General features: G+C 45.3%; 8 protein-coding genes across 9 annotated transcripts in view; 2 read left to right on the forward strand and 6 right to left on the reverse strand.

The window, feature by feature from the left end:
• Positions 1-2567: 2567 nt before the first annotated feature.
• Positions 2568-3506, forward strand: LOC309328427 (olfactory receptor 10A4-like; the record flags this gene model as incomplete). Its single annotated transcript, XM_081838427.1, has 1 exon — positions 2568-3506. The coding sequence occupies one exon, from the start codon at positions 2568-2570 to the stop codon at positions 3504-3506; it is 939 nt and encodes a 312-aa protein (XP_081694553.1).
• Positions 3507-6838: 3332 nt separating this feature from the next.
• Positions 6839-7774, reverse strand: LOC309328428 (olfactory receptor 11A1-like; the record flags this gene model as incomplete). The annotated part of the gene is made up of 1 exon (XM_081838428.1): positions 6839-7774. Exon 1 carries the CDS (start codon positions 7673-7675, stop codon positions 6839-6841), a length of 837 nt encoding a protein of 278 aa, XP_081694554.1. The 5' UTR covers positions 7676-7774.
• A 4558-nt stretch (positions 7775-12332) lies between these two features.
• On the forward strand, positions 12333-14876 carry LOC309328429 (olfactory receptor 10A7-like; the record flags this gene model as incomplete). The annotated part of the gene is made up of 2 exons (XM_081838429.1): positions 12333-12393; positions 13927-14876. The coding sequence occupies 2 exons, from the start codon at positions 12333-12335 to the stop codon at positions 14874-14876; spliced, it is 1011 nt and encodes a 336-aa protein (XP_081694555.1).
• Positions 14877-18901: 4025 nt separating this feature from the next.
• On the reverse strand, positions 18902-27644 carry LOC309328431 (uncharacterized protein; the record flags this gene model as incomplete). Its single annotated transcript, XM_081838431.1, has 4 exons — positions 27521-27644; positions 26616-26806; positions 24265-25212; positions 18902-19900 (listed from the first exon to the last, which is right to left on the reverse strand). The coding sequence occupies exons 2-4, from the start codon at positions 26637-26639 to the stop codon at positions 18902-18904; spliced, it is 1971 nt and encodes a 656-aa protein (XP_081694557.1). The 5' UTR covers positions 26640-26806; positions 27521-27644.
• A 5292-nt stretch (positions 27645-32936) lies between these two features.
• Positions 32937-34472, reverse strand: LOC309328432 (olfactory receptor 5V1-like; the record flags this gene model as incomplete). Its single annotated transcript, XM_081838432.1, has 2 exons — positions 32937-33905; positions 34440-34472. The coding sequence occupies 2 exons, from the start codon at positions 34470-34472 to the stop codon at positions 32937-32939; spliced, it is 1002 nt and encodes a 333-aa protein (XP_081694558.1).
• Positions 34473-44591: 10119 nt separating this feature from the next.
• LOC309326488 (olfactory receptor 10AG1-like) lies at positions 44592-46206 on the reverse strand. Its single transcript, XM_081835286.1, has one exon. It carries the CDS (start codon positions 45609-45611, stop codon positions 44664-44666), a length of 948 nt encoding a protein of 315 aa, XP_081691412.1. The 5' UTR covers positions 45612-46206; the 3' UTR covers positions 44592-44663.
• Positions 46207-47950: 1744 nt separating this feature from the next.
• Positions 47951-60706, reverse strand: LOC309326471 (zinc-binding protein A33-like). 2 transcript variants are annotated; one of them, XM_081835258.1, is made up of 7 exons: positions 60361-60706; positions 59683-60181; positions 57356-57451; positions 55956-56192; positions 53506-53528; positions 52901-53025; positions 47951-49774 (listed from the first exon to the last, which is right to left on the reverse strand). In XM_081835258.1, the coding sequence occupies exons 2-7, from the start codon at positions 60151-60153 to the stop codon at positions 49224-49226; spliced, it is 1503 nt and encodes a 500-aa protein (XP_081691384.1). In that variant the 5' UTR covers positions 60154-60181; positions 60361-60706; the 3' UTR covers positions 47951-49223. The 2 variants fall into 2 exon arrangements, with proteins under 2 accessions (XP_081691384.1, XP_081691383.1); XM_081835257.1 differs by lacking the exon at positions 60361-60706 and having other exon boundaries at positions 59683-60340.
• A 7201-nt stretch (positions 60707-67907) lies between these two features.
• MAPK7 (mitogen-activated protein kinase 7) overlaps positions 67908-69828 on the reverse strand; it is a 14856-nt gene continuing 12935 nt past the window's right edge. The window contains exon 7 of the mRNA XM_081836164.1: positions 67908-69828. This exon is cut by the window's right edge and continues 1077 nt beyond it. The gene's annotated coding sequence lies outside the window, so the exon portion shown is untranslated.

A 69828-nucleotide genomic window follows, 5' to 3' on the forward strand; every position in this document is an offset into this window, starting at 1 on the left:
GCTGTGTAAATAAACACTTTTAGAGATAGCAACGAACTGTCCCTGGACTTGATTTATCCCTCTATCTCACACGGACGGCAGGACTGCTGCAACTCTGTTTTCCTGCCTAGGTCAGCCCCAAGCAGAACTACGCAGGGAAGCGCTGACTGGACGGCAGGATTTAATGGCCAAATTTCCCACCTTTTCATATAAATTTTATCACAGTTCAAGGAGATATTTCAGCCATGCAAAAACAGTTGTGATATGAAGTAGGACCATAATCAGGGAGGGCTGGAGGAGGGTGGCCCAGAGAGGGTCCCTGGGCCTGAGTTTCCCCACATCTGACCTAAACTTTTTTAAGGACAGAAAATTACAGAGACAGACATTTTCATGACTTTATCAAATGCCATAACTGAAGGTGTCAACTCAATATTAATTGAATGAGAGTTCCACAATTTGGGGCCACCACTGATATGACCCCCATCTCTCACACTCACCAATCTAACGAATTCCAATGATACAGTATGAGTGCACTGGACTGATTGCTGGATATCTTAAGGTTATTGAGTGTTTAAAAGTTTTAAATTGTGTTCTTTTTATAATGTCACTTATATTGTTTAGTTTACATATATTACATTTGCAATGATATATTCCTGAAATGCCAAATAAAAGATCTGTGTCATCAATTAATTAAACACCTTGGAATTTAAGTGATGGGAGCAGCAGAAAATATTGAAGACATGGCAGTGAAAAGGAGACCTGACAGAATTCAAACACAAAAGATTGACTTTCTGTAGCTCCAAGCATGGGGAGGAAATGGAACTGTGCCCATCAATTTTGTATGGTTCATCCTCATGCTGGCAGGATGTCTGCTTAGAAACCAAATACTCAATGGATTCCTTCCCCAACCTTCCCCCTGCCATTTGTTTACCAAATCCTACTGCAATTAACAATGCCTTTGCCTCGTGGCTTTGTAAGGCGAAAATCCACCAGGTCCCTTTAGAAATCTGGTCCCGTGGACCTAATGGGAATTTAAAAGCCCCTTTTCTAACCATGCTTAGTACCATGATGTCAGCAACCAACGAAGTATCTGAAGAAAGATCTTCTCTAGATATAGCACTAACTGAAGCGGCATTGCAGCAACAGAATCTTCAGTGCTTGGACTTCCGAATGAATGGTGCAGAAGTTCCAGTTTTTATCCAGTGGACATTTGTCATCTACCTGAAAATTATCAGAAAGCTAACAGAAATGTAAGGTCTATCTACCATAGGTTACCTAAGGGTGTGGTTGTTTGGTCAGCTGGCTGGCTGGTTCCTTCACTCATAGAAGGAAGGAGATAGTGTTTAGAAAATTGATCAACTTATTGTGGGGGGCTTTTTGTTATGTTGTAGGTAGCTATTGCATAATTTGTTTGTGGAAATGGTTACACGTTACATGTCCAAGATGGCTGTACATTAGTGGAAGTTTCCATTGTTGTGTCAAGGAGATGGTGTAGAAAAAAAAGCTTTAGGTTTATGAAATCATAGAATCATAGAATCATAGAGTTGGAAGAGACCACAAAGGCCATCAAGTCCAACCCCCTGCCAAGCAGGAAATATTTTAGCACATGACCTCAAAACTCTCCAACAGAGATCCTTACTCAATCAATTATTTATTAGGTGATCACAGACTTGCTAAAGGTGTGAACCTGGAGTTCATTAGAGTCTTCTTCACCATCTGAACCAAGCACTGATAGATCAGTATAGTTCAAATTATTTTAAAGGTGCCTAGAATTCAAGAGAAACCACATTTAAATTTGAAAGGAGCAATTCTCACAAATAAGCCTGAGATCCGGACAAAAAGGAATACTTATTCACACAGCGCATTGCTAAGCTATGGAATTCGCTACCACAAGGTGTGGTAACCTGGGTGGCTTTCAAAGGGGCTCAGTCAAATTCATGGAGGATAAGGCTCTCCATACTGGCCTTATGGGTGGTATGGCTCTAAATACTAGTTGCTCCGAATCACAAGTGGGGAGAGCTCTGCCGTGCTCGTATCCTACTTGTAGGCTTCCCATTGGCTGGTCACTGTGGGAAAAGGATGCTGGATGAGAGGGGCCTTTGGTCAGATCCAGCAGGATTCTTCTTATGTTCTTATGTCCAACAAGAGTTGATCATAGGTTAGTTGAAAGACTGCAAAGTCACACAAAATGCGTTGTTCACAAATACTAAAACTGTTACCCCTTGCATACTTTTCCAAGGGATTGGTTCCATTGAACTCAGCAAGACTTACCTCTGAGTAAAACAGAAAAATCAGGGTGTAAATCTTCTATTTGACATACCTAAGGCAACTTGAATTATAGGCTGGTGCCCATTTTGCAAGCATTAAATTGACGAGTGACCTCCAACATTCTGGACCCAGAAGAGATGGGGTGGAACTGGGGGGCAGAACAGTGTGTAGCAGGGCGGGTGGGCTTATGTGCATTCCACCAATGCACATGGGGGCCACGAACACAATCCCACACAAATCAGGGGTTGCCTGTAATTCTAACCCTCGTCTCTTTATCTGCAGCTCTTGTTATGTCTCCAGGAACCCCTCTGGATGATGACATGAGAAGAGGCAACCAGTCCTGTTTGACTGAGATTGTATTTGTGGGCTTCTCAGACTTCCAGAGCATGCAAGCGCTCCTTTTTTTGCTGGTACTAATGTTCTACTTGGTGGCATTGATTGGGAACAGCCTGATATTGATCATCACGGTTGCCGAGCCTACCCTTCACACACCAATGTACTTCTTCCTCCGGAACTTGTCCTTTTTGGAAATCGGCTACACCACATCCATCATCCCGAAGACACTTGAACATTTACTGTCAGAGAATCAGACCATATCCTTTGTAGGCTGCGGGATTCAAATGTATTTCTTTATTCTCTTTGGTATTACTGAGTGTTGCCTTCTTTCTGTCATGGCATTTGACTGCTACGTCGCCATCTGTAAACCCCTGCAATACTCCAGCATCATGAGCCCTAAGGAATGTGCTCTGCTGTCTGCTGTTTCATGGGCCATTGGTAGTTTGGTGGCTTTGGGCCAGTCCATTTCTATATTTACTCTTCCCTATTGTGGCCCTAACAGAATCAGCCATTTTTTCTGTGATATTCTGCCCGTTTTGAGACTGGCTACCACCGACACCTTCAAGAATGAAGTGGCAGTTGCTACGGTAACTGTGTTCTTTATCCTGGTACCATTTTTGCTCATCCTGTTGTCGTACATGCTCATCATCGCCACCATCTTAAGGATGCCTTCAGCCAAGAACAGGCGCAAAGCCTTCTCCACCTGCTCCTCACACCTCATTGTCGTTTCTCTTTTCTACGGAACTGTCACTTTCACCTACGTTCGACCCAAATCAGTCTATTCCCTAGACAGCGACAGGATCCTCTCTCTCCTCTACACAGTAGTGACACCATCATTCAACCCAATTATTTATAGCCTGAGGAACAAAGAGATAAAAGCTGCTTTCAAGAAATCAATAGCAAGGAAGGAAGGTCTTTCTTAGATAATAATCTAGCTGTATCAAACCAATTCCATTTATCTGTTGCACTGCAGCAGGAATCCATTGATACTGCATGTTCAAATTGTTTTAACCTGCCCAGGGGCTTTATAGTGAAGGACAGGTAAGAAATTGAGATTATAAGAATAGCAATAACATTTAAGGCATTTATATACTACCTAATCATTAGCATCTGTAAGGGGTGTACATAAACTAAATCACACAGAATAAACCAATAAAACTGAACAGATGCCTGAACATTTTCTTAAACGCCTGCTGGAATAAGGAGATCTTTGTCATGTGCTTGAGGTTCAGCATGGAGGGTGGCTAAATAATAATGCTGGGTGGGTTGGGTGGGTGTGTTGCAATGCCTCTTTGTTCCCTTTCCTCCACCTCCCAGTGGTTGCCAGCAGTGACTCCAAGCTTTGCGGAGTCCTGGGAGAAGATGCTCTGAATGGACCCCTCTCTCTCTCACTGATATCCTCATTGCCTACTCACTTTCCTCCTCTCACCTCCAGCCACACAACCACCCAGAAACAACATAAGGCAAGTGGAGGTTGCTGCCCTATTGCTTCACTAGTGTCACTGCTTGCAGAGTGATGGTGACCAGGAAGTGACAGTGAGCAACAAGGGTTAGCAGTGCCTCTTCCCTCCGGAGTGTGGGCCTCAGAAGAAGCCCAGTGATGCTGACATCTGACACCAGTCCTAAGAGTTTCTCTTGGATTTAGGAGTGGGTGGGTGATACTTCCTTGTTGGTTGGTTTTTGTTAATTGCATTTATATCCATCCTTTTGTATCCAGGTGGTATGCGTGGCTGGACACACCAAGGAAGCATTTCAGTTAAACATGTTGCAAACTTTGTATGAGAAATCAGGTTAGCAAAAACGGGACTCCACAACGCCATCCGGTGTCACAGTGTTGGAATGCATAAACAACGTATATAAAGTGATGTTTCTTTGCTGGTGTAGCTGGGTCCCATGTTTCTTCCACTTCCCCATTTTATCCTCACAACAAATCTGTGAGGTTAAGTTAGAGATAGTGCCCAAAGTCACACAGTGAGCTTCATCGCTGAGTGAGGATTTGAACCCAGGTCTCCCAGGTGTTAGTCTGACACTCTAGCCATTACACCACTCTGCTTTACAGTATAGGCAGTGACCATTCTGCATGTGGGTCGTTTTGGACCTGGAAGAATGGGGGCAGAACAAGGGATGGGACGGGGTGTCTGTGGAATAGGGCTTATGCACACTCTCCTGACGCATGGGGGGCTAGGAACACAACCCCCATGCAAATTGGGGCTTGCCAGTATTATTTATTCCCTATGATGCATAAGAGCATAACCACATGTTAGGGGAAATAGAACTCAAAGAGGGTATGCCGTTGGCATTGGTTGATTCCTCAGTTCAGAAAGGCTCTGCTGGGAAGTCCGCTCCACTTCACTGTGGGGAGGAGTTGTAATGGACCGCGTGGCTACCGCCTCTCCTTCGGATCCCGGCCACGTCATCACCCAGCCAGCGGGAGCTCAAGTTGGTCTGCATCAACGTGGCTCCCCTTTCTGGTGGTTTATCCTTACCAGACTTCCTGCGCAACAGGCAAGAGTCAGATATAGTCGGGTCCATTCAATGCCTAAGCGAATACCACTCACAGTCTGTAATCAATAAAGTTGTGGCCAAAACTTGCCCAATAACAATAACATCTGTGTCCTGGTGTCTTATTCTTTACGAGGGGGTGGTTGTGGGGTCTTGACACGCAACTCTATGAGAGCTGCATCTCCAGCAGTTAAGCAGCTCAGACTACTAAAAATTGTCATCAACCTTATTATAGCTGGAATAGCAAGAATTCTGGTTTCGCTAATATGGGGAGGGGGAATCACTCAATAAATATCATCATCAATGCTTTGTTCCACACACAGTAGGATCCAGCATAAGCTTGTACACGCATATGTCACTGCATATGTAACCCTAATCAGAATAATTTCTTCCACTCTCTGCCGCAAAACAAGTATGGGGTTTCTGCATCACCTCCTATGTAATGTGATGTAATGTCTTGCCTGCGGTGTGATGCCAAATATCACAAAAGCTTTCATGTTCCTGAGTTGCTCCTTTTAGCTTTCTTGGTTTAGTTAATCTTCTCAAACTATGTCTGTTTATGCCATGAATTGTGTTGTATTTGTGCATTTTTTTTTTCACAATTATCAGCAAAATATTGTTACGTGCACCCCAATCTCTTCAAGCAGTGAGAGATTTCAGGAGTGCCAATGGATCCCTCAGCCTTGTACATACATAGGTGCCGGCTCCCTGGGGCCCTGGGTGCCCAAGCACCCACAAAATTCCCCATTAAGGGATCAAGCACCCACAAATTTCAGTATCAGGACCATGCACACTTCATGACACCCATGGCCCTGGGCACCCACAGTCACTGGGCCAAGCTGGCACTCCTGAGTACATAACACAGCTCAAAGAATTTTGCTGCACTAATAACGCTGTTGTTCAATCAGTTCCAAACTTCTGAGTCTTTTCCCACATTTAGAATAGGGGTTTGTTTTGTTTTTTAGCCAATTAAATGAAAGGTTTTAGCAGTTTCTAAAATGCTTCTTCTGCTCTCAGAATCAAGTCAGTGGATTGTACCTATTTTCATACCTGAAATGTAGAATTTTATCTTGAACGAGCAAAGCCAGTTTCACTCCAATCCCACAGAAGCACTAGATAAATGACACGTCATATTTAAAAAGAAACAGAGAATTTTGAGATGCAGGTGAACTAAACTCTAGCCTCATAATGTTTTGCCACAAGGTGGCCTCACAAAGGAATATGGTATCTTTTAAAGAAGGGGTCAGGGAAAACATTTTCAGCCAAAGGGCCGCATTCCATTGTGGGCAACCTTCCAGGGGCCAGATGCAAGTGATAGGCAGGTCAAGAGATGAAAGTGCTCTGTGTAATGGATATGAATCTTATCTTTGTACTGTCAGTGGCATTCCAGTCATACAAGACACAAAGGTTTCTTCTTTACACATGCACACCACACTTCAGCCAGCATTATCATTACACTTCAAGGTCACATTCTGGCCAGGGAAAAGTGCTTGAGAGGGTACAAACATGGGAACCTGAGCCAAGTGGCCTGGGGAGGTATGTATGGCCTGGGGAAAGCACTGAAGGCCATATGGAGGTGCCTGAGATCCCTCACTCCTCTCTTCAAGACAAACATAAGGGTTGTATCTAGTGCTGGTCCAACTCAAAGTAGAGCCATTGTGGTCAGTGGACATGATAGACTTTGGTTCCTTCATTTTAATGGGTCTGCTCTGAGTAGGACTTAGGTGGCCACAGTCCTAAGTTGCCAGATGTCTTAAGCTACAGTTCTGTAAGTGAGTAATTTAAGAAGCGCTTTATTCAAAGCATTCTGCACCTCCCTGTTTCTCAGGCTATATATAAGGGGATTGAGCAATGGGGTCAGGACTATGTAGAAGAGAGAAAAGACCTTGTTCCAATCTCGCATTGCATCCGTTCTTGGTAACAGGTAGACAATAATGATTGTGCCATAGAAGATGGACACTACCATGAGGTGAGAGGAGCAGGTAGAGAAGGCCTTTTGCTTTCCAACAGTGGATGGGATTCTCAGAATGGCTCGTATGATAGAACTGTAGGAAGCCAGAGTTAAAACAAAGGGTGGCAGGGAGCACAGGCCCGCCAGAAGAGTAGTTACCAGCTCCATCATGTGGGTGTCGCTGCATGACAGCTTTAACAATGGGCTGTAGTCGCAAAAGAAATGGTCAATTGTGTTGGGACCACAGAAGGTTAATTGCTGGGTTAAACATATTGTTAGGTTAATAACCAGTAAACTGCTTACCCAAGCCCCTGCCACTAGCTGAACGCAAGTTTTGCCATCCATAACAATCACATAGAGCAACGGCTTGCATATTGCCACATACCTATCATAAGACATGGCAGCCAAGAGATAACACTCTGCAACTACCAGGAAACCAAAAAAATAAAACTGTGTCATGCAGCCTGCCACAGAAATGACTTTGTCCTGGTAGAGGATGAGGCCAGCTAGCATCTTGGGCATAATGTTGGAACTGTAGCAGATCTCTAAGCAAGACAGATTTCCCAAGAAGAAGTACATGGGTGTGTGAAGGTTGTGGTCCAATACCACCAGCACAACGAGGAGGATGTTGCCCACCATGGTCACAATGTAGATCACTAGGAAGATGAAGAAGAAGAGGAGATCCAGATGACCCAAATTCCCAAATCCCAGCAAGAGAAATTCAGTAATGATTGTATGGTTTCCAAAGTCTGTTGGATTCATGGTGGTAGCTTGAACCTAGGAAGATCAAGTGAACATGTGAACGTAACCTAGACCAGGGCCAAAGAACCTGTAACTCTTTGAATACTCCTGAACTACAACTCTTATCAGCCCTGACAATTGGCCAAGTTGTTTGAGGCTGATGGGAGTTGTAGTCCAACAGCACCTAAAAGGTGGCAGACTCCCCAGCACAGCCTTCGACCATGAGTCCATCTAGCCCGGTATTATTGACTCTGTCTGTGGACCTCTAAGGTCTCAGGTACATGCCTTTCCAACTATCTTACCAGCAGTCATTTGTAACTGGTGATACCAGTTATTGAAACCATAGCCTTCTGTATGCAATGCATGGATTCTACAAGGATTCTGCACACAAAAACGGTGGTCCTTGTCTATCAAATACATGACACCTTTAAGAGAATGGGTGTGGGGCTGGAGAGGAGAGAATGAATGAAGCTCTCTCTTGCAAGCCTTCAGCTATACATAGAACTGTGTACATGGTTCAACACTTGCATTGCATAGGCTCTGACTGCATATCAAAGGAATGAGTAAGTGGGTTAACATAAATAGAATTATTCACAGTCGGTGTCCTAGAATGGGGACTGACAACAAAATGTGCTCATGTTCAGAATCATTCCATTGGCCAACCCACCTGGTTTTCCATCCCCTCACCCCTGGTCCAACAATATTCCATGGCCGTGGAGCATGCACAGTCTTAACTGGACTATTTGCAACGGTCCCTACTTGGTTTTTTTCCTAAAAAAATAAATTTTGGCTTGAGAAAAACCTTGAGGCTCCCCCGAGCCTCCTGATACCTTATGTGCAGATGGTATAATTTTGGCTACATAAGGACAAGTGCTCAGCAAAATGAGAGCGCTATTTGTATATATGATGAATTTTAGCATTTTTTCTGCTTTGTTTGTTTTTGTAAATAAGGAGGAAGTAGCTAGTCCGCAAGGTGCATACCTGGTAAGCTACTGAAAGGGGCTGAGCTTTGGAGTGTCAGGGTTTCGTATGAAAATATGAGGCTGCCTGTCACAGAATCAAACTGTTAGTCCATCTAGTATTGTCCACTCTGACCAGCACAGGCTCTCCGAGAACTCAGGCAAACTCCACAATATCTGATACCTGACATCAGGTTCGAAGCAGGCAGGGGCACTTGAGAAGATCATGGAGACCAGGGACATTCCTCTAGGTGAGAGAGAGGCCTCCTGGAGAGCTACCTTCATCCCTGAGGTTCTCCACCCCTGCTCCGTACCTAACTGAGACACTCAACCCTACCCATAACTAGCAATAGTTAAATAACCTACCCAAAAATTATCAAGCAGCCACAAATGTACTTGATTAACAGAGGATGCAGAATTCAACCGTACTTGCTATGGAAGAATGCCCAGCCCTGATCACAAGACTGGAGGCAAAAGAACCCTTAACTTGGAAGACAGGAACACCCAAAAGTCAGATCACACAATGCGGTCTGCTCTATGCCACAGTTTGTTCCATTTCATCAGGATCCTCTTTCACCCTTGACCCTTCATTCATCACATATGCCCTTCCTTTCAATGAAAGTCTACAGCTGAGTCCTTCCCAGTCCTGGATTCCAACTAATTCTGCATTCTCTTCTCAAGCCACACAAACACCGTTCTTACACCTATCTGAGTCACACATATGGAGCCAGTGTGGTGTAGTGTTGGGCTAGGGTTCAAATCCGCATTCAGCTATTACACTCACTGGTGACCTTAGACCAGTCACCATCTCTCAGTCTAACCTACCGCACAGAATAGTTGACAGGATAATATGGAGAGAGGAAGAACCATGAACACCACCTTGAGCTCCTTGGAGAACAGGTGGGATATATTCTCTCTCTCTCTCTCTCTCTCTCTCTCTCTCACACACACACACACACACACACACACACATATAGTGCTTGTTCAACAACTGTCACTTCTGAAAGGAGGATCTTAATATGGTTGATGATTGGATCTTGGAGTGTAGGGGGAGAAACTCACCCACATCAGAGTTGTTTTCCCATGTCTTTGCCTGATGTGCTTGACTTCAGCTCAAGATCTTAACCATTACACAAGAAAATGAAAGGCATGTGGGGGGGGGTGGAGGTTCTTAGTTGTCTTTTCCTGCTCAGATGTTCTTTGTGGAGAAGAACTGAAGCTGAATAGCATCAGAAGTCAAAAAAGCACAAATGCCTTAGACAGAGGCAGATGGGATGAGAGGCACAGGCGGTGACGAAACAAGGCTGTGCATTTTTCAAAGCCCTCCTGATGATTCACTCACAATCAGTAAATATCCATTCCTGCATGCTTTTGTCACTGGGTTCCTGTGACATTATCCTCTTATGGAGCCACTAGCTATATCTTCCTGCAACGACTGTCCCTAATTTCCAGATCCTTCACCAGCCTGATCTTTTTGTCTGCTACTATATCCTCCAGGGTGCAATTTTCATCCTTCTGGTCTTAGAAGTGCAGCTCTCGCTTACTGCCAAAGGACTTCTCCAAGCTTCGCCAAGCTTCTTTAGGCTTCAATCTCCTTAATGGTCTCAGGAAAGGGAAACTATTTGTATTTCTTCCCCTCAAGCAGTTCTTCCTTCTGACTCATTATTTCCCTCACTTTCCACAGGGGATACGAAAGCACACTTTAAGGGCATTTCTAGAACACAAGGAGACAAGATCTTCTTTTTGCAGAAGGGCTATTTCCCCTTGGGGGAAATCTTCCTGCGACTGCAGTGGCAAGAGGCGAAAAATAGGCAGAGCAACTGATGGGACTTTGAACTTTCTACAGTACGCTGCATTCTAGCCATGCAATCATCAAAGGTTTCGAATACAAACACATCCATGCAGGCAAACAACAGAGATTATCACTGTTCAAGAACAAACCTGAGTCTGGAAAAAGCATTCAAAGAGGATGCAGAGCAGGGCCAACCAAAACTGTGGCCTGGAGGAAAGTCATGGGGATAGTCCAAAGCACAACTAAGGGTACAAGAATATGCCAGAGATCTGGAAGACCATGTTGCTTGAGCAAAGTTCTGCTGAAATAAGAAGCCAGTTATATGTCTTCCTGCCTTGGGGGATCCAGTGGCCTGGAAATGAGGAGTGAGTCTAGGACCTCAGGGTGCATCACTGAGAAGCTGTTACCTGCAGCTCAGTGGCTCACCACCTGAGGCAGTGTCCACAGATCCCAACAGCTCCTAACCCAATATTAAGGTATCTCTTCCCATTGCAGTGGCCTGATTCCTAGAAGATGAAAAGTTAAATACATAACTGGTCACCATTTGCAGCAAGCTTCACAATGACCAGGCTCCCCTGTGATTAATCCAGTTCTTGTATGAATAAGGGAGTGTCTTGACAGACCTGTGAACAGGAGTCATCCATATGTCCAAATAGGTCTTCAAATGAGATTGTTGGTAATGAGATACATGTTCAAATATGGAAAGGGCAGTAAAATATTCAGACCACTGAGTAAAATAGACAATGAGGATTTAACTTTCCAGCACTGAAATATAGATCTCTTTGTTGTAATATTTAGTAAGTGACTCACGTTTGTATGCATGAAAGGGTTAACCCAGGGGTGGGCAACCTAAGGCCAAGGGCCAGATGCGGCCCAATCGCCTTCTCAATCTGGCCCACGGACTGGTGTTTTTACATGAGTAGAATGTGTGCTTTCATTTAAAATGCATCTCTGGGTTATTTGTGGGGCATAGGAATTCGTTCATGTACTGTATTATTATTTTTCAAAATATAGTCCTGCCCACCACATGGTCTGAGGGACGGTGGACCAGCCCACGACTGAAAAGGGTTGCTGACCCCTGGGTTAACCTAAGCCCTGAGCTCAGGTTGCCAGTGGGTGGAGTTTAGCAGGCTCCCATCAGTATTTGCTTCCTCCCCTTCCCCACTACCACCTCTTTGTCACTTTCTACTGTTTCCTGGAAAAAGGAGCCATGTGGTTTTGGCTCCCAGCACAGCAAATGCTGCATGTGAATGAAATGTCTTTCTAAAAGGAGATTTTTTTACAGCCTGAATCTTTGCTAATGCAAAGATTGCATGATTCTTTTGTAAGGAAGTTCTTTCTTTTTTAATCATTTGGTGCATTTTTTTTCTTCTTCATTCTACTGCTAACAGATGGAGACTTGTTTGATGTAACTTCTCGAAATCTGTGAATAAACTCTACACTTGTTTGCAAAGCTTAGTGTCTGCGATTTATTCTAGCCTAGGTATTTTTGTTACAATATGAGAACATCGCAGCTGCAGACAGCCAGCATGTTGACATCATGTGATATGGCTAGCTGTGGGAAAGAACCTTCCCGGGAGTTCACAGGCTGGGAAAGTCTTTGTGAAGTGTGTAATTTGAGACCTTCCTCTTGCGTATGTACAGGAAGTATTTGTCACTTGCTGGAAGGAGTCTGAAGTGTTCGGACATGTTTTCTGTAGTGCTGCAGAGTCAGAAATAAAGTGATGTAAATAGATTTCTGTCTATCTCCTTTCCCTGCTGGGAAGCAAGGAGGGAGGGGGTGTGCATTTTCCCAAGCTGGGAGATGTCGCCTATATCAATATCTCCCTGGTCTGTCTGGGAACACAGCCAGAGGCAGATCACCGGTAAGCAAGCCGGGAGCCTGGGAGAGGAGCCAGTCTCCCCCGAAGAAGGCTTGTTTTCCAAAAATTTTATGGGGAGCATTTGTTTAAAGATGAATGAAGGCAGATGTAAAATCTAACCATGTTTTCATGTGCTTGCAGCAATCATCATTGTGCTAATTCTGCTATCATGTGATTGACCACTGCAAGAACAAAATGTTAGACTAGATGGGCTTTTGGCATGATCCAGCAGGATCCAGCTCTTATGCCATTAAGTTGTTAAATAAACATATTTTACACTATACCACAGCGTGGCGCAGATGTGTCTTGATTAGAAGCAGAGGGACTAATAATTTGTTTCCCAATAGAAATTCATGTTGCACCAACCCCACCAGTTGTATGAACAAGGCATTCCTCTTTGAGAAGGAGAAATCTATATGAGGTAGCAAACATCATTATGAACAGATGAAAGCTCAGCCCAGCCAAAGCTCCGTCTTCAGCATACTCCAAATGTGAAGTTTCATGACCAACCATCTGTGGCGGAAATTATCAGTCCCAAGGTGTGTCGCAATGAATCCTAGAGGTCAACAGAAAGCTGCCTTATACTAAAGCAAATGATTGGCCCATGTTGTCCAGGGCTGTCTACGCTGACTGACAGCACCTTCTCTGGGTTTCAGCCAAGGATTTTTTCCCAACTCTGTCTGGTGATACCAGGGATTGAAACTGGGACCTTCTGCATGCAAGGCAAGGACTGATTGCCTATGAGTCATGGTCCTATCTCAGCTAAGGTGAATCTCCTGGTAACCCAGAGGTGATAAACAGAATCACACGGTAGCTACTTGATAGAGTATGAGTATCACCTTGTGGGCAGGTGATAATTTACAAGCTCCAACCTTGCATCTGATAAATGTCACATCCTTATAGGGATGCGGCTGGCACTGTGGTCTAAACCACTGAGCCTCTTGGGCTTGCCAATCGGAAGGTCAATGGTTCAAATCCCCGCAACAGAGTGAGCTCCTGTTGCTCTGTTCCAGCTCCTGCCAACCTAGCAGTTTGAAAGGTAAACGGCGTTTCCATGCGATCTGGCACTCATTGCGGTGTTCTGTTGTACCAAACGCGGTTTAGTCATGCTGGCCACATGACCCGGAAAGCTGTCTGTGGACAAACACCAGCTCCCTCAGCCTGAAAGCAAGATGAGTGCCGCAACCCCATGGTTGCCTTTGACTGGACTTATCTTTCTGCTTTAGATTGATGTATACCCTGGAATACTTTTCATGAAGGGGTCCAACAAGCAGTAGCCTCTGTTTCTGGTCATTCACCCACTCATTTCTAGTCCCCAATTCTCATCAGCCCCAGTCAGCATGGCCAACAGTGAGGGATGGTGGTCTATCAATGTCTAGAGGGCTACCCCCCACACACACTACATCGTGCTGTCTCTATTCTTAGTTTCTATTATGATACAATATGCATGCTGTTTGCCAGGCAGGACATCTTAATATTTTGTACCGTCTCCAGTTTTATTTTATTTCCCTTTTTCTTTCCTCTTCCCATGCAAAGAGTCCATAGCCTATGTACAATGGACCAATCAAACATCCATTGTTTTCGTACTTCTGGGTTTCAGAAGCCTGCAGCAGTTCCAGATCTTACTTTTTCTCCTTTTTTTACTGATCTACGTTGCAACTGTAGCTGGGAACCTTCTCATCGTGGTGCTAGTCGTGACTGATCGCCAGCTTCACAACCCCATGTACTTTTTCCTAGCCAACCTCTCTGTACTTGAGACCTTATATGGTTCGATCATCACCCCCAGGATGTTATCTGACTGCCTGTCAGAAGACAGGACCATTTCCCTCCATGGATGCCTCACACAGATCTTACTATACAGCGGTTTGGCTTTCAACAAATGCTTACTCCTCACAATCATGGCATTCGATCACTACTTAGCCATATGCAAACCGCTTAGCTACAGGACCATCATGAACTTCAAGGTCTGCCTCCAGCTAGCAATTGCTTCCTGGTTAAGTGGCTTCTCGGTGTCTTCCCTAGCCGTTGGGACAGTGTCCACAATGCTTTTTTGTGGTCCCAATGAAATCGACCATTTTATTTGTGATATGGATCAGTTAACCAAGCTCTCCTGCAGAAAGAGCATGCTGGCAGAGATGACTGTCCTTATCTCCTGCTCCATTGTGACTATAGGGCCCTTTGTGTTCATCATCGTCTCGTATGTTTACATCCTGTCAGCCATTTTGAGAATCGCATCCTCCACAGGGAGACAGAAGGCCTTTTCAACATGTGCTTCCCACCTCTTAGTGGTGAGTTTATATTATGGGACCATCATGATCATGTATGTGATACCCACAAAAAATCAGTCCCCAGGCTTCCATAAGGCAATATCTGTCATGTACACCGTTGCCACGCCAATGTTTAATCCTATCATATACAGCCTCCGGAACAAAGAAGTAAAAGGGGCCTTCAAGAAACTTGTGTTTCATAATCTTGGCATGGATTAGGACATCTTTGCCAATCTGGAGTCCTCCAGATGATTTGAACTATGTTGTTGTTGTTGTTGTTGTTGTTGTTGTTGTTGTTGTTGTTATTTGTATACCGCCCTATACCCATAGATCTCAGGGTGATTCACAATATAAAACTACAGTTACCATCATCCCTAACCACTGACCATGCTGGATAGGCTTGATGGGAGTTGGAGTCCAAAACATGTGGAAGGTACCAAATCGGGGGAAGGTTGTTAGGGTGATTGTGGTACTTCTCAGGTTACTTCAGCTGTATGGGAAGTTGAACAAAACATTGCTAATTCAGAATTCAAATGCTGGAAAAAGGTCTCTGCATTGTACACATGAGAAGATATACCCCAGACCCTGGACTGGTGGTAATAGTCATCTTAGAGTAGAGATTTGGAACTTGTACCTTCAGACAACATTAAACTGTACAGTGGTACCTCTGGTTACGTACTTAATTCATTCCGGAGGTCCGTTCTTAACCTGAAACTGTTCTTAACCTGAGGTACCACTTTAGCTAATGGGGCCTCCCACTGCTGCCCGGCCGCCACCACATGATTTCCGTTCTCATCCTGAAGCAAAGTTCTTAACCCGAGGTACTATTTCTGGGTTAGCGGAGTCTGTAACCTGAAGCGTATGTAACCTGAAGTGTATGTAACCCGAGGTACCACAGTACAAGGATATGTCACATACAGAGATTCTAAAACCAGGGGTGAGGAAATTTCTTCAGCCCAACGGCCAAATTCCCTTTTGGGCAGCATTCTACAGGCTGTGTGCCAATGATGGGTGGGGCCAGAAGCAAAAGCAGGTGGAGCAATAGAAGGGCTGTGTACCTTTGTGCCATAGGCTGCATTTCAGACACAAAGAGGGTTCTACACTATCCCGCGCAAATGCATGCTTCTCTTCATCCAGGCAAGAATAGCCATTTTCACAGTTCGAGGACACATTTCAGCCAGACAAAAGCACCCAAGGAGAGAGTGTCGCAGGGCCAGTGAGGGCTGTGTACTGGGGAGAGTCCCAAGAACCACATTTGGTATATTGAGCACAAGTTCTCCACCATGCTTTAAACCTGTAGTGGCCTCTACCTTGTGGAATGATACCTCCAAGGACCGCAGGCAGGTTCCAGCTGTGGATTGCTTCTGATAGCATTTGTCTTTGTACCTGTTTACCTGTTCATTTTCCTCATACCGATTCCTGCTGTTCCTGGTTGTTGTGACTCACTCTTGAATGTTATTTTATTGTGTTGGTTTTATTGCTGTTGTTGTTTTGTTGGTGAATCGCCTTGGTATTTCTTTCTGAACTGAAAGGCAGTATATATGAATTATTTTAACAAAGAAAGTAAAGAAGCCTTATCAAGCCAAAGACTACATACCAACCAGGCCAGCATTATTAATTATCTTTATTATTGTTTCCATGGAACCAGTAGACACAGGATGTGAGGATGGGCTGCTAAAGTAAAGGACTTCTAAAGACAACAGATGTAACTTTTTTCTCATCTATTGTCTCTTCAAATACCCACCCCACCCCCCGTTTATCTCTTCCAAATGAATAAATAATATAATGATGAACACTTGTGGAAGCTGAGTGTTCAAGTCAACTAAAATTGCAACTTGTGTTTCAGAAGTTGAACACTTCCAGATAGCTAGTGTTGAGGATTCACAGCAGCAGATGAATCATGTTATACAAGAACCTTAAATATATTGAAGTCCAGAAGGAAAAGAATCCTGTTAATGAATAATGGGCTTGCGCTTAATAGGAAAGCACACAACCCAACATTTGTGCATCTTTTTAATCAATAATTTTAATTGATTTTTTTTAAAAAATATATTAAAAAATGACACTCAGCAGGGTGTCTGTAAAAAAACACAACCCCTAACATTTAACAAAAGAAATATTCACTGGTCCAAATGTTCACCAAATAAGGACTCGCATAGCTTAGTTCAAGATAAACATGCAAATTGAAAGTAAGTAAAGGTAAAGGTACCCCTGACTAATAGGTCCAGTCGCGGACGACTCTGGGGTTGTGGCGCTCATCTCACTCTATAGGCCGAGGTAGCCGGCATTTGTCCGCAGACAGCTTCCGGGTCATGTGTCCAGCATGACTAAGCTGCTTCTGGCAACCAGAGCAGTGCACGGAAATGCCGTTTACCTTCCCGCTGGAGCGGTACCTATTTATCTACTTGCACTTGATGTGCTTTTGAACTGCTAGGTGGGCAGGAGCTGGGACCCTGTTGTGGGGATTCGAACCACCGACCTTCTGATCGGCAAGCCCTAGGCTCTATGGTTTAGACCACAGCGCCACCCGCATCCCAATTGAAAGTACTTGGGCTTAAAAGAGAGAGAACATTCATTTATTGAGTTGCATATTTTAACTTCAAGTGCAAAAATAGAGGTGGATAAAAGTCTCTGTCTCTATGTGGAGAGGGGGTCAAAATTAAGAACTGGTTTACACCATGCATTGGATCCCATATAGTGTATTAATAGGACGTGGGTGATGCTGTGGTCTAAAGCACTGAGCCTCTTGGGCTTGCTGATCAGAAGGTCGGCAGTTCAAATCCCCACAATGGGGTGAGCTCCCGTTGCTCTGTCCCAGCTCCTGCCAACCTAGCAGTTTGAAAGCACAATAGTGTAAGTAAATAAATAGGTACTGCTGTGGCAAGAAGGTAAATGGCGTTTCTGTGAGCTCTGGTTTCCGTCACGGTGTTCCATTGTGCCAGAAGCGGTTTAATCATGCTGGCCACATGACCCAGAAAGCTGTCTGTGACCAAACACCGGCTCCCTCAGCCTGAAAGCGAGATGAGCACCACAACCCCATAGTCACCTTTGACTGGACTTAACCATCCAGGGGTCCTTTACCTTTTACCTTTTTACCTAGTGTATTAATGTAATTCAGTGTAACATTATTCACTATGCAGATCTGATGCACAAGAAATCGACACAAAGCAAGCTGGTGTAAGTACAACAAGCGTAATTTTACAGCAGATACAAACCCCATACAGCAATGGAACAGCTGCTGCTGCTCTGTCTAACTCTGGCAAGCAAGGCTTTAATATGGTGTTTGGGTTGCCAGATCACATGACTGAGCTGAAGAAGCTTAGGATTCAGTCTAAGCCCCCCGCTCTCAGGTCCCGCCTCTGCCATGCCCCAAGAACTCTCCATTTGGGGGACTGCACCAGCCTCAGCTCAGCCAGCTTCTACTCAGCCAGGATGAGCTGACTGCATCAGCACATTTTTGGCTGTGCTGGGGTTGGAGACTTAATGCCAGAGGAGTCCAGCTAAGCTGAGAATCAGCCAAATGACCTCAAGGTTAGCACAAGAGGAATATGAGCAAATGAAATAAAGTTCTCTAATTACTTGTGCATGATTCTAGAGATTCATACCCTGCTCCTCATGTAGCAGCCTCCAAGGGTAGCCAAAAGAAAATAGAAAATTAAGCAATGTAAAATAATTAATCATACACAACAGGAACAGAGCAGGGGGAGAATGACCACCAAATAAAAAATTAAAAAGGGGTCTAAAATGGCTGGCAGAATAAAAAGGGAGTCAAAAGGCATCAAGGTTGGCTTCCCTGGGGAAAGCGTTCCAGAGCCATAGAATAGGTCCTAACAAAAGTCGCCATGTACCTGACCTCTGGTCTATGACACATATCTTAGACACCATTTGGAGTGCTCAGGACATGAGTCAGTTAAGATTCCATTCAGTGTGGCTGGGCGGTGGAGGGACAAAGCCTGCATTGTAAAGGGGAATCTTGCAGTGCAATTTCTTTGATTCACATAATTCAAGTATGGGGAACTGTTTTCAGCCCAAGGACTGGATGGAGAACTACCCAATGGTGTATTGGTCATTATAATGTCAGGTGACAAAGGGGCTCGTGGTCAGTGCTGATTGATTGTAATTTAAAACAGATCGTCAAATTCTGTTCTTTTTCAGAGTTTGGGTTACTTAAGTAAAGAATGGTGTAGGATAGGGTCATTGTCTTTCACCACCACCATCACCCATTCCACTCCCCGCTTCCAGCTTTAGTGGCATTTATGAACAATGACCCTCTTCAAGGCCCCTTTCACCTCCTTATTTCTGAGACTGTAGATCAAAGGGTTCAGCATGGGAGTAATCACCCCATACAACATGCTCACCAGCCTGTCCTGATCTGGATGGTGGCTGGAGGAAGGCCTTAAGTAAGTGAAGATGATTGTCCCATAGAAGAGGCACACCACAATTAGATGGGAGGCACAAGTGGAGAAGGCCTTGTGTTTCCCATCGGAAGAACGGATCCTAAGGATGGTGGAGATGATGTGGATGTAGGAGACCAGCGTCACTATAAAAGCCCCCACACCCAAAATCCCACCAACAATGAAGACAACCATCTCAGCCATATAGGTGGAAGCACATGATAAGGCCAAGACTGGAGGGATGTCACAGTAGTATTGATTGACTCTATTGGATCTGCAGAAAGGTAGAGTGAAAGTCATTACCGTGTGCAGCAAGGAGTGGAGGAACCCTGTGACCCATGTACCAGCAGCCATCTGAAGACACAGCTTCTTGCTCATGATGACCGTGTATCGCAGAGGGTTGCATATGGCCACATAGCGGTCATAGGCCATGGCAGACAAGAGGAAGACCTCTGTCCCTGCCAAGGCTACCAGAAAGTAGAGTTGCAGCACACAGCCAGCAAAGGAAATGGTATTGCTCTCTGACAAGAGGCTCTCCAGCATCTTGGGTACTGTAACTGTGGGGCAGCAGATGTCCAGCAGGGAAAGGTTGCTGAGGAAGAAATACATAGGGTTGTGCAACTGGGAGTCAGCTTCTATGGCAAGAAGAATGGTGCTGTTCCCCAGCAAGGTGACCAGGTAGATGAGCAAAAAGGCAGCAAAGAGGGAGAAGCGGACAGCTGGGAGATCAGAAAGTCCAGTTAGGATAAATTCTGTCACTACGGTGATGTTCTCCATTTCTCCCCTGTGCAAGGAACTTTCCTGCAAGAGTTTGAAAGCAAAAGTGTGACAAAGTAAACATGTTGGAGGCTACAGGCATACACAAGTTAAGGCCTTCTTTGCTTTTCAAGGTGTATCCATATAGCCTTGAGTCATACTAAGCAGAAATTTGAGGTCCCTCTCAGAGCCTTTATCACTCTGAGAAGCAAAGATTAGTTCCTAGCGATCACATTCATGCCCTGTACCTGAATTTCCTAGAGACCAATGTTTGGCCTATGTGTGAAACACAATGCTTAATAATAATAATAATAATAATAATAATAATAATAATAATAATAATAGATTTTTATTTATACCCCGCCCTTCCTGGTTCAAAAACCGGGCTCAGGGTGGCTAACAACAAATTTAAAACACTTAAGTGTAAAAACAGCATAAAATACAGTATAGAGATGGTTCTTAGATCAGATCATCTGACAAAGTCAATTTTAGGTCCTTAAAGTACTGAGACTCGTCAGAGCTGCTTTGTACATTACATGTAAGTGGTGATAATGTTAATGGCCAGCACCTAGTGTGAAAGCTGGAACACGTATACTGTAGCTACGGGGCTTGATGGTGGGGCGTTGTTAACTAACTGAGGGTCTCATGGACCCTGCCACAATGCCACACCACCTATCATGGTAAGCAGACTTCCATGGGGTGGGAATGGGAAGCAAGGGGAATGGCAAGGGGGTGATCAAGAAAAGTGAGTGGGGACAAAAGCCCTAGCTGAGCAAATTTGTGCCTTCTTTTTACAGCAGGAGGTCCAATCTGCATGCAGTATTATTGTCTCAGAAAATCCTGTCCACACCTGTCAGTTCATGTGAATGTCCTCCCTCATTCTATCGGGTGCCTCTCACGAGATGAAGACTTTGTGGCTTCACCCTCAGCCTGATTTATTCATCCTCCCCTTCCCTGCCTATGTTCTATCTAGCCTGATGAAAAGTTCTGAAGAACTCACTACATTGTGGGCGACTTGATAAAATATTGCCCTCGTATGGATTTACAAATGTATTTATACCACTCTCATCTAAACTATTTTTCTGTTCATCTGAGCATCCCTTCTAGACAGAGCTCATTTTTTTAGGAATAAATGTGTCAGTACTCACTATGAAGTTGTTACGGTAAGTACCACACATTGTGAGGGGGGAGGAAGGTCCCAGTACTGTGTACCTTTGACTACCCCCAGAAAAGAGCACTGCTTCTAGAACATTCAGTTTACCACTCTCATTTCATGTACACTTGCTTCAGTTTAAGAGTCTCATTTCTTTGAAATTCTACATTTAGAAACATCACTCTTTCCGTCTTCCCTAAACCTTGATCTTTGTCACAACGATAGCCCCATTAAGCTAGCATCTACTGTAATAATACTCACTGTCAATGTTTGGTGTGTTACCATTTCTCCAAACAGTCACTCTTAAGAATGCCTCTCATCTGCCTTGAGATCAAGGAAGGATTGTCTGTTCCTCTGGCAGCTCAAACTTCTCCTTTCAACCTCAACAGGAGCTCAAGGGAATAGCAGGCCTCAGAGCGCATAAGCAATGTCAGGAAACATCTCTGCTCGCCACCTATGGCCAATGTCAAGACCAAGAGTGATGGTTGATTTCCCAGCACAATAAACTACAGGGCTGTGAATAATTGTCATTCAAGATATCACTCCCTAGATGTTAAGGAAATCAGGCCAATGCTTTATGTACGCCAGTTCACCAGAGTAAGGAACTGTTCTAGTCCAGTGTTTACACAAAGCTCAGAAGCTTTAGGGACTAGGTCCTTTTTGGTGGGCTTACTCAGTGGCGTAGCGTGGGTTGTCAGCACCCGGGGCAAGGCAAGTAATTTGTGCCCCCTAACCCGTGGATTGCACCCCCTAACCTGTGGATTTGCGCCCCCTAACCCTAACCCCCAGATGTTGCGCCCGGTGCGGCCGGGGCCCCCCTGCACCCCCCACGCTATGCCACTGGGCTTACTTCATGCATACCCTCCAACACCTTGAAGACAAAATCCAGGATACCATCTTCCCAGACACCATCTTCCTGTTAGTTATCGCAAGACCACGGTGGCCATTTTGGTTGCCGTGATCTTGTGCAATTTCACACCATGGTCTGTTGGGATACTGCCAGGGAGACAAAGGCCATCATGCCTCCACGTTGATTCCGAATGATCCATCGATCTCCCGTAGATACAGTATCAGTCAATTAGTGACACGAGCCTCAGAAATAGCTTGCCACATTCCAGGGCTCGTGCACACCCTTTCAGCAGAGTTCGCACAACGAAAGATGCACTCAGGAGAGCATAATTTACAACTTTATTCAGCATTGGTCAGAACAAAGAAAAACATGACTGCCTGCCTGCGTGTCTAGGCACAGAGAGAGACAACAGCTATATACAAAACAGAAACATCCTGTGAACAGGAAATACGCAGACTGTGACACAACAACCTGCTCCCTTTTTAAGGTGGAACGGAAATATCCTAACATGGTCCCCCCCACCCCCAAAAAAAGTGCTTTTTCTGGGCACGGCACCCAAAAATGCGTGTTTTGGGGTGCCATGCAAGATCAGGACCTACATCTTTCCACTGTGTTGTTGTTGTTGTTGTTCAAACCAGTGGGAGGAGCACAGCAAAGCAGGTGCAGGACTTGGGCTGGATGTATTTTTGGATAACTTTCCTCAGACCCCATTCTTCTCCTCTTGAAACAAGAGGTCCCCAACCCCCAAGGTGACTTCCATTCCAAGATACTTGTAATGTGAGCAGTGTTTAAAGTGTTTTTAAAATTGTTGGGAGGGGGGTCAGTTCTGAGCGACACCAGCAGGGAACAGGAGCTTAGAAGATCTGATTTGTTTCAGTTTTGCATATAGTTTGGTAGCGACACTGCTAAGTAATGTTTCCTCCTTATCTGCTCACTGTGGGTCATTTGTAATCTTGCAAATGCTACAGTGCCAGAGCAGGTCACACTTTTTCTGTGAGTGGAAAGAGAAATAGTAAGAGAGTTCAACCACGGAGCAGTCGCCCATGGGAGATTGTGAACTCTCGTTCCTTGGAGGCTTTCAAGCAGAGGTTGGATGGCCATCTGTCATGGATGCTGTAGCTGAGGTTTCTGCACTGCAGGGGGTTGGACTAGATGACCCTCGGGTCCCTTCCAACTCTATAATTCCATGATTCTATACGCTGGAGTGGGGAAGTGATTAAAAACTCTAGAAATTTACATCAGAAAACTTGTGTCCAACTTGCACTTCCTGGGGTTGGAAATGGAGTGTGTTCCCCCCCCCCCAGAAGTTGAAAAGTGATAAATGAAGAGGGGAAAGTTGAAGAGACGTTCATATTCATGGATCAGAAGTAAGAAACACAACTATAAAAAAAAGTGGTGTGGCAGATTTTATTGACATTGGAACTGGATTACACAACACATCTCAACATGTTAGAACAAAAGTCCAAACAGATAATTAATAGTGGCATCTATTTATGTTTGTCATTCCACTAAGATTTCAGTGTGAAGAATTAAGATATATGGTTCCATGTTATTATGATTTATTTACTTCGTTTTTATTGCACCCTTCCATCTCAAGGCAATATACACAAAACCACACAGACACACTTTACCGCCACAATAATCCTGTGAGGTAAATTGAATTGTGTGATTGGCTGAGTGGGGACTTTGAAAGTGGATTTTCCTGGACCTCATCTGAAACTCAAACTGTGATATCATGCTTAGATATAGCAGAGTTGGATGACAGCCTGAGGGTCATCTAGTTCAACACTCTCTCCTGTAATTCAGGAATCTCAAAGAACCCATGGCAAATGGTCACCCTGTTGTTGTTTAGTCGTATCTGCCTTTTCATGACCCCATGGACCAGAGCACGCCAGGCATTCCTGTATTCCACTGCCTCCTGCAGTTTGGTCAAACTCATGTTAGTAGCTTCAAGAACACTGTCCAACCATCTCGTCCTCTGTCGTCCCTTCAGCCTCTCCTTTAAACACTCCAATGAAGGAGTGTCCACCCCCCTCCACTGTTGAACAGCTCTTACCATCAGGAAGATCTTCTTGACAATTAGTTTGACAGTCCTGTCTTGTAATTTGAACCCATTTTTTTAAGTCCTACCATCTGGAGCAGGAGGAAGCAAGCTTCCTCCATCTTCCATGTGACAGCCCTTTAGATAATTAAACATAGCTATCATGTCTCCTCAGTCTTCGCTTTTCCAGGCTAAACATAGGAGATGGAAAGGATAGCTATCTTCAAATATCTAAAGGGCTGACAAATAGAAGATGGAGCAAACTCATGTCAGGTCATTGTCAGTTGATCAATCATAATTTAAAACAGATTAAATTCTGTTCTTCTTTTTCAGAGATTGGGTTATTTTAGTAGATAATGATATAGGATAGGATCATTGTATCTTAGCCATATATCCCCACCTCTTCCAATTTATTGGCGTTTATTAACAATGACCCTCTTCAAAGCCCCTTTCACCTCCTTGTTCCTGAGGCTGTAGATCAAGGGGTTCAACATGGGGGTAATCACCCCATACAACATGCTCACCAGCCTGTCTTGATCTGGATGGTGGCTGGAGGAAGGCCTTATGTAAGTGAAGATGGTCGTCCCATAGAAGAGGCACACCACCATAAGATGAGAGGCACAAGTGGAGAAGGCCTTGCGCTTCCCCTCGGAAGAACGGATCCGAAGGATGGTGGAGATGATGTAGATGTAGGAGACCAACGTCACCATAAAAGCCCCCACACCAAAAATCCCACCAACAATAAGGACAACCATCTCAGCCGCATAGGTGGAAGCACATGATAAGGCCAAGACTGGAGGGATATCACAGTAGTATTGATTAACTCTATTAGAATTACAATAAGGTAGAGTGAAAGTCATGACTGTGTGCAGCAAGGAGTTGAGGAACCCTGTGACCCATGTACCAGCAGCCATCTGAAGACACAGCTTCTTACTCATGATAACCGTGTATCGTAAAGGGTTGCATATGGCCACATAGCGGTCGTAAGCCATGGCAGACAAGAGGAAGACCTCTGTCCCTGCCAAGGCTACCAGAAAGTAGAGTTGCAGCACACAGCCAACAAAGGAAATGGTATTTTTCTCTGACAAGAGGTTCTCCAGCATCTTGGGTACTGTAGCTGTGGGGCAGCAGATGTCCAGCAGGGAAAGGTTGCTGAGGAAGAAATACATGGGGTTGTGCAAATGAGAGTCAGCTCCTATGGCAAGAAGAATGGTGCCATTCCCCAACAAGGTGACCAGGTAGATGAGCAAAAAGGCAGCAAAGAGGGAGAAGCGGACAGCTGGGAGATCAGAAAGGCCCATTAAGATGAATTCTGTCACTACGGTGATGTTCTCCATTTCTCCCCTGTGCAAGGAGCTTGCCTGCAAGCAAAAATGTGACATAGTCAACATGTTGGAGGCTACAGGCATACAGAAGCTAAGGCCTTCTTTGCTTTTCATGGTGTTAGGCATATAGGTAAAGGTAAAGGTACCCCTGCCCGTATGGGCCAGTCTTGACAGACTCTGGGGTTGTGCGCCCATCTCACTCAAGAGGCCGGAGGCCAGCGCTGTCCAGAGACACTTCCGGGTCACGTGGCCAGCATGACAAAGCTGCATCTGGCGAGCCAGCGCAGCACACGGAAACGCCGTTTACCTTCCCGCCAGTAAGCGGTCCCTATTTATCTACTTGCACCCGGGGGTGCTTTCGAAGTGCTAGGTTGGCAGGCGCTGGGACCGAGCAGCGGGAGCGCACCCCGCCGCGGGGATTCGAACCGCCGACCTTTCGATCGGCAAGCCCTAGGCACTGAGGCTTTTATCCACAGCGCCACATATAGCCTTGAGTAATACTAAGCAGAAATTTGAGGTCCCTGCTAATAATAATAATTTATTATTTATACCCTGCCCATCTGGCTGGGTTTCCCCAGCCACTCTGGGCGGCTTCCAACAAAGCACTAAAATACAATAACCTGTTAAACATTAAAAGCTTCCCTAAACAAGTGCTTAGACACTTTATCACTCTGAGAAGCAAAGATTAGTTCCTAGTGATCACATTCATGCCCTGTACCTGAATTTCCCAGAGACCAATGTTTTGCCCGTGTGAGAAACACAATGCTTAATTAGATGGTTCTTAGATCAGATCATCTGACAAAGTCATTTTTAGGTCTTTAAATTAGTGAGACTTGTCAGAACCTCTTTGTGCATTACATGTAAGTGGTGATATTGTCAATGGCCAGCACCCCGTGTGGAAGCAGGAACAAGTGTACTGTAGCTACAAGGCTTGACAGGGAGTTGTTAACTAACTGCAGGGAACCTGGAGTCTGATAGTTTTATATACTCGCTGCCAGATCCTCTTCCTCCTAGTCAACTGCTGGGTCATTATTTACGGCTGGATTTTCTCACGTTCTCCTTTTGTGCCTGTCACCACATGAATACTTTATTGTTCCACCATGAGCCTGATTTATTTGTCCTTTCCCTGCCGTAGTTATTACCTGACGGCAAGCTCTGAAGAACTCAAAAGACTCCACACCATTTCATGACATTTTGGTTGGCCTGATCATAGTATTGCCCTTATACGGATTTTCATCTCATCTAAACCATATTTTTATTCATCTCAGCATCCCTTCTAGAACATTCTGTGTACTGCTCCTGTTCCATGTACACCCGTCTTGATATATGAGTCTCATTTCGTCAAACTTATAAAATTACCAAACATATCTTTTCCTGTCTTACTTAAGCCTTTAAGCCACAAGGATGGTCCCGTTAAGCTTGTATCTTCTAATACTCACTGTCAATGATTGGTGCGTTTCCATTTCACCAAACAGTCGCTCTTAAGAATGTCTCTCATCTGCCTTGAGATCAAGGAAGGATTGTGTGTTCCTCCAGCAGCTCATCCTTCTCCTTTAAGTCTCGACATAAGGAGCTCAAGGGAATAGCAGGCCTCAGAGCACACCAGCAATGCCAGGAAGCATCTGTTTGCCTATCATGACCAATGTCAAGACAAAAAGTGATGGGTGATTTTCCAGCACAATAAGCTCCAGCCCTGTGAATTATTGTCTAACTCTACATTTCCATTATTATGATTTTTTGAATACATGACTCCCTAGAATGTTAAGGAAGTGCAGCCCATGTTTTATGTTCTCCATTTCACCAGATGGAACAGATCTTCTCTAGGTTTTACACAAAACTCAGGAGAATAGCAGCCAGGCAGGAGTTGTGACTATGCTTAAGTGACCTTAGCTTTCAATGGCGAGAGAACAAATTCCATGTAACAGAAAATAAGCAGTGCCTGAGTAGAGAGATCATTTTCTGAACCTCCTGCCTAGAATCCCTTAGTCATGTGGGGGTAGCAACAGTATTCAATGGGGTAGTATTCAATGGGGAATTTTGTATGTGAGCTGGAACTTGTCTGTGACCAAAATAATAAATTCATTCATTCAATGGGGGTAGGCACTTTGCATATGCTCAGAGCCACCTTCTTTCTCACATCCCAGCATAAGTCATGGCTGAGTCCAGGCACTAAGATCAAGCGTGAAGACTCAAACCAAGGAAGACTGTCCATGAAAATGTCTATAATTGATGGTACTCAGTGACCTCCATGATGAAGCCCAAGCCCCATAGTGATCCTAAAACCACAGGGAGATTGTGGTGCCTGCAAATTTTGATATTAAAATTTAACTATGGCCATACACACTTCTCTCCTCCGAAAACGGGACCATGCAATTCTTTCCTACTCCTTAATGAGTCCCAAAGAGCATTGTTAACATTTATGGTGCAGTCTCCATCTCATCTGCTACCACAGAGCTCCTACCAGAAAGGTCCTCAGATAAATGCTCTGCATCCATGGTGATGTAAAAATAATGCCACCAAGAGTAATTATGATGTAATCCAAAGTGAATGGATTTGAAGTCCCCAGGACTCTCACAGGGATTAGCACACATAAGGCCAATTTGGGAGAGGCTATGCACCATCCCTAGTGCTTCCTGCTCAATGACATGGTTACCCTGTGTGGGGGCTCCACCTGTCAGGAGCTCAGCCTACACTCGAGTAGGACCCTGGCAGAGATCTCAGATTTCAACTCTGGAAGGAACTCTCCTCTACAGAAGACAATTTCCTCCATATAGAAAACTAGATGCAAGAGAGAACAGATGTTTTATCTTCCATTTTAAACGGCAGGAATCATCCCTGTAGAACTTTCTCTCTCTCTCTCTCTCTCTCTCTCTCTCTCTCTCTCTCTCCCACCTACAATAAAAAAGGATAAATTCCAGCAATGTGGATTTAAAACTTCAGTTGCAACTAGGCCCAAATTAGGTCTGAAATACTAGGGGATTGTTTGTTTCGTTTATTTAGGAAAGCGTTTATATATTGTCAGTTAGTACAACGGAACATGGCTCTGTACAACAATGTATACGATAAAATCTAAAACATCATAAAAGCAATAAATAATGCTCATTAAAGCAACTGCATTAAACAGTTACGAGTAGGCCTGTCTACATAAAAAAAGTGTTGGCAGAGTTAGTGGATATTGAATGCTTTATTAATTATCCCTGCTACCGACGTGTGTTTTCCACAGGAGTTTTAGAAATCGTCATATTGAGCGAATCAGTTCTGAGGGACACCAGCAGGGAAGGGGAGCTAAAAGTATCTTGCTAATTTCAGATTGGCAGAGTGTTTGGCAGCAGCACAGTGCTTTGTGAAGTTTCCTCCTCCTAATCTACTCTCTGTGGATCATTTGTAATCTTGCAAATACTTGTTTTTCAGTGTGTCAAGTGGACATGCAATATACCGTATTTTTCGCCCTATAGGACGCACCGGCTCATAGGACACACCTAGTTTTCAGGGGGGGAAATCGAGTAAAAAAATATGATTTCCCCTCCGCAGCTCTGAGAGCAGTGGACAGGCTGCATGCGTTGCTATCGCTGAAGCCAAGGAGCCTGCATTCGCCCCATAAGACGCACACACATTTCCCCTTCATTTTTGGAGGGGGAAAAGTGTGTCTTATAGGGCGAAAAATACAGTACCTGAGTGGGGAGGCGATATTTGAAAACTCTGGTAATTTGCATAGACAGACTTGTGTGAAACTTGCATTTCTTGGGTATGAAAATGAAGTGAGTGGATTTCCCCCCTAGGTGCTGAAAAGTGGTTAATGAAGAGTGGAAACTTGAAGAGACGTTCACGTTCATAGAAGTAAGAAACACAACTATTAAAAAAACCAAACCACAATGGTGTGACAAGAGTTTATTGACAGTGATACTGAATTACACAACCCATCTCTCTACATGTTAGAAGAAAAGCCCAAACAGATAACTGATAGTGATAAGTTTGTCATTGCTCTAACATTTCAGCTGTGGGGGGAAATTACCTATTTGTTTACTTCATTTTTACTCCACCTCAAGGTATGTACAAGACTAGACACACACACACAATATTTTGTTTGTTTAGTCATTTAGTTGTGCCCGACTCTTCGTGACCCCGTGGACCAGAGCACGCCAGGCACTCCTGTCTTCCACTGCCTCCCGCAGTTTGGTCTAGCATCAAGAACACTGTCCATCCATCTCGTCCTCTGTCGTCCACTTCTTGTGCCCTCCATCTTTCCCAACATCAGGGTCTTTTCCAGGGAGTCTTCTCTTCTCATGAGGTGGCCAAAGTATTGGAGCCTCAGGTCCCATTAACTCACCAAGAAATTTGTCCGGCTCCTTCAAAAATGGTACCCCCCCAACTCACAACAGTATGTTAACATTATGTTAAGATTGCATTTAACTGTAAGGGGGGGATATGTAGCAGCACTGGATATCATAACCTAGGCATATATTATGTACATAGATTGTGAGTGTCCTATCATTCAGACCTTCTGGGGTACAATCCATAGTATTTTCACCAAAATTGTGGGATATTGTATCCATCCCATCCCTAAGATGCTCCTTTTCAGATATCTAAAAATTCACTCCATGGAAGTTCTATTGAACCTATTAGCAACTGCTAAATAAATACAGCAAAAAAACCACAAACCCTAATATATCAGGGTAGTGGTGCCCTCCACATGGTTTTGGACTACAACTCCCATCAGTCCCATTCAGCCTGGCCAGTGGTAGAGAATGATGGGAGTTGGAGTCCAAAACATATGGAGGGGGCAGCAGCAAGTTGTCTATCCCTGCACTGTGCTAATATTTTAATATCCCACCAGACTTCATGAAAGTCTGGGCATTACAAGCAAGTTTGAAGACACAAACCTAAGAAGCTAGGAGACTTTTCATAAAATGTCTGTAGTTGATGGTACTCAGTGACTTTCACAATGAAAACACCTAGAAAAGGTACAAAACTAGAGGGACATCATGCTCCCTGCAGATATTGATATAAAAATGAAGCTATATTCCTCTCCTTCCAAATAAGACCATGCAAGTGTTTTTCCCTCCCAAATGAGTCCCACAGAGCATTGTTAAGTGTAATGAAGATGACGGAATCACCTGCAATTCCTCTGATATCAGGGGGGCACCTCAGTTGAATACCCAACATGGGTGGGGCTGTATAAATAAGAATACCAAAAGCAATTATGGTGAAACCTGAAGTCAGTGGCTTATTCAGTTATGTGGAGATTGCAGGATTTACCAAGCAATGGGAGGAGACACTTTGCATATGCTCGGAAACAACTTTATTGTATCCCAACGTAAGTTGTCACTGAGTCCAAGCACTAAGAACAAGATTGAAGAATCACACATATGGAGCTGGGCCTACATGTTGGAAGGCTTACCATTAAAATGTCTATAATTGACGGTACTTAGTGACCTCCATGACAAAGCCCATAGAGGTTATGAAACCACAGGGAGATCATGCTCCCTGTAGGTATTGATGTTAAAATATAGTGATGGACATACACATTTCTCTCATCCCAAAATGGGACCATGCAAGTGTTTTCACCTGCCTCATGAGTCCTAAACGGCCTCGGCCCAGTATACCTGAAGGAGCATCTCCACCCCCATCATTCTGCCCAGACACTGAGATCCAGCGCCGAGGGCCTTCTGGCAGTTCCCTCATTGTGAGAAGCAAAGCTACAGGGAACCAGGCAGAGGGCCTTCTCGGTGGTGGCGCCGCCCTGTGGAACGCCCTCCCATCAGATGTCAAAGCGATAAACAACTACCTGACATTCAAAAGACATCTTAAAGCAGCCCTGTTCAGGGAAGTTTTTAATGTGTGATATTTTAGTGTATTTTTGGTTTCTGTGGAAGCCGCCCAGAGTGGCTGGGGAAACCCAGCCAGATGGGCGGGGTACAAATAATTAATTTATTATTATTATTATTATTATTATTATTATTATTATTATTATTCACAATAATGGTGCAGTCTCCATCTCATCTGCTACCACAGAGCTCCCTCTGAAAAGTTCCTCAGAAGATGTATTAAAATTATTATGGTTTCGTCCAAAGTCCATGGCTTTAATGTCCCGAGAACATCCAAACAGCACACATGGGGCCAAGAGAGAACACTCTCCGCATCATCCCTAGTACTTTCTGCTCACAGAAGTGGTTACTCTGTGTGTGGACTCTACCACATTTCAATACTTGAAAGGAAAGCTCCTATACAGAAAACAATCTCCCCCATATGGAGGGGAAGAGAGGGAGAAGAGAGATGTTTAGTCTCCCATCTGACATGGCAGGAATCATATATGTAGCAATCTTTTCTCCCACTTGCCATCGAAAACAGTAAATCCCAGAATGACCGCTCCCCACCTCAAATGGGGGGCGCTTTTTGTGGGGTCGTGTGCAGCCCCTTGATCCTACACAATCCCCGGCAATGTAGCCTGTCTTCTCCTCAGATCTACATTTTCAATTGGAACAAACACAAAGCTGAAATAATATGTTCTCAAAGTTTCACAAGGTTTCTTGCCTTAACCCTTGCTGTTAACCCAATCTATAAATCTCTTATACTCAGTACAGCGCTACAAACAAACAAGCACATTCCTGCAAATAAAGATGTGTCAAAACAGGGAGTGGGCCATGCTGCAACCCCTTTTCCCTGATGTAGGGATCGGTGAATCAGTCAGTGTCAGTTTATCTTTGATTCTCATTTCTCCAATCTTAAAATCAGGATTCCAGTCCACACGGGAGCCCTCACTTGAACAATCCACCATCTTGGTGGTAACCTTTTCCATCAGGTCTTCTTCATCCTGGCTCTATGACCTCCTGGTGGGTCTTCTCTGCCATGTAAACTCTAGCAAACTGGTTCTCATACTTTTTTTCTCTGGGCCACACTTTCAGAATAAAAATTACCTCACACCACACTGAATTGTTTATTGATAAGAAATACACTGGAAGCATTCAAGAAACTTCAGTAATAGTTGCAAGATAGATATACGAAATTAGATATATTAAGAAGAAGTTTAATTATGATAAAAGTGTTTATTGGCAATAAGTATTATGAAATCAAAATATGGAATAGACAGGAGGTCAGGTCTTTAGTGTTAAGACCAATATATGTTATATTGTTTGCTAAGAAAATTATGTGTTTATAGTTATTCCTGTATGTAATTTGGTATTTGTGGTTTTTTTCTTTTTTCTTGTTGTATCAATAAAAAATCTTCTTTAAAAAAAGATAAGAAATACACTGGAAAGGGAAAAGGAACAACTAACAGTGCTTGATTTATAACATAGAACACAACTACTTCATAATATGCTCATGGGACATCCAGAAAGTATTAAACAATGCAGCTACATAAGAACATAAACTAGCCCAAAAATATAATATTAACCGTCCTTGGATATTCTTGCCACACTTGTCATCCTCTCCTACCATACCACATCCTTTGACTCACAAGATATGTGGAAAAATAAACCTATAACTGAAGCGACCAGAGGCACAAGGAGAACCAAGAATAAAAGTCTCCATATTACATCAAGCAAAATGTTCAACCAATTAAAAGTTACTTATCCCAAATGTCTGGAGAGAGTTTTACATTTTCTTTTTTACATATTCTTATTTTATGTATTCAATAAAATCCCACCAAACTGAGACAAAGGGTTACCTTTGTTTTCCCTTTCAAAAAATGGGTATACTACTTTTCATTGGCTCAGAATTACTTATGTGTCCATTTTCATCTAATAGAGAAATACAGATATCTAAGACACACATTCCCTCTTTAAGCACATATGAACTATCACCCTCTTCAAGGTCACCTTTACTTCCTTATTCCTAAGGCTGTAGATCAAGGGATTCAACATGGAGGTAATCACCCCAGACAGCATGCTCACCATCCTGTCCCGGTCTGGATGGCGGCTGTTGAGAGGCCTAATGTAAGTGAAAATCATGGTACCATAGAAGAGGAGCACGACAATTACATGGGAGGCGCAAGTGGAGAAGGCTTTGCGTTTCCCCTCAGCAGAACGGATCCTAAGGATGGTGGAGATGATGTAGATGTAAGAGACCAGTGTCACAAAGAAAGCCCCCACACCCAAAAACCCACCAACAATAAGGACCAACATTTCAGCTGTGTAAGTAGAAGCACACGATAATGCCTGCACTGGTGCGATATCACAGTAGTATTGATTGACTTTATTGGATCTGCAGAAAGGTAGAGTGAATGTCATTACTGTGTGCAGAAGGGAGTTGAGGAACCCTGTGACCCAGGTAACTGCTGCCAGCTGAAAACAAAGCTTCTTACTCATGATAACTGTGTATCGTAGAGGGTTGCATATGGCCACATAGCGGTCATAGGCCATGGCAGACAAGAGGTAGACCTCTGTCCCTACCAGTGCCACCAGGAAGTAGAGTTGTAGCACACAGCCAGCAAAGGAAATGGTATTGATCTCTAACAAGAAGTTCTCCAGCATCTTGGGCACTGTAGCTGTCGGGAAGCAGATGTCCAGCAAGGAAAGGTGGCTAAGGAAGAAATACATGGGGGTGTGCAAGTGAGAGCTAATTCCTATGGCAAGAAGAATTGTGCCGTTTCCTACCAGTGTGATCAGGTAGATGAGCAAAATGGCAGCAAACAGGGAAAAGCGAACTGCAGGGAGATTAGAAATTCCCATTAGGATGAATTCTGTCACTAGCGTGCCGTTCCCAATTTCTCCATTCAGAAAGGAGATTTCCTGGAAGAGTTTGAAAGCATAAGAGACACATAAAGCATGTTGAAGGCCTTTTGGGGCTCTTTGAAATCTCTTTTTGTTTTAATGGCTCTGAACAATTTTGTATCATCAACAAATCTGGCCACCTGACTCCTCATCACTTAGGAACAAGATTAAAAGCACAGGTCCCAATACCGAACCTTGGGGGACTCTTTCTAAATCTCTCCAATTGGAGAAGTGTCCCTTTGTTCCTCTGCTTCCTTTTAACATAGCCAATTCCTAATCTGCCACCTAGTGTTTGCCACCTAGCCAGCTGAAGCCTTCTGGAGAACTCAAAGATTTGCTTACCATTTCCTGATATTTTGTTGGACCTAATAGAGTCTTTACTCTAATGTGGGTTTTTGAATTTTTCTGTAAGAACTCTCATCTAAGCAATCTTTCTATTCACCTGAACATCCTTTCCAGAACATTCCATGTATCATTCCCATTCCATAGATCCTTTCTATTGAGGAGCCTTGGTTCTTGTATCTGTACTAGCTAAGGGTTATCTACACTTACCTTTCTTCCGCTCTTTCTGACCACAGTCTGCATTCTAAATCTCCATGTCCAAGCACCGTGGTGTTGTTGTTGTTGTTGTTGTTGTTGCTGTTGTTGTTGTTCCAGAGCAATGCCTGTGAAAAGCCACTCTATAAAGCTCAGTAGGAGCAAACAGCAATCTGTGGAGAACCTGAATTGATGTTTACTCCAATTGAGTGCTAAAGAGCATATTTTCATGAGAAAGACTTCAAGGCAAAAATCGGAGGACATGGAGCTTTCAAGTGTGGACATGTATCTGGAAAGAGTGGAGCAAAAAATAAGTGTAATTAATCCTTTTAAACATTATGTGCTCCCAGCTTCCTTCATCCTTGACCTTAGTCATAACAATACCCCCATTAAACCAATAGCTAATACACACTTGCAATGACTGGTGCATATTCACACTTAAGAATGCCTCTCATCAGCCTTGAGATCAAGGAAGAGTCTGTCTATTCCTCTAGCAGCCCAGCCTTTCCCTTTAAGTCCCAACATAAGGAGCACAAGGGAATAGCAGGCGCCAGAGCTCTGCCTCAGTGCCAGCAAACATCTCTTTATGTCTCCAATGACCAATGATGAGACAAAAAGGTGTCCTTGATTTCCCAGCACAATAAGCTTCAGCCCTGTGAATAATACTCATTCAAGAAGCTGCTCCCTGGAATATTAAGAGAATGCAATCTATGTTTCATGTATTCCAATTTACCAGAGTTTGAAGTGGTTCTGGTCCAGGCATTCTACCCTTAGCAGGGGGACCAACCTGATCAATCGTTCCCCCACAGTTCAGCTACTTCTCTCTTCCCTTAAAGAGCCACATCTGGGGAGTCTTACAATAAGCCCAGTTTATGTATTCTGAGTCCCTCCAAACAAGTGTCTATACTGTTTCTTATAGGGACGCGAGTGGCGCTGTGGTCTAAACCACTGAGCCTCTTGGGCTTGCCGATCAGAAGGTCAGCGGTGGTTTGAATCCCCGCAACGGGGTGTGCTCCCATTGCTCTGTGTCAGCTCCTGCCAACCTAGCAGTTCGAAAGCATGCAGTGCAAGTAGATAAATAGGTACAGCTGTGGTGAGAAGGTAAAGAGCATTTCTGTGTGCTCTGGTTTCCGTCATGGTGTTCCATTGCATCAGAAGGGGTTTAGTCATGCTGGCCACATGACCTGGAAAGCTGTCTGTGGACAAACACTGTCTCCCTCGGCCTGAAAGCGAGATGAGCGCCACAGCTGCATGGATGCCTTTGACTGGACTTAACCGTCCAGGGGTCCTTTACCTGTACCTTTTTTACTGTTTCTTATAGAACCAATTCTTACAGAACCAGTTTAAACAAATACATAGCTTAGCATGTCTCGAGAACATCCGGCAGAGTTGAAATAGATAAGGGTTTTTAATAGATAACAAATTGGATGGTTAAAAAGATGTGGATTAAACGGAGTAGTAGAAAACCAAAGGAACCAGGAAAAGGGTGGAAGGGAAGTCATATTCAGGTTTTCATGGATTTACCTGGGGAAAGCAGTGAGGCAAAGGGGGGAAAGTGTTTGGACTCTACATACAGAATAAGAGAGGAAGAAGAACATGCATTTAAAGAAGACTGGAACGTGTTTACTGAGTATATGGGAAATAAGTGTGTACAGCTGAAAATGCTGGCAGTGTTAAGATAAATTCAGCAGAGTAAATAAATCTTGATGGATGTACCATAATAGTGGGAAATTGATTTGAATGGTTAATGTAAAATCTGCAGGGATGTAAGATATGTAAAATGAACCATGGAAAGAGAAGAAGGGAAGTCATTGGATATTTTATTTTATTTTATTTTTATAATGTTTTTATTCATTTTTACAACTTACATTTATATTCAAATAGTAAGCATAATCATAAACATATAGGATTTCCTGAATCCTTGGACTTCCCTCCCCCCCCCCCTCCATGGGTTCCATTGTCAATCTTTTTCAACTGCCTTCCATTTTTACCATAGTTCTTGTTAGATTGCAAGTGTTGTTACAATCCTGCCAAAGTTTTTAGTTGTTTACAGTGTTCTCCAAGGTAACTTATAAATGTTTCCCAGACTTGTTAAAATTTCTGTCTTCTTCGTTTCTAATTTTTTCAGTCATTTTCGCCATTTCGGCATAGTCCATCATCTTTATCAACCATTCTTCTCTGGTCAGGACTTTAACTTCTTTTCATCTCTGGGCCAAAAGTATCCACGTTGCTTTCATCGCATACATGAATAATCTTTTCTGTTCCTTTGGTATTTCTGCACCTAAAATTCCTAGTAAAAAAAGCTTCTGGTTTTTTTCACAAAAGTTATTTTAAACATTTTTTTCAACTCATTGTATATCATTTCCCAGAATGCTTTTGTTATTTTGTACATCCACCACGTATGGTAGAAGGTGCCTTCTTCTATACATTTTTGCTAGTTTAGTAGGTGTTAGATACCAACAATACATCATTTTCATATAGTCTTCCTTCAACATACAACATGCTGTAAATTTTAAATCTTCTCTCCATAACTTTTCCCAAGATGAAAATTGTATATTATGCCCAATATCTTTTGCCCATTGTATCATTACTGATTTAACTTCTTCATCTTTAGTATACCATTCTAGCAACAGCTTATACATTTTTGAAAGTAACTTCACATTATTTTCCAGTAAATCTTTTTCAAACCTTGAAATTTCCTTATTAAATCCATTCCTTTTATCCATGTTAAATATATCATTTAATTGGAGATATTGTAACTGTTAGAATTCAGGCTCGGTCAGAGGTATGTGCCTATCTGTTCAGGCACCGGCTGAATTCCTTTGACCTCCCTCCGGCGACTCCCGGCAGGAAAAACACACGAGGTCCGTTCCGGCGATTTTCCTCAGGCTGTGAGAAAAACACACCAACTGCTTCTCCTCCTCCCTGCACCCTGCATATCCCCAGGGAGGGGAAACAGATTCAGACAGAAATGTAACTACATGCTTTTATTTCTGTCTCTCGTAGCTATACAGTCAAAGATGTCTGCTCTCTTCAACAAACAGTGAGAAACTCCAAACTCCACCCATGTACATCCTGTACAGGTCATATAACACACACTGAGCTCACATCCTGTGCTCAATAAGGAGAATGGACTGCCCCTTTGTTTCCATGGCAACAGTCACATACATCCTGTTTGGCTTTTGCAGCCACAAGCAGCTGACTGAGCTGCTAGAGCCTTTGCTTGCTGCAGCATTGCTGCTTTAGAATAACATACTCCCCCTAAAGTATCAATGCGTGCTGCGAGCAAAGCGTCATCCAGAGAAGAAAACAAACAGTTGTTATATGTATAACACTCCCCTGTTGTTTCAGTTCCACCCTTGGAACTACCCGCCATTGGTTTCACCAATGTACCTCTCTGGTTGTGTGACTTCCAAGGAATGAGTGCATCTGCATTACCTTGGTTAGCAACTCTCTGTTGTGCCTTTGTCTCTGACTCAGACACAGCTTCAATTTGACCTTGGTCGTTTACAACAGCAACACATGCAATAGCTAGGTTGGCAAACTCTTTTGAATACCTCTTGGGTGGTACACCCTTCGTTGCTCTCTCAGACCTACGTAAGAGGTGCTGCTCTTCTCTGCTTTCTGGTTCAGCCTCTGAACTCTCTGGAGAACCAGTACTAAGCTTAATCAGTGGTTCATCCTCCTCTTCTGAGGGTCTAGTCATTACGTGAGATTTCCTCTCAATGACTGTGACAACTGAGCTGTCTGAGCTATCGCTGTCATCAGTACTACTGAACTCAATAAAATCAACATCATCATCATCATCATCAGAATCATCATCATCTCCTGTGGGAAATGTGTGAACAATCACTCTCTCCTATTCAGGAGCACTCTCTAGAAATTTTGTGAGAATCACCTGACCAGATTCAGACAAAATTACTCTGTAGAGACCCTTTTCATAACCCACAAAAATGCCTCTGGCATTCTTTACTCCACCCGGAGCTTCTGTCCTCACATGAGACCCAAAAACCTTGAAATGGGCAACAGAAGGTTTTCTGTGGAACAGTTTCTCAAAAGGAGAACTTCCCAACTCTTTTGAAAACTTTCTCAACCATGTATAACAAAATGACGTTAGCGACTCAGCCCAGTACTCATGTGGCAGATGTGAACTAAGCAATTGCGCTTCCATCCCCTTTTGCAATTCTTTGTTCACCCTAACACAGACACATCTGTTCCAAGCTTCTTCGGAAGCTGCAATTTTGTGTCTTATCCCTTTCTTCTTCAGGAACCTCTGGAAATCCTGTAAAAGAAAAATTGGCTTCTCATCTGTGCAAAGACAATTTATGTCAGCATCATGCATATTTTTAACCTTGTCACAAAATTCTTTAAACCTTTCTAAGGCTTCTTTTGGTCTCTCCAAAAGATAAATCCAGACAAAACCTGCGAAAGAATCAACACATATTAGGTAATACTTTGCATTGCCTCTAGATGGTGCTAAAGGACCAATCACATCAGCATACACCCGCTGAAATGCCTTGTCGACCCTCGAGGTGACCTGCTTGGTGTCCTTCTTGGCTACACCTGCAAAAGAGATCATGTTAGAATTACATTTCATGTAATCACTTTGATCAAAAGTCAACAAATACAGTCCATCTTTCTCTTTGGCAGAAAGATACAACTCTCCATCTTTGTAGATCTCGCAGTTCTCATCATCATAGGACAGTTTTAGTCCCTTCTTGGCAATCTGCGAAACGCTGAGCAGATTGTACTTCAACTCTGGAACCAAATAAACATTGTTTATAGTCAAGTTCAGACTTTTAAGATACACAGTCCCAACTCCGGTCGCTTCTAGCTCTTGACCATTGGCTTGTTGTACAACGAAGCTTTGCTTCTTAAACGACGAAAACAAATCCCTACGATGGGTCATGTGAAATGTGCACCCAGTATCTATGACAAAAGCGTTCTCCACTTCTGGCTTGGTTCCTTTCGACATCAAAGCCTTTGCAGGCTTCGCCTGTGATTTGGCATGACTTCTGCCTGACGCCTCAGACTTCGTGGAGCTACCCTTGGCTCCTTTGTTCTGACGTGGCTTCTTGCAGTTCCGCTGAAGATGCCCAGTTTGTCCACAATTGTAGCATCGGACAACATTCAAAGCTACAGCGTTTTCTCCAGTAGCAACAGCAGTGGGGGTGTTAGAACTCCGTTCTTGTCTCCCCCTGTCCTTCACTTCCAGGGCGGCAAGTCTGTCCTGTTCATTCAGAACGACGGCAAAGACCCTGTCCGACGTTAGATCAGCTGCTGGGAGGGACCCCAGCTGACTGGCAACCGTTTTGTAAGTCCGATTCAGGCTGTTGATCACCATGAAGCAAAACACTTCCTCCTGCAGACGGAAATTGCGTTCCACCATCTGTTGACGCAGAAATTTCATTTCCGTCAGGTGCGCTTGAACATCTCCATCAGGCGCAAGCCTCAGGTTGGTCAGCTTCTCAAAATACAGCAACGCTGAAGAACCTGCATCTCTCTGATGTGTCCTTCTCAGCGTGTCCCAAACATCTCTCGCGTGCTGTAAATCTTGTATATGAATAAGCTGCGAGTCTGACACACACAGAATTATAGCAGTTCTGGCTTTCACATCCTGTGACTCCCAAGCACGCGTTGGTGCTGCAGGGATGGGGTTCTCAGTCACCTCAAACAGTCTCTGATTCTGCAGCAAGGCCTTCATCTTAGTAGACCAAGATGCATAATTGTCACTGGTCAGGAGGGGTGAAGAAGGCAGGCCTCCCCCCTTCTTAGCATCCATTTTGAGTCCTTGCATTGACTCTCAAACACAAGCCTCTAAAATCCAATAGCTGGCTTGTTTACACTCTTGTGCACCTGGCAGCTATAACACTGGCCGCTTGGAAAGTTCCTTTCAAGTGTTCATAAGGGCCTAGTCAAAACATAGGCTGTTTTTGCCTCTCTGAGGCATAGCCTGACTTCCAGCCCTCTCGTGAAACTGGCCTGCGTTGCTAAGCAACAGCATTCCTTTCCTTGGACAGGAAAAACCACAGGAATGTTTGGAATGCAGAGCTCTTCTCTCTCGGAGCTGTTTTTCCCAAACGTTGCTCCCTTGAAGCAGAGAATTAATCAATCTGCATTCACACTCTTAAGCCCGAAAATCTCATACCTGGGCTCCGTAGCTTGGCTTTCAGCTTCTTCTGGTCAGCTTCTGGCTGCAGAGAATCAGCTTTCTCACCTCAGGCTTCCATGGAGCGATGAATACAGTAGCTCTGCCACTTCTTGATGCAGACTCCCATGGATCGAAGAAAACCAGCAACCGGCATCTGCTACCACTGTTAGAATTCAGGCTCGGTCAGAGGTATGTGCCTATCTGTTCAGGCACCGGCTGAATTCCTTTGACCTCCCTCCGGTGACTCCCGGCAGGAAAAACACACGAGGTCCGTTCCGGCGATTTTCCTCAGGCTGTGAGAAAAACACACCAACTGCTTCTCCTCCTCCCTGCACCCTGCATATCCCCAGGGAGGGGAAACAGACTCAGACAGAAATGTAACTACATGCTTTTATTTCTGTCTCTCGTAGCTATACAGTCAAAGATGTCTGTTCTCTTCAACAAACAGTGAGAAACTCCAAACTCCACCCATGTACATCCTGTACAGGTCATATAACACACACTGAGCTCACATCCTGTGCTCAATAAGGAGAATGGACTGCCCCTTTGTTTCCATGGCAACAGTCACATACATCCTGTTTGGCTTTTGCAGCCACAAGCAGCTGACTGAGCTGCTAGAGCCTTTGCTTGCTGCAGCATTGCTGCTTTAGAATAACAGTAACCTACCAGTTACTAAGGACTTTTATTATCCTTTCCAGAACATTCCATGTACCACTCCCATACCATATAACCTTGCCATTGAGGAGCCTTGCTCCTTCTCTCTGTACTACCTAAGGGCTTATCTACACTCACCTTTCCTCCACTCTTTCCAGTCACGGTACCCAATTTAAAGTTCCATGTCTGAACATCGTTTGTTTGTGTTTACTCCAGAGCCTTGCCTGTGAAAGCCGACTCTCTAAAGCTCGGTAGGAATTGATGTTTGCTCTGATTGAGCACTGAAGAGTAGGTTTCCACAGGGAAACTCTGAGGCAAAAAAAAAACCACCTCCACAGCTTTTAAGCACTGACCTGTGCCTGGAAAGAGTGGAGCAAAAGGTAAGTGTTCCCCACTTCCTTCATCTTTGACCTTCATCATAACAGCCCCATTAAGCCAATAGCTAATACACACTTGCAATGACTGGTGCATATTCATTCCTCCAAAGGTCTCACTTAAGAATTCCTCTCATCTGCCGTGAGATCAAGAAAGAGTCTGTTCCTCCAGCAGCCCAGCCTTTCCCTTTAAGTCCCAGCATGAGGAGCACAAGGGAATAGCAGGTGACGGAGCTCTGCCTGGGCGCCAGCAAACATCTCTTTATGTCTCCAATGACCAGTGATGAGACAAAGAGGTGTGCTTGATTTCCCAGCACAATGACCGCTCCCCACTTAAAACGGGGGGCGCCTTTTGCGTGGACGCGTGCAGCCCTGGATCTGGAGTGGCCCCATCAGCATAGGCTTTGCCTTCCCTCAGGTGGGATACCTGGAGGTCCCCGCCTACCCCAGTGAGTTGTCCAATCCCACCTGGGCGAAGCGTTGCCAGGGAAACCAGGCCAGGTAAGGGGAGGGATTACCTCCCTGTACTGTTAAGGGAATACAGTCTGTGTTTTATGTATTCAAGTTCACCAAAGTGTGAAGCAGTTCTGGTCCACGTTTCCCCCCCCCCCCAAAAAAAAAAGTTCAGGTTATTGAAGAGAGTTTTTTTGTGGGCTTTTATTGTGTCTTGTGTGCAGAGGTGTACCTAGGCTCCCTTGCACCCTTCACAAGGACCTGTATTGGGACCTCTGAAGCAGGAATAGACCGGGGACCAAAAACTCAAAAAGGTTCCTTTCATTTCCTTTCATGCCCCACCAGTGACTTTCTCCATGGTAATCACGGTCTGGGCTGCTTCCTCTCCTCCTCCTTCATCGGTCCATTTTCTGAGCATGCAGGCAAGCTCCTAGCCACTCTCTGCCAGAGTGGAGAGTCACGGTTTTTGTGCTCCCCCTGGCCCTGACCTGACCAACTCCTAGGTGCACCCCTGCATGTGTGTTTGAGTTTGTTCTAAATGAAGTAGTTTGGCCAGCATCCCTCCTGTAAAGGGTGCATCTTATGCTCCCCACAGTTCAGCTACTTCCCTCACAAGCTTAAAAGGCCGCACCTAGGGAGCCTGAAACCAAGCCCAGGCTATGTATTTTGAGTCCTTACAAACAAGTGTCTACAGATGCAGCTCAGACAACTTCTGAATGAGCCCCAGAGCAGTTATAAAACTGTGAGGAGATTATGTCGAAGCAGTTATGGAAACAGTTATGGAAGGTCTTTGCTAAGGGTAATGAATGTCTACAAAAAAATTAACATATCACTTGGGAAGATAGGCGAACTAACGCCAGTGCACTGGAAGAAGCAAAGATCACCAGTGTCAAAACAATATTCTTCAACATCAACTTTGTTGGACTGGTCATGTTGTGTGGATGCCCGATGATCGTCTTCCAAAGCAACTACTCTATTCCGAACTTAAAAATGGAAAGTGTAATGCTGGTGGTCAACAAAAGAGATTTAAAGACTGTCTCAAGGCAAATCTAAAAAAATGTAGTATAAACACTAACAATTGGGAAATATTGTGAGCGCTCCAACTGGAGAACAGCCTTTACCAAAGATGTTGTGGGCTCTGAAGACGCTCGAACTCAGGATGAAAGAGAGAAACGTGCTAAGAGGAAGGCACACTTGGCAAACCCTCACCATGATCAACTCCTATCCAGAAACCTATGTTCCCCACTGTGGAAGTACGTGTGGATCCAGAATTGGCCTCCACTGTCACTTACGGAGTCACTGTTAAAACTGTGTTTATGGAAGACAATCTTACTCGGGTGAATTATGGTGCGGGAGGAGACTCTTGAGAGTCCCATGGACTGCAAAAAGATCAAACCTCTCCATTCTTAAGGAAATCAGCCCTGAGTGCTCACTGGAAGGAAAGATCATGAAGTTGAGGCTCCAATACTTTGGCTACCTCATGAGAAGAGAAGACTCCCTGGAAAAGACCCTGATGTTGGGAAAGATGGAGGGCACAAGGAGAAGGGGACGACAGGCCGAGATGGCTGGATAGTGTTTGCGAAGCTACAAACATGAGCCTGACCAAACTGCGGAAGGCAGTGAAAGACAAGAGTGCCTGGCATGCTCTGGTCCATGGGGTCACGAAGAGTCGGACACGACTAAACAACAACAACAACAACAATCTTACTCGGTTACAAGTGATCGCCAAAGAAATAAAGCAGCAGCCAGCTCCAGCTCCAGCTCCTCTACTTAGGGCTTATCCACATTTACCTTTTGCCTCGCACTTTCTAGGCAACAGGTCCACACTTTCCCAGTCCACGTCCAAGCAAAGGATGCTTGTGTTTTGGTCTCGTGCTCTCATGTGAATCAGTTCCTTCCTGCGAGAGCTCAGAACCAGAAAACGAGGGTCCTGATTTTGATCAGCAAGGTGTTGGAGGTATGCAATACGCAATTGCACCATGAGCCCTATCTTGCCCCTCTGTGCCTGGCAAGAATTATAGTTAATAATTTGTCTACTTTGTCATGTTTCTCCCAATGAACCTTGATTATCTGAAAAACCATGATCCATCTCCATTGTTCCCCAAAGTACATAACAGGGGCATTCTGTGGTGCAGATTAAATTATCAGACCATTACCTACACTTACCTCCTTTTGGTATTCTGGTTAGTGTGCTGGTTGGGTTGTCTCTACCAAACCAACCATAATTTGTCCTCCAGTAACACAGAGCCAGAATCTCTGTGGGAGGCAGTTCCCCTAGCATAGGGGTGGGAACCTGTAGCTCTCCAGATGTGGTAAGACTTCCAACTCAGATCAACCTCAGCCAATATAGCTGAAGGTTAGGATTTATAGGATTCATAATCCCACAGCATCTGGATTGCCCTGCCCCTGCCTTAACCCAGCATTTGAGCTCAATTCCTTTTAGTATTCATGTTTCCTGAACACAGGGAAGCAGCTTGGGGCTATTTAGAGGCACATGTCCTCAGCAAGTGTGGTAAGAATTTAGATGAAAACAGGTTTTCTGTCAGAAAAGTTTTATTCAAATGTTTATTATATGGGTGGTGCCCTGAGGTACCATCCCAGCAACAATCACTTTTTACATTCCACACAGCATAATTTCCGACCCATGGTTCTCATCAAGGCCACTTTGACCTCCTTGTTCCTCAAACTGTAGATTATGGGGTTCAACATGGAGGTCACTACTGTGTAGAACAGGGCCAGCAGCTTGTCACTCGACGCCGAGTAGCTAGATTTGGGCCTAAGGTATGTAACGATGCCTGAACCGTAGAACAGGGAAACAACGATGAGATGGGACGAGCAAGTGGAGAAGGCCTTACGCCTGCCCTCGGCTGAGGGCATCCTCAAAATTGAGGTGATGATGTATACATAGGATGTGAGGATCAGAAGGAAAGGGGCCGTGATGAAAAGTACAGCCACCATATAGACTGCAACAACATTCATTGAAGTATCGCCACATGCTAGCGTCAGGAGAGGAGGGATGTCACAGAAGAAGTGGTTGATCCTGTTGGGCCCGCAGTAGGTCAGGCTAAAGACATAGTTAGTTTGACCCAGTCCAACCATCACTCCCACCGACCACGAGGCCACCGAGAGCTGGGCACAGACGCCTCGGTTCATGACAACACTGTACCGCAGCGGGTTGCAAATGGCCACATAGCGGTCGTAAGCCATGGCAGCAAGGAGACAGCATTCCGTGATGCCAAAGAGGGTGAAAAAGTACATCTGGGTAGCGCAGCCCCAGAGAGAGATCCTCCCATTCTCCAACAACAGGTTAGCCAGCATCTTGGGGACAATGGCTGTTGTGTAGCATATTTCCAACAGCGACAGGTTCGTCAAGAAGAAGTACATGGGTGTGTGGAGGGCCGGGTTTAACTTGATCACGGTGGTGATGATGGAATTCCCTGCAAGCGACACAGTGTACATGGAAAGGACCAGCGCAAAAAGGAGCATTCGCAGTTGCGGCAGCCCAGAGAAACCGACAAAGATGAACTCGCTCACAAGGGAAGAATGATTGCCCATGGACCGCAATAGAGAATGACTCAGCTGCAGAAGATCGGAGATATAGATGGTGAAAGCTAGCCAGTCGCAAATGATCTACAGTTCTCTTCCCATTGCTTAGCACAGGGCTTACCCACACTCGCCTTTGCCTCTCTGTCCAAGCAAAGTTCTGTGTCCAAGTGTGGTTTTTTTGCTCCAGAGCTTTTCCCACACAAAAAAAAACCCCGTGCTCTTCAGCATTCAGTCAGAGGAAATGTCAATTCAGGTTATCTGCGGGTTGCTGTTTGCGCTGGTTGAATTTTAAAGAGCGTTGGTTTTGCGGGGAAAGCACCAGAGTGGCAGGGAAAGGGTGCTTGGGCACTGTGCTTTAAAGTGTGGGCCATGCCTGGAAAGAGCAGAGGAATAGTGGATAAGCCCTGGCTGGCAGAGGTTTCAGGACTTAATTTTGACTTATCTGACACACACACTCTGACTTGGAAGTCCCCCCTTTTAGCGTCAGATGTATGGGGTTGTGGTGAGGAGCCAAGGTGAAGAAAATATACACACACAGGATTTCAGCAGGAAGAAAGGTTGGGAATGAAGCAGCATGACCTCTTCAAAACTTTTGTATATATAACTTTTGTATATATAACTATAACCACGGCAGTACCCTGAAGAGCACAAATACACCGGAATGCACAACAGAGGGGACTTTGAAGGATCCCATGAATTGAATATGCTGCGGCTCTTCCTCATGCAAGGAACACATTTTGCCACTGCTCAAAGGAAAACCCAGTACTTGCACCTTGGGAAACAAAACTGTTCACTAACCAGGTATCTAATCTGGAAAGAAAAGGCATCTAAGACATTTATTTCCCAGAAAAACTGACTCGTGGAAGACCTCTGATCATCCTATGTGACAGTCGGTGTTTCCAGGATGGGGAAGGCAGAGCTAATCCGTTTTTCTGTTTACAAAAATGAGCTGGCTGATACTTCTGGAAAACTCACAGGGAGGACATGAAGACAGCAGCTCAGCTACATTGTTTGTCCCCAGTACCTGATCTTCTCCAGAAGTAGACTGCATCTAAACGTGGAGATCATGTTTTGCAACCAAGACTAACAGCTGTGGATAAACCTAGCTTCTGTTAACTTGCCTAATATTTGAACTATCACATGGTGATCTTGCTACACTGGAATTATTCCGAGGCAATCTTTAAAACTCAAAATGAAGTTTTGAAATCAAATTTTGACTGATCAATCAATGCATACTTTACAGCCTTAGGGGGTGACTCAGTGGAGCATTTGCCAAGGCTGCCTGCAATGCCAAACCAATTCGTGGGAAAACACTAATCTCCAAATGAACTATAGAATGCAAGTTCTGCTGAAGGAAGCCATTTGGACCTGTTGCCCTCCAGATGTTGTTGGATTACAAATCCCATCATCCCTGACGTACTGAGAACTGAAGTCCAGCAACATCCGTCCAGCAGCAGGTTGCCTCAAGCAAGATTTTTAAGCTGAAAGTTATTGCACTCAGATACCGTGCATATAGCATTATTCTCTTATTTTGAGTTGGTTCCCTGTAAAATTCTGTGTGAATGACTATCGCACTATAGTGGGCGCTATATGTGTGTTGTTTCAGAATGCATCCTAATTATTCCAGAAATCTGGAAGGAGTAAAACGGCTCTCACGTCTACCAAGCATCCAAACAAGCAACACCCAAACTGATGCCTCCCAAGAGCAGATGTAAATATAACAGATCAAGGAAGAACTGAGCCACAAATGCCTTTAGAAAGGTGCACTGATGTTAAAATTTAAACAACAGCCTCCCTGTTCAGACACACAGACAACCTGCACTCACCTCTGAAAACATGACCCAACCCATCATCTGAGAAGCCTCCAGGCTGATCCGACTGATACCTTTCTACCATCACCTCTTCCTCCCCTGAGGCGTCCTCAGTAGACCCACACCCTCCCTTTCCCAGAAGCATCCAGGTATAACAAGTCTCTTTGGGTACAGTTTCTGCAGGGATCTGGCCCTCTAGCTCCCTTAGATGCTTGTCAGACAAAGCTGTGCTGTTGGCAATTGTCTGAGGACACCATTTCGCTTTGTCCTGTTTACAAGAAGAGGAGAAAGGAATCTGAGCAGCCCAGAAAGGAGGGTCGCATCTGTACTTCTGAAAGTTCTTGGACTCCATGTCCCATCAGCCCCAGCCAGCACAAGCCAACAGTTGGGGATGATGGGAGCTGTAGTTCAAACACCTGGATGGGCCGCAGGTTAGCCACCCCTGCTCTTGAGTTGCCGATATCGTTGGCAGAGAGTAAGCTAGGGAGACTAATCCTGGCTGTGCACAAACACACACACACACAGGGCTCACTGTGATTAACAGGAAACATGTTATTCTGATGGCAAAATGTTTCAACTTCTGCCTTCCTCTGCTGCTAAAATAAAAAATGAAATGATGCTGTTGTCAAGGTGACACTTCTGGAGATGTTCAGAAAGGCACCGTTCGCTGAAGCTACAGGATGTTGGTGCTGCCCTCTCCAGGCTGAGGTCATGTGGCTTTAATGTGTCCTGCATGTACATTTAGAACAGGCTTCCTCAACCTCGGCCCTCCAGATGTTTTGAGACTACAGTTCCCATCATCCCTGACCACTGGTCCTGCTAGCTAGGGATCATGGGAGTTGTAGGCCAAAAACATCTGGAGGGCCGAGGTTGAGGAAGCCTGATGTAGAAGTTTCCCCCTCTTTGCTAAAGTAGGAGGATCAGTTGGTGTCTCTAAATCTGACAGTCCGTGGTTCCCATTTCAGAACTGAAACGTTTAGCTTCTGGCTGCTCTACCTCTTCAGTCAAAATTGTGGATGTGTGGTTCCTAAAACATGTGCGTAGGTCAGTTGTCGTTTTATATTGTCCAGAGCTTCATTGTTTACTTTCAGGTCTCTTTTCTGCCCTCCCTCCCTCGTCCTATATCACTAGCCTTATCTGTGACAATATTTCCTTCAAGGCAGTGCCCCAGATTCTGATACACCCAGAACAATGAAAGTTCCTATTATATCTTTATAATAATAAAGATTTATTATTTATACCCTGCCCATCTGGCTGGATTTCCCCAGCCACTCTGGGTGGCTCCCAACAGAATAATAATAATAATAATAATAATAATAATAATAATAATAAAGCAATAAAATATCAAACATTAAAAACTTCCCTAAACAGGGCTGCCTTCAGATGTCTTCTAAAAGTCCTTATTCCCTTGACATCTGAAGAGAGGGTCTTCCACAGGGTGGGCACCACTACCAATAAGGCCCTCTGCTTGGTTCCCTGTAACTTGGCTTCTCGCAGTGAGGGAACCGCCAGAAGGCCCTCGGTGCTGGACCTCAGTGTCCGGGCAGAACAATGGAAGTGGAGATGCTCCTTCAGGTATACTGGACCAAGGCCGTTTAGGGCTTTAAAGGTCAGCACCAACACTTTGAATTGTGCTCATTCTTTCCTGGGGAAGCTCAGAGCAACTTTGCATGGGGCGCCAGTGGTTTCCTAGCCAGGCACCACCTGGTCCAAGTCCACTCTGATCGAGCAACTCAACATAAATTAAGACCATTTGCAAATGAAACAGAGTCCTGGTGGGGCTTAATGGGACTTCCAGATACAGCCTTTGCTATGCCCGCGGGAACAGAAGGTGAAGGGCTTCGCCGTTGAGCCCATCTTTGTTGACTCCAGGGCTGAACATGGGGTAGAGGCGCTCGGAGAAGATGTCCGAAAAGGTGTAGATGTGGAGCATGGTGTCGGCATCGTAGAAGGAGACCTGCCCCGCTTCGTAGTCCAGGTAGACCCCGACTTTCTGGGGCTTGGCCTTGAGGGACAGCAGCTTGGGGGGAGACTCAAGGGCCTTGTATTCACTACCGTTCCTCAACCAGATGGCCCAGAATCCATTGCTGGGCTTGACTTTCACTTTGGCTTCCTTCCTGTTGACGGACTCCTTGGCCACGCCAATGTCCCAGCTGGTTTTATTCCTCACCTCTACTTCCCAGTAATGGCGTCCTGAGGTAAATCCCTGAGAGCCCAGCACACACACACACTTGCTGAATCTCTCAGGCCCGTCAGGGACCTCATCCTCAGGGTTGTCTTCCAGACGAACGCTATCAAGGTCCTTGGAGAGCACAAGGTTGGGGTGGTTGGTGGCAGGATCCAAGGTGATTTGACAGGGAGCTGTTGGGATACGACCAACGTAATGGTTACCGACACCTTACATTACATTCAGAAATGTTGGATGCAGGAGACGTCTACACTAAACAGGCTGTCCAGTTTTTACCTCAGAGGTGCCAAAAGGATTTTCCGGGCCTAGCACACCGCATGTGCATCAGGCCCGCCACACGTATCTGTGTATCCTTTGCTTCACATACACATTCGTATTGTCTTTGGCAAGTAGGGTAGAGGGCCCAGTGATAAATCAGGGGCCACACACAACAAGACAAACAGAGGACTCAGCTACATTAGTCAAAATGCTGTGTTATAAATGCGTTATAACACTTTGACACCAGATGGGACTGTAGAGCTAAAATCGCAACTCAGTGATATTTTCAATTGTGAGCTTTACAATATTTTCTCGCAGAGCTTTTTCACAGCGTTTTTTTTATAGCTGTGTAGATCTAGCCACAAAGTCAACAGGAGAAACTTTTCCTGTAATTATAGTCCCAGTCTTGAAAATGCATAACCTGTTAAATTTCTGCCTGCCACATAGTGGTTAAACCGGGCTTCCTCAACCTCGGCCCTCCAGATGTTTTGAGACTACAATTCCCATCACCCCTGACCACTGGTCCCGCTATCTAGGGATCATGGGAGTTGTAGGCCAAAAACATCTGGAGGGCCGAGGTTGAGGAAGCCTGGGTTAAAGGCATTATTATTATTATTATTATTATTATTATTATTATTTTATTATTATTCCCCTCCCCATCAGGCTGAGTTGCCCCAGACACTCTGGGTGGCTTCTGACACATATAAAAACATTTTAAAATGTCAAACCTTTTAAAAAAAGTTTAAAGGGCTGCCTTCAGATATCTTCTATAAGTTGTGTAGTTCTTTATTTCTTTATCTCCTCAGATAAAGCCCTGCTCTTCTCTAATGTCCACCCTAAACCAGTGTTAACTGGAGGTCTTTGATCAGCTGGCACTCGGTACAAGAGCAGGCATGGCACTTCATAGAATCATAAAACTGTAAAATTGGAAGGGACCCCAAGGATCATCTAGTCCAGCCCCCTGCAATGCAGGAATCTTCTGGGGCTCAAACCCATGATCCTGAAATTAAGGGTCTCATGCTCTACCAGCTCAGCTATCACAGTTTGCTTGAGATGGGGCAGGGGTCAAAAGAGATGCAAGATTCCACAAACACACACACATTTTTGGATGGATGGCAGCTAACAGATTGAGGTTGAATCCTGACAAGACAGAAGTACTGTTCTTGGGGGACAGGGGGTGGGCTGGTGTGGAGGACTCCCTGGTCCTAAACGGGGTAACTGAAGCCCACTGAAGGACCAGGTGTGCAGCCTAGCCTGGAAGTCATTTTGGACTCACAGCTGTCCATGGAGGCGCAGGTTAATTCTGTGTCCAGGGCAGCTGTTCCAGGGCAGCTGTTTACCAGCTCCATCTGGTACGCAGGCTGAGACCCTACCTACCCACAGAATGTCTCGCCAGAGTGGTGCATGCTCTAGTTATCTCTTGCTTGGACTACTGCAATGCACTCTACGTGGAGCTACCTTTGAAGGTGACCTGGAAACTACAACTAATCCAGAATGCGGCAGCTAGACTGGTGACTGGGAGTGGCCACTGAGACCACATAACACCGGTCTTGAGACCTACATTGGTTCCCAGTACATTTCCAAGCACAATTCAGAGTGTTGGTGCTGATCTTTAAAGCCCTAAACGGCCTCAGCCCAGTATATCTGAAGGAGCATCTCCACCCCCATCGTTCAGCCCGGACACTGAGGTCCAGCACTGAGGGCCTTCTGGTGGTTCTCTCACTGAGAAGTGAGGTTACAGGGAACCAGGCAGTGGGCCTATTTGGTAGTGGCACACACCCTGTGGAACGCCCTCCCATTAGATGTCAAAAAAGACAACTGAAGGTAGCCCTTTTTAGGGAAGTTTTTAATATTTGATGAATTATTGTATTTTAATCTTTTGTTGGGAGCCTCCGAGAGTGGCTGGGGAAACCCAGCCAGATGGGTATAAATAATAAATTGTTGTTGTTGTTGTTGTTTGTCCTCACAACCTTGTGAGGTAGGTTATGCTCAGAAACAGAACCTGGCTGAAGCCTGCTTAGTATGTTTTGGGGCCAAATATAAATTTGAAGCTGGGCATCCCTGGTCCCAATCCAATACCGAACCCAACCTTCCCCAGCTGGTGCTCTCCAGACAGTGTTGATCTACATCTCCCATCATCCCTGACCTTTGACCATTCTAGCTGGGGTTTATGGGACTTGTAGTCAAAAAAGTCTAGGAGCACCAGCTTGGGGAGGGGCTGCTCTAGTTACTATGCCACACTGGCTCCTCTGCATGAAACAGCAGTTGAACTAAAACACTGAGGTCCAGCGCCAAGGGCCTTCTGGCAGTTCCCTCACTGCAAGAAGGAGGTTACAGGGAACCAGCCAGAGGGCCTTCTTGGTAGTGGCACCCGCCCTGTGGAACGCCCTCCCAATACAGTGGTGCCCCGCAAGACGAATGCCTCGCAAGACGGAAAACCCACTAGACGAAAGGGTTTTCCGTTTTGGAGGTGCTTCGCAAAACGAATTTCCTATGGGCTTGCTTCGCAAGACGAAAATGTCTTGCAAGTTCCTGTGGGGTTTTTTTTCCTCCCCCCCCCTTTTTTCTAAGCCGCTAAGCCGCTTATCTGCTTATCCGCTAAGCCGCTAAAAGCCGCTAATAGCGCTAATCCGCTAAGCCGTCAATGGGCTTGCTTTGCAAGACGAAAAAACCGCTAGACGAAGAGACTCGCGGAACGGATTAATTTCGTCTTGCGAGGCACCACTGTATATGTCAAGGCAATAAACAACTATCTTACTTTTAAAAGACATCCGAAGGCAGCCCTGTTTAGGGAAGTTTTTAATGTTTAATGCTGTATTGTGTTTTTAATATTTGGTTGGGAGCCACCCAGAGTGGCTGGGGAAACCCAGCCAGATGGGCAGGGTATAAATAATAAAAAATTATTATTATTATTATTATTATTATTATTATTATTATAGCAGAGCAGCTCTGGCCTCAAGTGCCAGATTTTGCCACAGCATCACAGAAACAGTTTATGCCAAGCTGTTGTGGCAATAAATCCTCACCGCTCCGATACTTACAAGGTCTCAGAGCTGGCAGCATCTCCTTCCACACCATGTACTGAATAGGGCCCTTAAACTGGCCCAGGCTGAACTCATGGGCGACCACAGGCAGTGTGGATCCTTTGTCATCACTAGGGCAGTATCTGCAAGAACAGGGGAAAGATATAAAGTAGAATCCATTATCAGTGACACAAGCTGCTCTTTATCTCCACCTAGTGGCCAGATCTGAAAGTGCTGCTCTTTGTACTAATGCTCATTTAGCTCCTAAATAAGAGTCATACTACATTATTAAAACACGAGAGTAGTTGTGGATTAATCGATGCAAAAGGCACTGGTGTTATATTCCTGATCTAGCAGGGAATGAGTTCTAGTTGTGGATCACAGATCATGAGTGGAAAACAAACAGCAGACAGAGAAATCAAGAAGCAGAGTTTTTTTAAAAATCGTTTTAAAAAGTGATGAGGAGAGGCGGAAGATCCAGGAGCCACAGAAGACCCTGTCCCACCCTCTAACAATATTGCTGGTACAGCTCCAGTTGCATCCCCAGATGAAGTCAAGTAAATGCATGTTTGCTGAGAGGGTTAAGAACAAAAGCTGGAGGTTCAGTCATACGGTCTACTCACTTTTCTGTGAAGGCTTTGATGTCCTGCAAAAAAGAAAAAGGGAAAAGGGAAATGACCATTTAGAATATAGTTTCGTGGATATCACAGAAGCTGCTTAAAACAGGACATCTTAAATTATTTTCCATCACCCTTATGGGTTTCCTACCTTCCTCCCACAGGAGCCCAGAGTGTCATGCAGCTATCGCAAATGACAATCACGATAACACCCATTGTTAAAATAGTAGCTAAAACCTATATCAAAACTCAAAAGTGTGGTGCTACAGGCACCGTAAATACGGTAATACTTAAGCTAATGGACTCCTCACTGCGTCTATGTACCAAAGGTTTGAATGAATGACTAAATGCATCTTCAAGTGACACTTAACAGTTGTCAACGATGAGGACAGCCAACTTTCCCCAGGGCTAGGAGTTCCATGAGCGGGACAGCCACCACCAAGCAGACCCTGCCTCATAACACCATCCCACGGGCCATACCTCTTGACAGGACCATGGGCTGGGACCCCCATGACGGTCACAGAAAATGGACCAGTCCATATTGAGAGAGGCCATCTTGGGCCCCAAGCCATCGCAAAACTGGTTGTAATATCCCAGCCAAGGTCTAAAGAAGGGTGGGGAACCTCAGGCCTCAGGGGCAAGGGGCCAAAAGTAGCTCTCCAAGCTTTTTGGGGGGTGTGAAACCAGCTGTACAAAGGCAAAGATTTATATTTGTTGCTCCGCCCACCTTTGCCCCTGGCCACGCCCACCAGAAGGAAATGCAGTCCTTGATCTGAAAAAGGTGATCCACCCTTGGTCTAAAGGAAGCAAGCAACGCAATTGCCTGTCACATGAGGCTTCTCATGACCTCATCCAAAATGACGACTGGATATGTGTGTTGCAGCCGGATTATATAAATTGAGGCAGTCGTGGTGACTTTCTGTAGCCTAGGGCTTGCTCAGCAATGGAAACCCTCTTGTTGGCTTCAGTGGCGGAGCTGGTTTATTCCATGGGGGTTTCCTTCCCCCACATTCAAAGCTTTAAAAATTTACTTCAACTGAACCCCTCTTTCTTTTCAGCAACCCAGTGCTCTGGTGGTTTACAGCTTGTTATGGAACTTTAACTCTGGTAGGTTCATCTGGTGCCTTCATTATACGTCTTTAGGCACTAGGCAAAAACGTTCCTATTCACAAAGGCTTTCAGCTGACTAATATTCTACAGCCTTTAAAATGTGTGTGGGGGGGGTTGTTTTGTTTTAAGTTTTTAATTTGTGCTTTTATTCTGAATTTCTATCTTGTGAAACGCCCCAAGGTGAAGGGGGGTTTATAAATTTAATAACTAATAATAATTAATCCCACCTTCTCTAAAAGGGTTTGCAGTTCTTCCAAATTCGCATCACTGGCAGCATAGTCACCATCTCTGGGTGATCATGGGTGCTGAGGCACGCACAATTTTTTTACTGTGGGTGCCCGGCTGGGCAACTAATAATTATTATATATATATACATACCCTCCCCATCTGGCTGGGTTTCCCCAGCCACTCTGGGCAGCTCCCAATAGAATATTAATAATAATAACAAAAAAGCAATAAAACTTCAAACATTAAAAGCTTCCCTAAGCAGGGCTGCCATTGGATGTCTTCTAAAAGTCAAATAGTTGTTTAATCCCTTGACATCTGATGGGAGGGGGTTCCACAGGGCGGATGCCACTACCGAGAAGGTGCTGTGGCGGGGCACTCAGTTGGGCCCTTCCGCTATGACAGGGGGCTCCATCGGGCCCTTCTGCTTCAGCGCCACCATATGACATCACACACACGTGCCAGGCACCCACAATGCTGGTTGGAACTCAGCGCGCCTGATGGGCAGATTTCATGGGCTCCACTTTCCACCTCTTAATACGTATCCTTTGCAGGTGGCAGTCCCCCTACGTCCCCTTTCTACACAGGTACAGATTTATCATACCTCCTACTTGATCATAAAAAGCAAACAGACACAAGCATATTTCGTTTACATGATTTGTGCAGGATCTCGAGTACCTCTGGGAGACCATAAAAAGGTAAAGGGACCCCTGACCATTAGGTCCAGTCGTGACCGACTCTGGGGTAGCGGCGCTCATCTCGCTTTATTGGCCGAGGGAGCCGGCGTTTGTCCACGGACGGGTCATGTGGCCAGCATGACTAAGCTGCTTCTGGCGAACCAGAGCAGCACATGGAAATGCCGTTTACCTTCCCGCCGGAGCGGTACCTATTTATCTACTTGCACTCTGATGTGCTTTCGAACTGCTAGCTTGGCAGGAACAGGGACCGAGCAGTGGGAGCTCACCCCATCGTGGGGATTTGAACCGGCGACCTTCTGATTGGCAAGTCCTAGGCTCTGTGGTTTAACCCACAGCGCCACCGGCATCCCTTCTGGGAGACCATACCTGCCTGCAATCCAGAAATGATGCCCTCCCCATAGATCTGTTCAGAGACGCACTGACCTTCAGGAAAGCTTCGGGGTCCAGCTGCTCCTCCAGCCGTGCCTGGATCTTGGCCACTTGTTCCTCAGCGGCGCGGACTTGCTCCTGCCCGTTGCGCTGGTTCCTTTCCAGCTCACTGAGGAGGAGCTCTTCCTCACGCCGGATCTCCCTCCTCATCGCTGCCTCCTTCTCCTGGAGCCACTGGTGGAGCTCAGTGAACTGGGCTGAGAGGTGCTGCTCCAGGCGGAGGCGCTGGGCCTTGGGAAGGAACAGCAACGGTGAGGAAAGGAGGATGTGTGAGCGATGGACACCGGCTCTGATCTGGCAGCCCCAGTGTGTGAAAAGGGACTGTTTGTGGGAGGAAGCCAGCAGCCAATTGTTACCCTCCCAGACTGAACTGGCTGTTTTTTCCTTCACTTAGAAGTAGCAGCAACATTACATGCATTATTATTAATAATAATAATAATATATTACTTATACTGAGATCCAGCGCCGAGGGCCTTCTGGCAGTTCCCTCATTGCAAGAAGTGAGGTTACAGGGAACCAGACAGAGGGCCTTCTCGGTAGTGGCGCCCGCCCTGTGGAACGCCCTCCCTTCAGATGTGAAGGAAATAAGCAGCTATCCTATCTTTTAAAGACATCTGAAGGCAGCCCTGTTTAAGGAAGTTTTTAACATTTAATGCTGTATTGTTTTTAACCCTCGATTGGAAGCCGCCTAGAGTGGCTGGGGAAACTCAGCCAGATGGGTGGGGTATAAATAATAAGTTTATTATCATCATCATCATTATCATTATCATACCCCACTCATCTGGCCAGGCCTCCCCATCCACTCTGGGCAGCTTCCAACAGAATTTCAAAAACACAATAAAACATCAGTCATTAAAAACTTCCCTAAACAGGGCTGCCTTCAGATTCTTCTAAAAGTCAATATAGTTGCTTATTTCTTTGTCATCTGATGGGAGGGCATTCCACAGGGCAGGCGCCACTACTGAGAAGGCCCTCTGCCTGGTTCCCTATAACCTCACTTCTTGCAGTGAGGGAACTGCCAGAAGGCCCTCCGTGCTGGACCTCAGTGTCCGGGCTGAATGATGGGGGTGGAGATGCTCCAGAAGAATATTTTATTCTTTTTTTCCATATAGAAAATTGTTACTCAACAATTCTATTCCAATTCAACAAAACTAGTGACTTCCCGCTCACCTGACATCATGTTTATAACCCAAATTACATGCGATTGCACTTTAAGGTTCCATCTTATCTAATGTCATCCTCTCGGAGATGTTTCTTAATAGATTCTGCTGTTTTCTTACACTTCAAACAAAGCATTAAATGCACATTAAAAAGCAAAAGTGTGTGTGCTGAAAGTAACATGCAGCTTGGCTCCATGAAACAAGGGCGGAAGCATCAAAGGGGCTTGGACTCACAGAGATTTCCGGAAATTTCTGGGCACTTTGCTCTTGCAGTGATTTTGCCGCCTGGGCTCTGGATTCCAGCACTGCCTGAGCAGCTGTTAGGACCTCCTGCATGGAAACAGACATGGCAAAGAATGAACACAAAAGGGCAATGTGAATACATTGGAAACTGCTGCTCATGTAGGGTTGCCAACTAGCCACAGCGATCAATAGCCTGGTTTTATTTTTTGCTTGCTTGGAATTGGGGGGGAAGTTTCTGGAAAACCAAAAGGCAACATTAACCCACTTTACCTGCCATTAGAGGAGACATAAACTTTATGCTGGGCTCCACCTCTCAAAGAAACACACCCAGTTTGTTGTTATTAATAGGGCATGACTTTCTACCTGGCAATATTTCAAAAAGTGAAAGAGGTTTTTGTTTGTTTGTTTGTTTGTTTTGTTTTTGGCCAATGTTTGAGCTCTAATTTTAAAGCAATTCGCCAAAATCTACACTGCCGACAAGGGCTGCCATACATCCAGATTTTCCCTGACAATTCAGCGATTTCCACCCGGATGCTGCTTATGAAGTCATTGTCCGGGAGATTCCGGACATATGGCAACACTAAATTAGAAGTAGTTCCAGCAACATGAACGACACCCTCTTCAAAATAAATTGCCTGCAATCTTTTCTTCTCCCACATCCCTTTCCAAATTTGGCATGTTCCTTTTCACCAGACGCTGCCATTTTTTGAGTGAAGCCTGGATTAGCAGCTTGTATTTATTAAACTGCATGTTTAACGAAGCTATCAACCTGAGTTACAACTGCCCAGCAGGTAGTGAAGTCTTGCCTGATTTTCATGGCTCTACAAGTGATCAACGCTTGTAACAGCTTGAGCAAGAAGGCAATGCACACCCAGAGGTACCAGTGCTCAGAGTTAATGCAAACCAGCTCACCAACCAAGAAAGTCAGGGAAGCAGTCCAAAGAGTGGCAAGGTACCTGAGAGGCCCTGCAGACCTGAAACTGAAGGGATCCACTGAGTGAAACACAGCCGACTCTAGGAAATCACAGCTAGGGAAGATGTTTGGAAACATACAGCTAAAGCAGCTTTGAGATGATCATGTGCAACTCTGAATCACATCTAGGAAAGACTGTTTGCCTAGAGCTGCGAAACTGAGCTCAAGGCTCAAGTAACAGGCATCCTTTTTTTCCTCAAAAATGAGTAATGGTCAGGTGATGTGTGAGCCATTCTTCCACTCTGAGACCCACAGGTATCATAGATTAAATTGCACATTCAGATTAATCATACGGAACAGCCCCATGGGGATTGCAACACAGACCAAAAGGTAAGGAACTCATTGTTTAAAAGCTTCTTGCAGCTTCTTCTTCTTTCTTTCTTTTAAACTCCCCACACATATTAAGCTAATATTCAGAGACCCAAAAGCCAGCTCTTTCCTATCTATGTTGTGTACCACCCTGAGATCTACAGATGAAGGGTGGTATACAAAAGTTAATAATAATATGCTTCTTGGGTTTTGGTTTGTTTTTCATAGTAAGGAATCTAAACATGCATTCTGAAATAGGGCAGTCCAAAGAGGGCTTTACTACATTACGATTCTGAATGTGCCAGGTAACAATCGCATCCAGTTGCAAACATTATGAGAAAACAGGGGATTTGATGTAAAATGCTCGACTGTTTCTACAAGCAGGGGCCAGCTAAGTAACATCTGGAGAACGTGCTTTGTTGAGCTGCAAAAATTAAGCTATAACGTCCAGCGAAGCAGAATTCTGGTTGCATGACGCCAAAAACTGGACGGTCCTAAGCAGTGCAAGTTGCGAAGTGGCATGGCCCACCCCTAGTGGGACAACAGGATACTGCAGCCAGCGACAACAGGCGGTTGTGCAACAGGGTAGAAGTTTGGGGCAGAAATCCCAGGTCCCGCTCAGTGGAATAAACAGAAGCACCACAGCCACACAGTTCAGCCCTGCTGTCTTGCCATTTTTTGGAAGCCACTTAAGTAATAGGCATCATTGCCTAAAAGCAGTCAGATCTAGCCCATAACCCCCCCCCCTTTAAACTCCAAGATCTCCCAAAGACTCATAGTTAAATAAAAGCCTAGGCTAGGGGTTTGGAAGCTAGGGGGTTGTTTTCAGGCTCAGTAACTGAACCCAGTCCACAGTTCTTCCACATTTGAGTATTAAAGGCAGCTGGAGGGCACTAGGATGGGGGGAGTCTGATCCGCCCTGGATGCTTTATCTGAGATTCCTGCATTTCAGGGGGTTGGACTAGATGACCCTTGGAACCCAACTCTAGGATTCTACGATCTAGCACTATAGGATGCTTGAGCGCCGCCTACCGACCTTGTAGCGCTCCACAGCCCCGTCCAAAGGGATGCACTGGTGCCCCCAGTGATCCGGCTGCAGCGCCCTCGCCAGGCAGCCGTCGTCGGCGCAGAAGAGCAGCTCTCCCTGCACTTCTTGGTCCAGCAGCCCGTCGGGCTCGGCGTCTTCGTCGCTCGCCCGGGCGGACAGAGTCTCCAGGGTCTTCCGCGCCAGCTGGCCCAGGACGCGGTTGGCCGTGAATTTCCCCCCCGGGATCTCCCGGCGGCACTCCGGGCACGTGGGGAGAGGCGCGTCCTCCCCGTCGCTGCTGCTGCTGCTGCTGCTGCTGCCTCCGCCGCCTCCGCCGGGCACCTCAGCCCAGTAGCGGACGATGCAAGGCTGGCAATAGTTGTGCCCGCATTCCAGCATCACGGGGTCCCGGAAGAGCTCCAGGCAGATGGAGCAGATCAGGTCCTCGGCAAAGTGCTCCACTCCCGTCGGGGCCGCCATGGGGATCTCAGGCCTTTCCTACACAGCCCTGGAAAATGTATTTATTTATCTTTCTCTCTCCTTACTTTCCTGTTTTAAAGTTATTTTCTTCTACTGTGTGCAGGACACCGCCAGCCTCGTCCTCCTCTTCTGACTTTTCTATTTTTCAATCCTCCCCTTTTTATCTATTTGCTCTTTACTCCTTTTTAAAAAATGGCTAGAAATTACCTTTTTCTACTTCCTTCCTTCCTTCCTTCCTTCCTTCCTTCTCTCTCTCTCTTTCGTCTTTTTTCTGTTCTCCTCGGCTCCTTCGTCGGATTTCCCCTGATCCTCCTCGCTTCCACCCCGACGTCTACTCTCGCCTCTCTCTTTCACAGACGGTACGAGAATCAGTACAGATTTCTGGGCGATTCTTAAAACGGTTTAAAGGTCTCCCACTCCGTCCGACGTCCTGATTTGCCGCCTCTGCTGCCTCTTCGACCCCCGTCTTTAAAATCTCTCTCCTTTGGGTCAAGGAGCCGCCCCGCCACTCCTTCCTTGCGCCCGCCCCTTCGGTGCCAACATCCAGATGCATCACAGCCGCGCCAAGCGAGGGTTGCCCCGCCCGCCCCGCCCCAGGAAACATCTGGAGGCTGGAGGGCATCAAACCGGTTCCAGGTGAGAGAGAAAGCCTCCGGAAGTCCTGGGAGAGGAGACTAGAATCATTGAGCTGGAAGGGACCACGAGGGTCATCTATTCCAACCCCCTGTAATGCCAGAATCTTTTTGCCCAGCGTGGGGCTAGAACCCATGATCCTAAGATTAAAAGTCTCATGCTCTATCAACTGAGCTCTCTTGTTGAACAACCTCAAACTTGTTGGTAACCTCTGAGAGCAGAGCAGTGAACATGCTGCTTTTGGTTCTCTGTATACCTGAAGGAGCATCTCCACCCCCATCACTCTGCCCACACACTGAGGTCCAGTGCCGAGGGTCTTCTGGAGGTTCCCTCCCTGCGAGAAGTGAAGCTACAGGGCACCAGGCAGAGGGCCTTTTTGGTAGTGGCACCCTCCCTGTGCAATGCCCTCCCATCAGATGTCAAGGAAATAAACAACTAACTGACTTTTAGAAGACATCTGAAGGCAGCCCTGTATTGGGAAGTTTGTTTGTTTTTAAAAAATATATTTTTATTAAGCAATTTCAACATAACAAACCATATAATCACATACATTATTTTTCCCCTTCTCCCCCCCCCTTCCATCCCTCCCTCCCCCCCCCCACCAGGGACTTCCCTCAGCTCCCCTCTCTGATTTCTCTGCACATATTATTCTCTGCATGTTATAAAATTATACTTATCCTTGCCTTATCTATCTATCATGTTATCAACCAATCAATTTGTGTATGTTTATTCAAAACCTGCCAAGGAGTCCAATTCATTTTGTTGTCTCTTTAAATAATTTGTAAAAAGTTCCCATTCTTCCTTAAAGTCACACTTGTCCTTATCCCGCAGTTTGTATGTCAATTTAGCCAACTCTGCATAGCTCATCAATTTTTCCTGCCATTGTTCTTTCGTTGGGATTTCCTCATTCTTCTGTATTGGGAAGTTTTTAATGTTTGATGTTTTATTCTGTTTAATATGCTGTTGGGAGCCTCCGAGAGTGGGCGGGGTATAAATAATAAAGTATTGTTATTATCATATTATCATCATCATCATCATCATCTGGGAAGAGGCAGGGTCATATGAGGTAGAGGAGACAGTGGGGAAAGAAATAGGGAGAAATAGGTTGGAGGAAAAACAGAAAGGTGCTCAGTCTGTCCCTCTAGCGCCAGGGCAGGTTGGGTCTCCAGGTGTTTGGGGACTACAAACTCCCATCATCCCTAGCTAACAGGACCAGTGGTCAGGGGTGATGCGCACATTCCCTTATAACGTACTAAGTAAATTTCCCAAATTGATTTTGTTTGCAGTGAGATACCCCTTTTTCATAAACCTTAAATGCAGAGATTTAGTATTTTTATTATTATCAGCAGCCCAATGAACAATCGCCCAATACTGGAAACAACCTGCAGTTTTATGAGAGTATATATTTAAAGAAAATGAATAAATGAGCAAAATAGGTTAATTTGGATATGCAGAAGATATTAAAAATAAATTCAAGGAACCGCAGAAAGAGGGGCAAGGAAGTCAAGTTTTGAAATGTCAAAATGATTGTAAAATTAATGAAGTGTATAAAATTAGTGAAATGTATAAACTTGAAAAGTATAAATACTTTTTTTATTTAAAAAAACAACCTACGGAAATCCCCATTGAAATCTGGGTAAATAATATTTGGAATATGGCTCTATTAGGATGCCTTACTCGCCACAGAAGGGTAATTTAAAGGCACTTCAAGAATAGACCCTTTTGGCAAGACTTGGCATCCATTCGTTTCCTTTATAAATGAGACAGAAGATGCTTTTATAATGCATAAATAAACACCTTGCTTGTCTACTGCATATTAAACTTAATGGACAAGTTACTGTGGTTATATGTTGTTCTTGTATTTACATTAAAGCCAATAAAAATTATTTGGAGGGGGAATAAAAGCATATTTGAACAACATTCCTTTTTGTTCAAGCTCTTTGTCAGAGAAGTTTCGGGACAAAGTATGGTCATCTTTGGAGTCTCTGAGATTGAAGTCTGGAATGCTAGTGTTTTAGATACCAACTTTGCAGCAATTCTAGGCCTGACTGAATGTTTAGCTATATGCTCCCCATACCCTAGAGATCCAGAATTAGTGTTAGAAAAACCCAAACCATTGGTTTTTTTTATTATCTGGGAAGAACAGAGCAGTGGAGATAATGGTGTCACCCTAATTCTGGCCAAGAAAAAAAAGATAACTCTGGCTTTAAATTTTCAAATGACTCATCATGCCTCACCCCAGAGTGGGAGGACTCTGTTATGAATGCCGCACGCTTCACATCTCTTTTATGGCTGAGGGTATATTGCTAATCCTCTCTGGCATTACAGATTTTGAAAGGTTCCATTCATCTAAAGACAAACATTAGTCATTCAGCCCCACAGGAAGTGGAGCAAAGGACTCTCTATCTCTGTGCGGTGCTGACTCAGACCCATTCTCCCCCCCCCCCATGACCCAGGACAGCAGAAAGAGAAGTCCAATGTGTTACAGCACCTCCTGCCCCATATTCCTTCAGTTATGCAATATCTGGCATTCCCCAGACTGCAGTTGGGTAACTGTTCACGTGCTCCTTGGAAAAACATAACATTACCGTCTGCAAGGTGGAGCCCTTGAAGGACAAATCAACCCACTCATATGGACAAGGTGGAACGTGTGCAGAGGAGGGCGACCAAGATGATCAAGGGTCTGGAAACCCAGTCTTAGTATGAGGAACGGTTGAGGGAGCTGGGGGAGCTGGGGGAGTTTAGCCTGGGGGAAAAGGAGAGTTGAGAGGAGATACAATAGCCATCTTCAAATATCTCAAGAACTGTCACATGGAAGATGGAGCAAGCTTGCTTTCTCCTGCTCTGGAGGCTAGGACTCGAACCAATGGTTTCAAGTTGCAAGAAGAAGAGTTTGGATTTGATATCCCGCTTTATCACTACCCGAAGGAGTCTCAAACCGGCTAACAATCTGCTTTCCCTTCCTCCCCTACAGCAAACACTCTGTGAGGTGAGTGGGGCTGAGAGACTCCAAAGAAGTGTGACTAGCCCAAGGTCACCCAGCAGTTGCATGTGGAGGAGCGGGGAAGCGAACCCGGTTCACCAGATTACGAGTCTACCGCTCTTAACCACTACACTACACTGAATAAACATCAGGAAGAACTTTCTGATGGTAAGAGCTGTTTGACAGTGGAACAGACTCCTATGAGAGGTGGTGGACTTTCTTGAAAGGATCTGGACAGCAAAAGCCTGGTGGGAACAGGAAGGTAAGACCCAAAATACCAGCAAAGGATTTAATCTCTGTTGATGGCTGGGTCATGAATGTTAACTATAATTTTCACAGGGGTTGTAGCAGAACCAACCAATCTGGTTCTCATTATTGCAAATAAATATATTTTCCTGCACTGGTAGAGTAATAAGAAAACCCTGGCTAAATAAATCACTTGAAGTAACATTATGCTACTAAGAACATGGATTTATCACTGTTCCTCTCCGCCCCCTGCCCCCCCCCCCAAAAAAAAATAAATCCCAGTACTTTTTTCCCCATTTGCTTCTCAAGAAAAGCTGAGAGTGCCCACAGTGATGGCTGGTGCCCATTGGGGCTGGTAGGGTAGAATGCAGGGACACCAACTGTAGGTGTAGCCAGAGCCAATGAGAGGGGGAGCCAACCACTTTTCTCCCCACACACTTCCCTGTTGAGTTGGGGGGGCAGTGCCTCATATACCCTCAAGGACCAGCCTTCACTGAGGGCAAGCCATGTGGGGCTCATCTTGAGCTATGTCCAGTCTCTACCCCTCAGTATCTGCCACCTGAGGCAGCTGCCGTCTCTCTGCCTAATGTTAGGGCCAGCCCTGACTGCAGAGCATCAAAGCGGCAGTGCCCCACAACAGACTAGATGCGTTTCAAGGAAGGACCAAGACTTGAAGGTGGTCAAGAAAACCAGTAGCAGAGCCAAAAGAGTGGTGGCATGGAGAAAAATTCTGAGCCTCAAAAATAACGTCCTGCACCAAAGCTGTTTTTGCCTTGTATTTGAGAAGAACAGGTTTACAGCTCAAGTTCCTCTGCTTCTTGTCCTCCACACCCCAGATCTCTTTCCGCTGCGAAGAATTAGATCCTTTTCACAGCACCTGAGATGGAACCAGCACTCGCACAAGCAGCATATTGCTGGCGTGTTAAGATGAGCCACACACAAGACAAAGCAGGTTTTTCCTGCCTGTTTTATCTTTCTTTCTACCCTGCCTCCTGGCACACTGCGTTTGAACGTGAATCGGAACTGATGGATTCCTCAGAATTTGGCAAGTTAACCGAAGGCTTCCTAGATCCATTTCCTGCCGTGTTAATCAAAGTATTGTCGTCACATTTATTAACCAACCTTCACCAGAAAGTGCCACAGCAGGTTACAATTTGGAATTAAAAATTAAGCACAGCTGAAACAGATTGCCGTCACAGGAATTGGGTGGGTCTTGAAAATGCACATCTCAGATGCCAGAGATGTCTCTTCAGCACCGGCCAAAAGATGTGTAGGGGGAAAGCCAGATACACCTTTGTGGGGAAGGAATTCCACAGAAAATGTCCTCTCCTGGTCCATTCCCACCCCTCTGCTGATCTTAACACTTGGGAGGGTCTGTAAGGAAGTGACCAGTCTTTTAAGATATTTCCGGACTCCCATTTCAGAATCCAATTGCATTTCAAACATGCCATTTTCACTTGCGATCTTTTTGGCATTTAGGGTTGCACAACTGAGGGCTTATTATTATTATTATTATTATTATTATTATTATTATTATTATTATATTATGCCTGGGTTTCTGAGAAGGCATAATTTTGCTGTATTGGTGAGGGAGAAGCACAAGAGTTTAAAGATGTCAGTCCCAATGGAGCTCAGGTGAGAAGACCTGGCATAAGCCGCCAGCCGCTCTCCGCTTTCGCCATCCCCGTTTGCAGAATAGGAACATTTTAAAATTCTGACTTCAGGCCTATAAACTTTGCACCATTTCCGCCGTATGCATCCCTCCCAAAGGGGCTTGTCTACACAGGTCTCCAGTTTCAGTAAAACAGCAGCTGTGACATTTAGGCCTCATTGAGCTCAGGTGAGAGTTTTACCAGCTCCACCTGGGCTGGTGAGGCATCTCCCAGCTGATATGCAAAAATTTCCACCCACCTACGCAGCTGGTAGATTGATGTGAACTGTTTTGATCCTCCCCTGTTGCCAGGCAGTAACCAACCACAGCCAGTGCTGGCGTCTGAATCAAAATATAGGTCGATCATTGCCATGCCAGGCTGAAGGCAGTCCGTGCCTGTAAAAGGAGCACCAGGGAGGACTTCAATAGCCATGTTGTCTTGGCCAGTCACAGAGGCTATAGGCTAGAACAGAGGGGGGGCGTTGTGGCCTTCCAGATACTGATGGACTACAATTCCCATCATTCCTGATCACAGGCTATGCTGGCTGAGGCCCATGGGAGCTGGAGTCCAGTAACAGCTGGAAGGTCACAGGTTCCCCATCCCTGGGCTTGATTGGGAATGTTTACTAAGGAGCCAAGAAAGCATTTAGTCAGTGCATGGATTTGTGGATTAGATGAGCCTTTGGGTCCCATTCCAGCTCTAGGATCCTATAATAGGATTTTTCCACCACTCCCTTCCCTCGCAAGTCCCCTAAATCTAATGTGGGGATTTCTTCAAACCCCCTAGAGCAGTGGCGTAGCGTGGGTTGTCAGCACCCGGGGCAAGGCAAGTAATTTGCACCCCCTAACCCATGGATTTGCGCCCCCTAACCCTAACCCCCAGATGTTGCGCCCGGTGCGGCCAGCCCCCCTGCACCCCCCACGCTACACCACTGCTCTAGAGCAGATCTGGGGACAGAAAAATTGTGCAAGCAGGAATCCTTGGGTAGATGGGATGCTTACGTAGAGCTGCACTGAATACAAGCCTAAATGCTCAGTTTAGGCAACAGGGGGAACTATGGTGCAAAGCATGCAAGCCCACATGGGGGGCAGGATGCCTCTGAAAACCAGTTGCTGGGAATCAGAACTGGGGAGAGCTGGTGTTGCACTCAGGTCCTGTTTTTGGGCTTCCCACAAGCATCTGGCTGCCCCCCTGTGAGAACAGGCATCAGATGGATAGCTCCATTGGTTATGGTGCCCGAACTTTTTCCAAAGAGGGCCAGATTTGATGAAGTGAAGGACTATGGGGGCCGACCAAAGTTGTTGGTTTTTTTAAATGTATTTTTATTAAAGATTTTCTTAGTTTACAAAAGTATGTGCAATGTCTCTCTCTCTCTTTTCTCCAAATAACATTTTTTACAGATCAGTTTCATTTGTTGAGACATTAGGAAGAAGGGGGAAAGGGGGGGGGAGATGGGGGTGGGGTCAGGTAGCGATGTTTCTATTTTACTTAATATATGTGGGGTTTTGTGTCAGCGTCGCTTATGCAGGTTCTCTGCTATTCACTTGTGTTCCTTTGGTTGTGAGAGCGGTTGGGGTTGGCCTAGGGTGTGGTTGTTTGTTTGTGATTGGCTGTGGTGATCTTTGTTTTCATGTGTGTGTTAGTGGGATGGGTGGGTGTTTTGGATCAGGCTAGCCATATTGATTTGTATCCGACCAAAGTTGTTAACCTTCTTTTAGGATTGAAGTTGCTGACCTTTTATTTTAGAGTTGGAGTTGATGAGCTTCTTTTAGGATTGAGGTTGTTGAGGCTTTTTTAGGATTTTACCCCAGGAAATAAACTGCCAAAGGGGCCGGATTAAACCAATTGGCAGGCCGGATTAGGCCCTCGAAATGGACTTTGGACATGCCTGATTTCCTCACTCGCCGACTGCAATGACACTGGGAGAGGATCCCGGCTGAAATCCTGGAGCTTCCAGTCAGTGCCACTCAGGATTACGCCCCCCAAAACAGACTTTGGACATGCCTGGACTTACAGCATGGTGCTGATAATGACAAGGTTGCAGGTTTTGATCCCCACATGGGGCAGCTGCATATTGCAGGGGGTTGGACTAGATGCTCCTCAGGGTCCCTTGCAAATCTACGATTCGAGGAAGGTAAACGAGATCGGCCACTGGCCTCATCCAACAGGGCCCTTCTTACACGCTAGTAATCCTACAGGCAACAAGGAAAGACACAATACAAATACTGCACCACTCCGACTTTTTATAAATCACAATTTTAATAGAAAGTTTAATGACAAAAATCATCACGAGATGGCACCATCGCTTCGGAGAAAATCCACCACACACAGCCAGCAGCACTCAAGACTCGGACTAAAGACAATGTACACACAACAGACACACACAAGAATCCATTTCAACTCTGACCTCTGAATCTTCAGAGGTGCGTTTTTTATCTCCACCCAGCTAACCAAGCACAGAAAGTATCCGGAAATCAACCCTGCGATCTGGCCAAAATCCCAACCCTCCCCCCTTTGTAGGAAAATGCAACTGGGGGCGAGGTTACCCTTGACAGACAAGAAAGAAAGAAAGAAAGAAAGAAAGAAAGAAAGAAAGAAAGAGAAAGAAAGAAAGAAAGAAAGAAAGAAAGAAAGAAAGAAAGAGAAAGAAAAAGAAAGAAAGAAAGAAAGAAAGAAAGAGAGAGAGAGAGAAAGAAAGAAAAAAAGAAAGAAAGAGAGGGAGGGAGGGAGGGAGGGAGGGAGGGAGAAAGGACATCATTAGTTACTCTTGATGCTGCTGGAACAGCTGAACCCAAAATAATCTCAGTTCAAGTAAACAAGGCCCCAGTTTAATGTTCCAATGCAGTCCTGGGCTACAGAGTTTTCCTAGTGGGCCACAATGAACCAAGAGGGAAGGTCACCTTTGCTATGCAATCTTCACGGTTCCATTGGTTAGAGGGCAGAAGAGAGATCTCTGTCACCGCCACCCCAAATGTAGAATTCTCATCTAGACAGGCGTGTTGAAAACAAGTAACATCTTCTAGAGCTCAGCTTACGTAAACGAGGCCTCAAGGCCTGCTGCACACAAGGGAAGACGGCTGGCTAAGGCACTCCTGGAAATCTGGGGCACCCTCGTCTTGGTGTAAACAGGACCATCACCACCCTACGTTCTCGGCCACACTGCATCCTCCGGGACTGGAGACTCTCAACACGGCAGAGCGGCTCCTGAGGAAGGGGAAAGTCTGGCTCCTCCGTAGCAAATTTGGCGCCACGGTCTCATGAGAAGAAACGGCTGGTGGGCTGGCAAGATGGCAGCTTCAGAGGCCTTCTTGGTGACCAGGCCTGCCTGTTGCAGCCAAATGGAAGCCACCTGAAACCATCTTCATATGAGACTCACACACAGGTCAAGAGCAGCTGGTCAGGCAAGTTAGCGGAGGGTGCAGGAACTCCCATTAGCTCAGTTGTGCATGCAGAAGGTCCCAGGTTCAGATCTGATTTCAAATCCAGCTGGGGACCACCATTTCACTTGAAACCCTGGACAGCCGCTGCCAGTCAGTGTGGACAATACTGGGCTAAAGGGACCGATGCTCAATAGGTGGGCACCGTAGGGGGTTGTCCTGAGCCATCTTCCACGTGGCAGCCGCAGAAGAGGAGGAGTTTGGATTTGATATCCCGTGTTATCACTACCCTAAGGAGTCTCAAAGCGGCTAACAATCTCTTTTTTCCTTCCTCCCCCGCAACAAACCCTCTTGTGAGGTGAGTGAGGCTGAGAGACTTCAAAGAAGTGTGACTAGCCCAAGGTCACCCAGCAGCTAAATGTGGAGGAGCGGAGACGCGAATCCGGTTCACCAGATTACGAGTCTACCACTCTTAACCACTACACCACACTGGCTCCCAAGACACACCTTCACTTGATGGGTCATGCTTGCAGGAAGGCAGGCATTTTAGACAGAGCCAGGAAACAGGTCCCAAAGTGGAGGAATGGCAGGGAATTGCAACTCCCCGTCAGCCAAAGGCCAGAGACGATGGGAGCTGTAGTCCAGCAACACCGGAAGGGCCCATAATTTCTGCATGTCTGCTGAGGGCGGTTCAGGGTTCAATCCCTGCCATTTCCAGTTAAAAGGAACCCTGCAAAATTCCCCCCAAGATCTTGGGAGATGTATCCCAAGGTCAGAATGCACA

This window comes from Podarcis erhardii, assembly GCF_964252035.2.
Source record: "Podarcis erhardii genome assembly, chromosome: 13".
In the NCBI taxonomy this organism is placed as follows: domain Eukaryota; kingdom Metazoa; phylum Chordata; class Lepidosauria; order Squamata; family Lacertidae; genus Podarcis; species Podarcis erhardii.

Coding starts and splice junctions, on each gene's coding strand:
- LOC309326488 (XM_081835286.1), bottom strand. CDS start 45,611: ATGGGCAATCATTCTTCCCTTGTGAGCGAGTTCATCTTTGTCGGTTTC.
- LOC309326471 (XM_081835258.1), bottom strand. CDS start 60,153: ATGGCGGCCCCGACGGGAGTGGAGCACTTTGCCGAGGACCTGATCTGC. Junction 56,193..57,355: donor AGAAATTTCCGGAAATCTCT/GTGAGTCCAAGC, acceptor TTCCTTCCCAAG/GCCCAGCGCCTCCGCCTGGA. Junction 49,775..52,900: donor GCTGCCAGCTCTGAGACCTT/GTAAGTATCGGA, acceptor GTATCCCAACAG/CTCCCTGTCAAATCACCTTG.